We start from the raw sequence: 72,089 nt of genomic DNA on the forward strand, positions 1-72,089 counted from the left end.
ATCTGTGGATATTTCAAGTTATAGGGGCATGGTTGGCTCACTTCTGTACTTAACAGCTAGTAGGTCAGATATAATGTTTGCTACATGTTTATGTGCTAGATTTCAGGCTGATCCGAGAGAAAGTCACTTAATAGCTATTAAGAGAATTTTCAGATATCTCAAGGGAACACCAAAACTTGGCATTTGGTACCCTAGAGATTCTGGCTTTGATCTAACTGGTTATTCAGATGCAGATTATGCAGGTTGTAGAATTGATAGAAAAAGTACAACAGGAACCTGTCAATTTCTAGGAAACAAGCTTGTGTCCTGGTTCAGTAAAAAGCAAAATTCAGTTTCTACTTCCACAACTGAAGCTGAATATATTACTGCTGGCAGTTGCTATGCACATATATTATGGATAAAAAATCAATTGCTAGACTATGGTTTGCAAGTTGAGAGGATTCCTATTTTCTGTGATAACACAAGTGCAATTGCCATCACTGAAAATCCAGTACAACATTCAAGGACAAAGCACATAGATATCAAGTACCACTTCATAAGGGAACATGTAATGAATGGTATTGTGGAACTACATTTTGTTCCAAGTGAGAAGCAGCTTGTAGATATCTTTACCAAGCCACTGGATGAATCCACCTTTTCAAGGTTGGTAAGTGAGTTAGGTATGCTTAATTTTTCTTAAATCTATATGAGATAATTTGCAAGTTGATATGCAGCCAGAAATTTAATTGATTTTTCAATTATGGATGAAATTTTGGCTAAGTCAAAATTTACATATCGACGGATGATCCTTATCCATCGAGTTTGATAATCCGTCGGTATATTATATGCTAATAAAAATCAATTATTTTTTTGGAATATTTTATTACTCGACGGATAACGGTCTATCCTCATCCGTCGAATTGTCTTAATCTCAGCCGTTAATTCCCTGAACATTATCCATCGAGTATACTTACAGTCTGTAAGCATAACACGACAGATAATGGGTGGAATTTTTATATTTTATTTTTAAACGGCTATTTAGGCAATTTTCATTGGTTACTTTATTTTACTCTATTATTCTTAACAGTTATTCTTTGAGATAATATAAAAGCTTATTTCATTTCAATTGCTTTTCTTTTATCATTCTCAAATCAACTGCTCAAATTTTCTTCTCTTTCAAAGCACTTACTCTTTCTCTTCAAGCTCTCATTCTCTAACAATGGCGCCTGTTGTCAAGATTATGTCTCAAACTGGGTTCATTTATGAGAAGAACAATTTCACTACATTAGTAAATAAGGGTATTCAGCAATCTAGTGACTATCACAAGATGATGGACTTTGTGAAGAATTGCAAGCTTAGTTATGCCATGCTGGAATCACCCACAATCTTTTGTGAAGTTGTTGAAGAGATGTGGACCACAGCTACATACAACTCAACAAATAAGACAATCACACTCACCATTAAAGGTAAAGAATTTTGTATCAATAGTGATGTTATAAAAGCATGTTTCAAGATTCCTGATAACACTGTGACCTTACCACACACTGACACTGATATAATCAATATGCTTAATTCCATGAACTATGCTCTTTATACTTCTAAGTTAAGTGACATTAGGAGATTGGACCTTAGGAAAGAATGGAGTTTTATGTGTGATGTAGTGATAAATGTCCTTTCAGGTAAAGTCAGTAATTTTGATTCAGTCAATATCTCCATGCTTAACATGCTCTACATGCTAGTTACACATAAATTCTATAATTTCAGTGACCTTGTCTTGTTTGAGTTAGGCTTTAAACTAGGAGAGTTAAATAAGAGAGGTAAGAATGTGTATTATGTTAGATTTTATATGATGTTAGCTAACCATCTCTCTGAGGGTATTGTGCTTGAGAACCCTAACAACAAATTAGATTGTTGGGTTCAAGAGAGAAGGCTCATTGCAGATTTAAACAGGGCCAATCATCACAAGGAGGTGCCACTGTTCTATTTCCCTATAATGGAAGCACCTCAGGTAAGTGAGGTAAGTTCATCTATTCCTACCACTATTCCAACCTCACTAATTTCTTTGAGTTCTAATGTGGCTATGGCAACTGTGTCAATGACCCAACAGTTGCCTACCCAAGCTACCAAACCTGTAAATATTTCAAAATCCAAATCAAAGAAAACCCCCTCTGGTATCTCTCAAAAGATGCCAGTTGCAAAATCCACCAAAACCAAAGAGGGGAGTGTGCAGGTGGGTAAGTCAGGTGAGGGAAGGGGTGAACATAAAAGAAACCCTAAGGATAAGGATGGAAAGTTGAGTGATTCCCAGCATAGCCACACTGCAGTTTCCCAACAAACTATAGTGCTTAAAAAGGATAAAAGCTCATTTCTAGTTGCATCCTCCCAAAAGGGTGTAGTTATTGAATAAAGCTCTCAAGCAAGAGCATAGTCCAAGAGGGTTAGGGACACAAGCTCACCCCAAACTTATGCCAGAAAGAAGAAATCTAAAACCCGTGGGGATGCACAGGGTACACACACTGTGCAAACTGGTGCTAAAGATACAGTCACTGCACCTTCACAAATTCAGTTTGATGTGGCTATAATAAATGTGGAGTCACAACCAAAATCTCTAGTAATAGAAGCACCTCAAACACCTAACTCACCCTCAAACTCACTGGATGTGGACATGATAAACACATCAATTCCTGATTCCCCTTCTTTAACTTTGTTGGGGAATCCAAAATCTAGTGCAAGTGAGCATCATCTTTTAGATGATTTGTTGGCTCACTTGCCAATTCTTTCAGGAACTGTTGAATCATCTGTGCCCAAAATATCTTCAATCAGCACAGAGTCCACAATAGTTTCTTTTCCTAGTTCATTGATTTCTACTCTCTCGACGGATATTGCTCATCCGTCGAGTAGTGATTGTATCCCGACGGATAAGCTTAACAGCAGTTATCCGTCGGATAGCAAAACCACTCACCCGATGGATATCACTCATCCGTCGAGTATCTCTGCACAGCCTCAAACTTCATTTATTTCAAGTGCAGAAGATTTGGTGGTTGTACAGTCACTATTAGGATTGAGAGAGAAGACTGTTTTGAGTGAGAGTCTGGGTTGCTCCCAGGAAAAAGGATAGGAAATGAGTGAAACTATGCAATCCATTTCTTCAGGATTGGCAAAAGAGAGTGAGAGGAGTCCCGCCTTAGAAGGTGAAGGTGAGGGTGTGAGGGTGGGGAGCTAGGGTGAGACCCTGATGCAACAAAAGAGAGAAAATGAGAGAAATGCAGGTACTGGAGCTATAAGGATGGATGTCATTGTTAGTGAGTCAATGAATGTCCAGGATGCAGACAGGGAGGGACTATCTCAGCAACCTAAAGCTGTTATAGATTCCACCTCCCTTGATGCTGAGGCATTTACTCACCCTGTTTCAGCTTATCAACTTCTAGCTGAACAGGGCAATGACAATGCAGAAAGGATGCTCAATCTGGTGCATACCACACAGTCTATGATAAGAGCTAAGGATGCCATCACAGCTTTGCCTTCTACAGCTGGTGATGTGGATTATGAGACTGGTGGTTCAGCTGATTTCTTTGGTGATGAAAGTGGGGAGAGTGAAGATGAAGCAATGGACATAGGGGGAGAAGTAGGTTCCATTTCAAGATCAAGTATGACATTATGGGCATTTTCAAAGCACTGTGATGAGCACTACTTCAAAACAACCCTGATCCAACTAATCAATCAGATAAATACTGCTCTTCAAACCACTATAAATGCCAGCATCAAGAAGCTCCTTCAAGCACATCTAGCCTCTCTGCAACTTCAACAAATACAAGGCTTCCAACATGCTAGGGATGTAAACACCATCAAGGGTGATATTGAGGAGATGAAGAAGGCCATTTCAGACAAGATGGATTCTAAACTTCCAGAAGCTACAATGCTTGACATCAAGAGGCAATTAAGGAAAAATTCTGATCTTGCAACCAAGATAGATGCCTTGGATACAATAATGTCAGCCATGGAAGCATCTTTAATAACCATTCACCTTCATCAAGCCCAACAGATAACTTTACTTCAAAAATTGGTGGCTGCTCAAACCCCCTCCTCTAATCAACTTGATGATAACAAAAAGGGGGAGAAATGATCAAGTGAGGGGGAGATGCTTCAAATTCAAATCAGTAAAGTAATTGTACCTTCAATTACTATCTTAAAGCCACCAGTTATAGACAGTATAGATCTGATCAATGCAGCAGCATCCAACATAAGAGCAGCTGATAAGAAGAAGTTGAGTTTAGTCAACTGGGAGAAAATTGATGAGGATATACAAAAGAAGTTTGAACTAGTCAAGGAGCCAGCAAAGTCAGCCATCCATCACTCTCAAGTCAAGCAAATTTCTGTGAATGAGATGAGCATGAACTATCTGGAAAGGGGACAGTCATCCTGCATCAAATCTCCAAAGGCAGAAACAATTCTGAAACCAAGGGTAAATTATCCAAAATTATCATTGAAGAACCCTTTGGATACTGTGTATGAGACACCTAAGCCTGATGAAAAGAAGCTTCTGTCAAGGTCAATTATTTTCTACAAAGATCCAGCTGATTCAGCTTCAAAAAGGAGAATTGCTAAGATTTTTAGAAATGGGAAAGAAATTTGTGTGGTGGCTGGACATCCTCAATTTGCTCAAGCAAAGAGTGTAACACCCCCAAATCCGGGGTCGGGGATCCGGGTTGTCACGAGTTCCATTTCCCTTAATAACACCCAATCTTATTAAACAATCAACTACTCTGTACTGTGACCCCACAATATACACACACACACCACAAGTTATAGTCTCAGAGATGAATATCCAAAAATAATCACAAGTCATTTTATTCCACAATTATGTCAATACACCTTAAAAAGGTTTCTGAATAAATTTACATTTCTTTGCCATTATTACAATTCATAATATACATAAGTCTGGTACATTACTAGTTGAAAACTTAGCCTATTGGTAATTTCTACCTCAGCTACAGCGGCCTGAACGCTTCTAGAAAGCTGCGGAATGTTTCCTATCCGCTTGCGAATTGGGAGCTTGGTCCTGTTCATCTTATCTATCTGATGTTGTGTGATGAAAGAAGATAGCAAGGGTGAGCAGCAAGCCCACCAAAATAATATGTATAATGATTAATAGTATATGAGCCTTCTCTTAGTACTCATGAAAGTCTTGGTCAAAAGAAATGAACCAAGTTGATATCTTAATGCGATGAAGTCACAAAATATTCAGTATATATACATATATACTTTTCAAAATATTGGAAGTCCTCTTCCATGCATAATACACACAAAGTCCCAGTGTATAACTGTATAAAAATATCGTTGCAAGGTGATCTCATATATCTAACCTTGTCTCAACGTTTTTCTGAAAATCTTTGTCATTCATAAGACAATTATTAACTAGATATAAGTTTAAAAGATGAAGTTACCAAATGCTTCACTACACTTATATCATTTATAAAGCTACTTGAACTACCACTGTTCAAAGTATAAAGAGTTTTCAACAGTTCATCATATAGATGAGACTACAAGACAAGATTTGAATAGATTAAATCTTTGAAATATTATCAAAATAAAATGAAGTTACGAGATACTTCATTTGATGTAAACATCATTTTGAAAACTTGACCCTGCCAACACTCAACAATCGCCCAACCGTAGCCTTTCTATCGAAGTGCTCTGGGTAGTGTTGCAGAAATTATCCAATTGGATGATGAACTCATTACGGAAGTTTGCCGCGCCAGGAAGACCACTTACGATGATCAGTCGTAGTAGTACAACCCCACCATTTTCTACATGTAGAGGAGAACCTGTCGGATTTACTTGTCAACCGAACACTGAACTCCTAAGGAATGGACCGCCTTAGCGGAACTTCCAGGCCATTTGGGCCAATATAATAAGGCTGGGCCGGCGCTACTCGGCCACTTACGCCACTCCTAGTTCAGATGAAATCTATGACTCTGAAACGTAAAGCTCGTCCCCACTTTCCCCAAGTAGAAACTTGTTGATACGGCTCCACCAAGAAGTCGTATCTATTTGGAAAGGAGAACTCACCGATATTTCCCAGGCGATGCCTGTTAATGGATTAACTTGTTCCAAGAATTTTACTTCCCGAGTGTTGGGTAAGTAATCAATTCATTTATCAAAACAGCAACCTTGTTACGAATATAAAACACACCACAGAGCCGGATCCCTCAGGTTTTGAGCGAGTATTTAAATCCCCTTCGAAAGGAGGATCTTAAATATATAAAAAAAATGAGTTTTGGGATCCGCTCTAACTTTTAAAAATCATTTTGAAGACTCGCAAAACATTTTTTAAGAATGTTTGGAGTGAAGCTGATTTAATGAAGTAAATCAGTCCCCAGAATATTTAGAAAATGTCTGAATATTATTATTTAAATAATATTCCCATAAAGAATAATCTTTATAAAATAATTGAAGTAGAAGTATTAAAACTTATACTTGAAAAGAGTATTAAATAACCAAAGATATACTTATATGAAAGTACTATCTTTATTTGAATAATCGAAAATAAGTTTGATTATTGACACCTTATTCTTTAATAAAATAAAGAATATATCTCAGCAAATAATCGGAGTCATAGATCCTCAAATGAATATTCAAAAATATTCATTAAATAATATAAACTGAGTCATAATCCCTCGAATGAATATTCAAATAATATTCAGATAATAAAATAAAAGGAGTCATAAGTCCTCGAATGAATATTCAAAATAATATTCATTTAATATAAAGGAGTCATACGCCTTCGAATAATATTCGAAATAATATTCAATAATAAAATAAAGTTAAAGTTATCGAATAAACCTTATTCGATTAATAGTTTTGAAAACTATGACCATATATATATATATAAGTATATATATATATATATTTATATCCATATATACAAAATCTACTCGGGATCCTCGACTCCCGGTTTTAGAAAATATTTTCACCTTTGGGTCCCTATACTAAGGGTATATGCAAATTACCGCTATCCTCTAGCATAGGTATTATCAACTGAATCAACAATTATATATGGAAAGAATACGAAACAGGTATGCATATATATATACCATAGCAGCATGCTTCAATATATTGCAACATTTGCTAATTAACCAACATGCATCTATCGCAAGATAATGTAAATACCTATATACATCACAACAACAGTTATAACTGGTAGAAAACTTGCCTGAGCGACTTGGGGTGATAAAAGGCTCGGGACGAGTCTTGTAACCTATAAACAACAAGTAAGTTGGAATTAAACCAAAGTCACTTGTAAATCTATACTTTAACTAACTTAGACTCTAACGCTTATTTTGCGCTCGCTGGTTCTCTTAAGTCACTCGAGTACCCTCGGCTCCACCATTTTTAATAATTTAACCTTTATGAGTTTTAAGGCGATTCCTTCGCGAGTGTCTTACCAACTGCCTAACACACTTACCTTAAATGTTTCATGCATTAATTAACCCTTTTTGGTCTTTAACCTATGTTTCAAAGTAAGGCGAGGGGAAAAGTTTCGTTCGCGAAACGCCGTTACTTGAAACGGTCGTTTCTCCTAAACCGTGCATCGGAATCGAACGAACTACATATCAAAACGAAGCTCGTAACATGAGCTATCTAAACATGGCAGTGGTCATAATCTAGCAGGGGGTTCTCGGGTCCTAATGTTATGCACAAAAACAGTCTAAAGAAAATCGGACGTTACGACGGCTATGTTTACGCGATTTCCAAATTTAAAACCATTCAAAACCAACCCAATTCAACCTCAAATCCAACATACAACCAACATCCATCCTTATCACATCATAACAACCCCAACCAATTCAATTTTAACATTCATGCTTATGCCTAAGCTTAACTTTAATCATACTTAAGTTCTTTTAATTAAAACCACAACATTTACCATTCCACTTCAATACCAAATTCAATCCCAAACTCTAAATCACCAACATCAAGCTACAATATCATCCTACTAATCAAAATCATCTTATAATACATAGGAATCTAGGGTTTGGAGATGGTATACCTTCCTTGAAGTGGTGGGAGGAGCTAGGAAGCCTTAAGAAGCTTTGAGAAGTCTTAGGAATGCTTGGATCTTCAAGGAAAACAAGAAAAATTTCAATTTAAAAACTTGAAAACACTATTCATAGTCTTCTTCTTTGATTAAATGAAGAAGATGGAGAAGGAATTGATGGCTTAAACTCATGATATAGCCCTAACTAAGCATGAAGATGATTAGGGAATTAACTCACCAATTTAGGAAGCTTGGATCTTTGATTTTTGAATTTCCTTGCCTTTTGAATAGTAAAAAGCCGAGAGCAAAGATGAACCATGCCTTGGTTGCTTTTTGATTTTGATGAAAAATGATTTTGCTTGGCCTGGTTGACTTGTTTTTGTGTTGTTTTTAGTTAATTACCTTGTTGCCCTTGAATTTGTGTGGTTCTCATTCAACCACACCTCCTTCATTCCCATGTCATGCTTGTGTCATGTTATGATGTCATCCTTCCCTCTTTGTCCTCCTCTCATTGGTTGGGTGACATCATCCTCTCTAATCCCTTTGATTAACTTCCTAATTGTTTGCCTAATGACAGCTGATCTGTTATACGGTTCGCTTAACTTCCGTTTTCGTTTATCGTTTGAAGGATCATACCCGGGATCTTATTACTTAGGTTCCCTTAACCTTTCTCAATACATTATATTCCTTTTTATGATCCTCTATTATAATCCTCTAATTTAAATCCTTTTTATCCTGTTACCTTATACTCAATTCTCTCCGTATCTAGTGTATTTCTGGGAAAAACCAAAGTGTTCGGATTTGGATTCTGACGATCTTTACATACACTTATATCCCATATAAAGTACTAATAAAATCTCAGAATATCCATATCAGAACCCCTACATAGTGTGGCATGAAAAGTTTTCTCATTCAGCAAAAACACTATTCATAAGGGTTTCAAAAATTTCCCAAAAATTGGGGTTATTACAAAGAGAGAAGAAAAGGCTAGATTGAAGCAGGAAAAGAAGCAAGCTGCTCTAGATGCTAAAAAGGCTAAACAAAAGAAAGAGCAAATTGTTATCTTGGCCAAGCTACATGTTGTAAATTCATCACAACAAATTCCTGCTCAGCCATCTGAAATCATTGAATCTCAAAATCCAAAGAAGCAAGTTGAACAACAGAAGAAGTCTCCAAGAATCAAAGAATTGGCTAAAAGAACCAAAAGGAAACTGGACATTGTTGACAAGGAATTGGAGAATCAGTTTCCCAAGGAATCCACTCCAACTACAACTCAAGCATCAAAACCCTCTGTGGTATTTGAAGATATCAAGGTAGTGGATCCTTATAGGAACATTCATGGTGAATCTATTGTGCCTAAGGATGAGCCAATAGAATGGGAGAACATACCAATTCCTGACTTCAATCTGCCAATCCTTGGCAAGCCAAAGAGAACAAAGTCAAGAGTAGTCAAGAAAGTGAAGTTGTCACCTCACAAATCCAAATATCTACTCAAAGCTCAATCTAAAGTCAACAAAGGAGATTATATGTACTTGTGTGACATCAAGGAGTTTTCTGATCTAAACCTCTATCTAAATGAACTAGATGAAGTGAGAGGAATTGATGCATACAGAAACCTACCTGAAAGGTTAATGTTCAAGTACAAGGGATGAAAGGAGATTCAGTGGCCACTTCACAGGATTCTTCAAGAAAGCCAAGCTGTACTGATTAAAGTTTATTCATTCTTCAAGAAAAACTTTGGGTTCAATGTTACTGCAAGAAGATTGGTACCGAAGAAGATTGAAGAACTAAGGAGTGTTAGAGCTAAAGATGCACTCCCAAAGACTCTAATCATCCCTTACACAGGGAGAAGAGTGCATCTAAGTCCCTACTCGATGATGGAGTTCATGGATGACAAAGGAGTGAGAATATTTTTCAGATTAGAAGACCAATTGAGCATATCTAGTAATGAGACTCTCTTGGAAATGCAAGAAAAGCTAAATCTCTCAGAATTTGATGAACTGGAATTCCACAAGCAGCTCCAAAATCAGATTGAAGAAAATAACAGAAAGCTTGGAAAGAGATCCAGACCTTCAAGGAACTAGATAAATCTGCGCAGGCTAGAGGAGCATCTTGAAAATGACTGTGAGTAAAACTTTGTACATTTTGTTAATTGAAGCACTTTTCAGTATTATCTAATGTCTTTTAAAGTTGCATTTTTAGGGTGTTTTGTTATCATCAAGTATCTCTTAATTTATGGCTATAATTCCAGTAGACATAAATTGGGGGAGATTGTTGTGTATATGTTGTGTACTTAATGATTTCATGAACAATACACCTTGGTAGATTTTACTTAGTGAAAATGTAGCACTCGACGGATAAGGATTATAGTCCCAACGGATAACTCTTTTTTGGTCCCGACATATGATGACTTACTATCCATCGAGTGAGTAGCTTATGTAACAATAAGTTTATAGCACATTTTTGTATACACCTTTGTATAGATTCTGTAGTAGCATATAAGTCATGTTGACTTTAACTAGATATGCAGAATAGGTTGATTAATTGTACATAGATGATGTCTTGTAATTCTGCATAAATGAAATGAAGTCAAGTGCCAAATAGCTACCGACGGATGATTAACAAAGCCATCGATGGATGATCAATATAGTAGTCGACGGATGATTAACAAAGCCATCGACGGATGATCATAAACTCGACGGATGATCATGTACTCAACGGATAAAGAATTCAAATATCTGTAAACAGTGACAACACAGTCACATGCGTCGAGTGTATGCAAATGGAATGTGGTAGCCTATTCAACTGGGTTTTCGAGAACAAAGAAGCATTGTCATTTCCATACTATTATGAAGATATTCAAAGATGCTGGAATAGAGTAAGTTTTATAATCCTGTCTTATTACTTTGTAATCTTGGTGATATATAAACCAAGAAGCAGCAATAGAATAGTAACTAAGAAACTCAGTTAGAAAGAGAGAAACATTTGTAAGCTGTATTCTTAGCATTTCTCTCATTCTTAGTTGTTATCATTTGTAAGTAGCTGTGAGCTTTTTGCACACAAAGTTCTCTCGATATATATTATATATCTCTGGTGGAACCATTGAATCCACCAGAAAGTTTTTAAAGACTCTTGTTTTTAATTACTTGTGTTTTGATTCATTTCAAGTAACTATTCCGTATTTTGCTAATCAATTCACATATATATATATTTGAGTTTTAACATTTTTATTCAAGATAAAGTTTCAAGAATTCCATTCAACCCCCCTTATGTAATTCTTGTTACATTGTTAAGGGACTAACAAATACATAAACCTATGCTAGCATGACAAGTTCTAAACCCCTAAATTCACTTTCGCTTCATTAGAGATTAACACGATATCTTATAAGTTCGCGATGCTCAAAGATGAATAAGCACAACCAATACTAGGATATCATACAATCACCACACACTAAGGCATCGAAATAAATTAACTAAAGAAATCCATAAATAAATTCGCTAGAACCCCACGATAACGATTAGCCCATGATCATACTCATCATCAACGTGGGTTCCGATGAAAGCATGGTATAATAAACGTAGTTATAATGAATAAATAATAAACCAAGTACAAAACAAGAGTATAGGTTCATAAGCAAGAAAACTAGCATCCAAAGTTATAACTTAAAATAAAGAATCACAAGAATAAACTAGATCATCTTCGCCTTGGTTAAATTATGTTTTACGGTCTTCTTACGCCTTCTCTTTAAGATCTAGTACGTCTTGTTATGAAAAACAATCATAAGTTATGTTTATATAGCAGCCCGTGCAGATTAGAAGTCTTTCGGATCAAAATCAGAGTAGAAACAGGATTCCTGGAATTCGACCTGGCGCGGCCGCACGTTTCACCAGCGCAGGTGTGTTGCACTTCTGCAATCCTGGCGCGGCCTGTGACGCCCTCCAAACTCGGGTCAGAAGTTTGGGGTTTACAACACACACACACCCAATATATAAACGTGTATAAAGAATATTATATGCATTGACCCTTCTTTACACAATCACGGATCGCAACAGGTTAAAGTATGAAACAAGCCACAAGCTTAACTTTTATTACATCACACCAAATCCCAACTAGTTCAATTACAACTGATAATGATGTTATTTTTACAATCTTACATAACTCATCTACAATAATAAGCTCCTGCTAGCTCGATCCAACTTAACCTGGAATCCTAGCTCGCACACTGGATGGGGAATCCTCATTACCAACAATTTCCTTTTCAACTGTAGAATAACATAAACAGATTTGCAAGAGTGAGCTAACTAGCTCAACAAGTCATAATAGCAATAACTGAGGTTAAACAATCACCAATTGTAATAATTCAAAATAATCAAGTTTCTGAATAAACAATGATTAGAATTGGATATTCACTTTTCATTTTAAAAATCAAGGTTAGGTTGCTGATCAGTCACGCACTAACCCGAGCAAGGCTCCCAGCTTTGTTCTATATACTGGATCCAAGGCACACATTGGCCTATCATGACCACGAATCTGGTCCGACCACGAATCTGGTCCATATTTATAAAACCATCCAATTCTAAAACAATTCAATATGATATCCATTGCAATTCAATAAAAACAGAATTATAATTAACATTGATAAAACATTTTTCTCAGAGCATAAAATATTTTACAGGTAACACCAAAGTATATCAAGATGTAAATATGAATAACGGCTTCAATCCTAATGAAGAATCAAGTATCCAAAGAACAATGGTTCAATGATAATACAGGGTATAGATCTTTGATGTGATAGGGTATTCCAGGGTGTATAAGTTTCTGTATGCTCAAGAAATTCTGTTGAAATACTTGGTTTATGGTTTGTATATATTTGTGGAGTAGTATTATATTTGTATGGTTTAATATATACGGGAAATCAATTGTTGGTGGTTTACTCAAGTTCAATGATACGATCAGGGTTCAAGGTTGAATAATTTAAAGCGCTTGCAATATAAAACAAGATTTATTTTAAATACTAGCAACATGTTATAAGAAAGATCAAAAATATTTACAATATATCTCCAAGAAAGGTACATAAGGACTTGCCTTATCACAGATGATTTCCAACTTTACTTGTACTCATCTAATAGTTTTACTTTTTCATCACTTTTCTTCTTTTTCTATGTCTTGCTTATATTCATCAATCACTTACCTTCTCTTTCTACACTTTAATTCTATTTACTAATCACTGGCTTTCTTTTTCTATGCCTCGCTTACTCTACTAGGCATCACAAGTATCTTTTAATATTCAATCTCATATTATTCTAATCGTCACATAGACGTCATAAGTTTTTATCTACCCTTCGTTTTACCCAAATCCGATTTACAGATTGAAAATTATAGTAAAAACCATCAAACAACAACCACATAGGCATATAACACATCAAGAAGATAGCACGCAGCACATAACACGCAAGATATTTGATCAAAACAATTTTTCAAAGAAGATTCGGGGTCAAAATGATTTTTCGGGTATTTAATACGAATTTTTGAACATTTTTCAGAATTAAAATGGGTATCCGAATCATTTTATAATTAAATGATAGGGTTCGAACACCTGAATCTGACTTTAAAATAATTTATAATAATTATCAAGCCTTGAAAATAATTTAAAATAATATTTTAAAGCTTGAAACTATTTTTCAGAATTTTTAAATCCAAATAAATAATTAAATCTAATTAAATAATTAATTAAAATTAATTAATAACTAATTAAATTAATTAATCAATCGACATTTAAATTAATTAAATAATTAAATAATTAATTATTAACTAAAATTAATTAATTAAATAATTAAAATTTATTTTGTAATTAAAAATAACTTTCAGAAAAAAATTAATGAATTTTTGAATTTTAAAAATAATAAAATCAATTTCTGAAAATTTTATAAAAGGAATAATAATTTTTGAAAATAAACAAAACAGGAATCCTGTTTTTATAAACTTCTGAAAGCTCAAGGACTAGAATGAAAATATTGCAAAAGCTCGAGGGCCTGATTGCAATTTGGCACCGTGGCCGTTTCTGGCCACCGCTAGCGAGTCGACATGCCCAGAACTCGACAAAAACATGCAGATCAAAAGAACTCAACGAGACGAACTCGATTATGCAAACAAAATCTTCAAAAACCTCGTCGTTTGGCTGGAATATCAACCGGAAAATCACGCCGCCACTTGGGATCAGTTTTCCGGCGAGGCTCGATTGGGACAATTCATGAATCGTTTGTTAGCTAGCTATACATCATTCGATTTGTTTTTCCACGATCTACACAATCATGCAATCAATTTCATCTAATAACCCCTAACAAAGAATAATTTTCAATTAAGAACATTCAAACACATAAATCATAGTTCTTCAATTCGAGAATCAAACAACAATTTGAACATATTAATGAACTCCAAATTAGTCATATAATATACCAAAATGACCAGGAAGAAAAGATCTACGGGATTATGCCATCAAATCACATCAAAAACAAAATTTCATAATTTAGTCTTTAAATAATTCGAATTAAAATAATTAAATAAGAAAATTACCTTGATTTCTGCACAAAAATAGATGATTGATTCAGAAAGAGTTTTCGAGAGTTTAAATTTGATATATTGCACGCCCGAATCGGAGTTCGATAACGTCTTCGTTTGTGTGTTTGATTTTCAAGAACGCAGTATTTTATTAGGGTTTTCTCTGTGTTTTACTGGTTTGTACTGTCTGATTATGATTATATGAGTGAAGTGAAATAAGAAAAGAGCTATTTATATTTACTGAATATTAGTACGTTTTGGATCGTGTTAGATCGATAAATACGTTGCTTAGCCGCTAAGTAACTATAAAAACGATCCTATCGGATAACGTTTTGGATAAACATTATCCTGTTTTGGATAAGTATCAAAGGTTTTGGATAATTATCAAAATCGGGCTTTTATAAAATGCTTTGTACGAAGATAATGTTATGAAAAGGGTTATCGTATCGGATATTTTGCGCCGTGACGTGCACGGGTCAAATCGTAATCCGAATCGAAAAAGTCAAAACACGGAAATGTCCGGAATTACCAGATTAGGTTATGATGGAGTTTTCGAAAGAGTTTCGAGTTGTAAAAATGCAAAAACCGTTGAAGTTGGACGATTCCCAACTTTATAAAATAGTTTTGTAATTATTTAGAAAATAATTAATAAATTCATATATTAATATAAAATCATATAACACTCCAAAAATTACCAGAAAAATACCTTAATTATCTATATTTTATTCTGGACATAATAAATTTAACATACCCATACTTTACCACATATAAATATCCACATATCAACATCAATCATCAGATAATTCACCAAAAATCACATAATAATCACATAATAATCATTTATCGATACAAATAATTACACGCTATGTACCGGATATTACACGGCCGCGCAAGCGCGAGCGCGCTGACTCTCTAGAGAAAATCCTGAATTCTTCTTTTCTTGTCGGTTTGAGTTGGTCTTTTCACTAGCAATCTTCTTGACACCATCTTAACACCATATTAGCATCAAAACAATGCTAGATCACCTGAATTCCTGTTAAATACCTGAAATGCAAAAATTATAAAAACACGTTAAAAACACCAACAACTTGAGTACAAAACACCAATTCAAAGTTTTACAGAGCGTTATAAGATGATATAAATGCCACTCAACAATATGTCGATGTAGGACTTTACTTATTGTAACAATCAATAGATGGATATATATTAGGATTCTTTATTGTGTTATATTAGGAACCTTTTTAATACAATTAGAAATGCAAATTAAGTAAATATGATATTACAATTGAGTAAGATTTGGTGGTAACTTATAAGGAATTGACTTATGAATCTTATTGTCGCTCACATCTCTGAAAATTTAGACCGGATTATAAATATATAAAGAACTAAATTAGGAAAAAGCTTCATGAAATCAAGTGTAAATTTATGATCCTGTCGCAGCGGCTAAGGTACTCCACATGATCAGTAGCTCCATCAAACTTCAAATCACCCACCCTAGTAGGAACGAGGAGGGGGTGATTTGCGTATCTTCTTTGCGAAACGTGACACCATTGTCAAACAAAGAATACCTCTCTTCTCAGCTTTCATTTTCTCTAAGGCCTTTCAGAGGTTCGCATACTTATATGTGCCTCCTTCTCCATCTGAAGCATGTCCTTCACCTTCAGTTCCTTCATCAGAACCTCAACTAGAATGATTAGTTGAGCTTTGGGTAAAATTGGAACCACCACCCTCCTCTGTAGTAGATCCACGTGCAGATTTGGTGTTTTTGCTCTGAGTATAAATATGGGAAGACTGCTTCTCCTTTCTAGGGCCTTTCGAACCCTTAGAAGCCGGACCTTCAATATGCACCTTCTTTGTGAAGTTTTACAACCAGGAATTGAATTATTTGCGATTTATCCACCAATACTTCTCTTTCTTATCCAACTCATGTCTGAGGTCCATGTTTGTAAACTAATTCCCCACGCGAACAAAGACACTCACGCTGTGCGTGACTGATGGTTCAGGTTCATCGATGACCTTCTTTTTTAGATCTCAGACTAAGTTCTCCTGATCAGTCTCCACATCTAAGAAGGCGGATTTCCTCAGCTCAGGATCAGAACCTTCTTTTTCTTCCTCGAAAATCAAGCGAACATGACTGCCATCGTACTTCTCCGTAAACCTTTGTTTCCTCATCCACATGCTCACCTTGGCGGATTTCTTCTATATTAATTCAATTCTGTTACTCATTTGCTGCAAATAATTCAGAATATCCTTATTAGTTACTTTTCTATTTGGGTGTCCATTATTGTCGCTACGACCCCTTCTCGGTATTCGATCCTCACCGGTATTATCCGACATCTTCCTCTCTCAACAAGGTTTTATGAGTCCCATACTAGCGCTAAAAATATCGTGAGAACAATTTGGTAACAACATTCCAGATTAATCGTGCTTGATTAACTGAATTATCCTTCATTTTCGGGTAGAAAATGACTGTTGTAACTGAATAAACAAAGGTACAACTACATAAACGTAGTTGAAATTATTTAGTGTTTAGAGTTGAATTAGTAAGGGTAGAACATAAATAGTTGAGAAAATCATTTTCCATCCGGTCAAAAGTACTCGGAAAATAATCACAACGGTTATATGGGCCAATTCGCGTAGAAAAGTGAATATTCAACCTCATTTGCCAGCGCCTACATATCCTATACATAGGAATCAAGCTAATCCAACTGTTTACTTGAAGGATAATCCACGTTTTTGATAAGACAAAATCAATTCCCATAGTTAATCCAATTGTTACCAGTCGAGCTTATAGTGTCCTAACTCCGCGAGATATTATTACTTCGTAATTCCTTGTAATTATCCAATAAACCGTGTAATTATCATGTTACTTTAAGTGTTTATCACATTTATATTGATTTTAATATATTAGAAAATCATTCCTTGAAGATAGAGACCATCCTCCTATCCATCCAGGGCTTCTCCTAACAACTGATAGGACCATACCTGCAAATTGATTGATGGTTGTACCTCCCTTAACGAGTTACAACTGTTTATAATTACCTTTAGATTATACAAACTTAAACCTCAACCCTTTATGAAAATCGGAAACTCTCACTAAACTCCTTCTAATCATTCATTTCTTGGGTCCAAACTATCCAAAATTCCTCCTAATTCCAGTGTTCTAAAAATTCCCGATTTTTAAAAAAATCCCCGATTAAGCCCCGATTAATCCCCTACAAAGTATCCGACCGATTCGATCTTTGAAATCCGATTTATTTTTACGAATTTTTCTTTATTGCAGTATATATAATTATTTATTAAAATTAAAATACTATAATTAATTTAAAAATGAATAATTATAGAAATTATGATATAATAAATATATATTTCTTATTAAATAACTGATATAATCATAATAATATATTAAATATAATTTAATATTATAATCCTTCCGATTTTTACCCCAATTAATCCTTCCGATTAATCCCTGATTTTCAATTAATCCTAAATCGGTAGCTCGACCGATCTTCCCCGATTCCCGATTTTTACAACACTGCCTAATTTATAGCAATTAAGCCCAATCTCCTTAGGGGGGCATAAATTAAACTCAGTTGAGATTTTGGGCACCACAATATGTATATAATTTGTTGCACTTATCTAAATTTGATAAATATGTATTTAGGAGTATTAAATCTTTACTTTTTATTTAAACTGAAATTTTTGGTCGTTTTTTTAAACTTTTTAGTTAAGCTATTTTTTTTGGAAAAATTGACAAAAATAACCATTTTTTTAAAAAAATTAACCAAAATAACCATTCTAAAAAAATGACCAATTTTAACTGATTGAATACTCCACTATCAGTTGGGTATCCCAATTTATATAAAATACTCCACTGATAGTTGGATAATTCATATATGAGATACTCTAGTAATAGTTGTGCATCTTATATATAGTGAATACTTTATTAACAGTTGAAAATCTCGTAGGCTAAAATTGGTATATTTTCAAAAAATAATTAATTTTGTTAATTTTATATAAAATAGGTTAAACTTGTTATTCACCCAATTTTGTTGTGCAAAAATTTTAAATGATATTCTTGTCCAAACATATAATGAAAATGTACTTTTAGTCTATGAAAATGAAGTTGTTTAACCTGAAATTTTTGGCCAAAATATTTTAAACATAAAATGAAAATGTATTTTTGGTCTATGAAAATGAAGTTGTTTAACCTGATTTTTTGGCCAAAATATTTTAAAATGATATTCTTGTCAAAATATAAAAAACTAGCATAATAACCCGTGCGAGATACGAGATTTTCTAGAATTTTTTGTGCGTCACGTAATTATATTCTTTTGTTATATGTTTATTAATAGAATTATGTAATGTCTCAAATATACTTATTACAAGTCGATTGAAGTTCAATACGTACGATAAATATATACCTAATCATTCATATTTTTATATGTGAAATATAATTAAATGTGTACAAGTAATATAATTGGTATGTTATTTATATATAAAAAACTTAAGTTAATAAATATAAGTAACCGGTTAGTATGTTCACATGAAATAAACAGAAAATTAATATATTAAATAAATTGGTTAGTCACGTAATAGTGAAAATTTGCACGTTTATATATATATATATATGTCATAATTTTATACGTTGTGTGCGTATTTGTGGACATATATTACAAAATTTCACAAGATAACTACTGTTATAACTTATAGTAGTTACGGTGCCAAAATCTTTCATTTTGTACTTTATATATAAGGTTTTTTACTATCAGTTATTTATATAAAACAATGACTTTGGAACAAAATAAATATAAAGTCTAAAATGATGGCCCTTTATGACAATATAAAACGATAGCATGCAATAAGAGTAATGTGACATAAACTTTTAAATATTAAAATAATATTTAATTAATAAAAAGGTGTTATGAGTGTGAAGATTAGGTGCAATAGCTCATTAGTGGACTCACATATTATATATAAATTGTTTATATGATTATTAATAATCGCAATATAAACTAATTTTTAATGAAAATATCTTTTCGAGACACATTTCTTCTATAATATAGATATAAACTTGTATAAACGCTAATTAAACATAGGTTCCCGATTTTTTTTAAATTAAAATTTGGTGAGAGAAGAAATGCACGCGACCTTGCGTTTCTTAAAAACATCCCTTCAAGTTACGTTTAGTGTGCTAGAAAAAAAATTATATTTTCAATATGTGTTGTTTGAGGCATGATTTAATAATATTGTGATATATATGGCCAACGCTCCTCAATGACTTCTTAATTGTTTATTCCGAAAAGTCATCATCTCAACGGTTAGACATTTAAGCATAAACATATCTTTCCTAATTTTTTTTTTGTCAAAACGATGTATCGTGATCTATATGTAAAAATATATGATGTCGTATTGGTAACATATAATATATTTTTATTTGACTCATCAATCATTATATATAATCTATTATAATATTCAAACATATAATTGTTAAAATAATATTAAATTAATAATTTTATAATCTTGTATTTTTTATATTTAGCCGATATGGTGTTCGTGTGTCTTGTATTTGTGATTTTAATCTAAAAAGTACTTTAGGGTGACGATGAAAAATACCCATTTTTGGGTGAAATTACTTAAAATACTTATTTTTAAATTACTGGCTAAAAATACTGTTTTGGTTACGCATTTCTTAATTAAGTAAGTATTATACGCATTTGAGAATTAGGTATTTGAAAAATTACTAAAAATAAGCATTTTCAATTTGAGTATTATCATTGAGATACATATTTGGCAAATGAGTATTATAAAAAAAATTAAATACCTATTTAACAAATGCGTATCAAGTACAAAATAAGAACCCAAATCGCAAATACATATATCAAAAGGTATTTTCAGATATTTTCGGCTATTTCCAAAAAAAGAAGAAGTTATTTTCCAGCGGTCAATGCAGTGAGAAGCTCGCAGGGGCCAAACAACCGGTGCCACAATTTTACACAAGCCTCTCCCTCTCTCTCTCTCTCTCTCCCCAAATACAAAAATGAAAAATCTAGGGTTCGACTCACACAATTCCTAGCCTGAAATGCTACCTACCTCTCCACTACCATTCACATTCAATCCATTACTCTCACTCTCTAACGAATCACCCGAGTCTTTCGACTTCGGGTTCTCCAAATATTTTCCATTCAATTCATCTCTCTTCTCTCGCGGAATGGATCTTTCCAGATTCGGTGAGAAGATTCTCAGTTCCGTTCGCTCAGCTAGATCTATTGGCCTCCTTCCTTCCAGTTCTGATCGTCCCGAGGTAATCAATTTCATCATTGTGTGTATCTTTGTGTTTATATATGCATTTCGATTGCGTTTTATGGTATTATATGTGTATATTTATTTGAATGCTGTGGTGTAGGTTCCGGCAAGAGCTGCTGCCGCCGCAGCTATTGCGCGTGCTCTTGCTAGTTTGCCTCCACATCAGAGGTATAATATATCGTCTAGTTCTGAAGAATTGACATCGATTTATGGCAGTAGTACACGTGGTGATGTTGTGGCAGAGCTCGAGGAAGAGTTTTATGAGCAAGTGAGTTTCTTTTTTGTTTCAATTTTTTTTTGTTTGTTTTGTGTTCTGAATGCTGATTAGATAAAACTTATGTTTCTGTTCTGATTATGTGTATGCTATTAAGTGTGGTGGAATTAGATCTTTTAATGCTTTTGCTTTGTGCGGATTGCTGGATAGTAATATTGAGCTTATGTATTTGATTGGCTCCTTTAGCTAATGTTCAGTGATCTCCTTGGAAATTTTGTCCACTAATATTTGTTTCAAGGTATCTAGATTACAATTGAACCTTCTCTTGGATGTGCTGTTTTTTCGGTTGCTTGCTACTGGAAGATGCAGCAAAGCTGTTATCAGAATTACGAGTGATTTTTTATTTTTGATCTTTAGATTTGCTCCACTCAAGTTGGTTATGCTTGAGAGTTTCAGTTCTATGTGTTGGTTAATTTTTCTGGTATATATTGTTGCTTACTCAAGCTAAAAGAATTAACAACAAAAATCCAAAGAGGCATACGCAAAATTCTACATTTTTTCTTGTTATTATCTTATTAGGTTTAGAGATTGATTCAAAACGAGATGCATGACAGCATGAAACAATGTAGAAGACTTTGGAGGTCAGTATCAAGATTATATTAATTAGTTAGATGATTAGGACATAATCTGTAGGATTTATAGTTATGTTTAGAATATAATTTTGATTGGGAAATTATTGTAGCTTTGTTATAATTTGGAACTCAAGATTTATAATTTGAGGTTAACAGTATCGTCTGAAATATTATTCTTGCGAGTATGTGTTAGAAGTTGTCCAAAAACCTGATCTTCCCCTCTGTTTCTTATTAAAGTAGTACTAGAGCTGTTGCTTCAGCTGATGTTCTTTAACCCAAACAGTTCCTGTTTATTTCATAGTATTATTCTAACAAACCTCCAGCGAGACTCCAGCATTCTTCCATTTGGCATACAGTAGATATATTTTTGAACATTGTAGTGCTAGTACCATCCTTGACCTGCCTTTTTGATAAATAGTTAACCTTTTCTTTCCTATTTATTATGTTAAGATATACTATATATTAACCTTTTCTTTCCCATTTATTATGTTAAGATATTTATTATATATATTTTGATAAATAGTTAACCGATTTTTTCCCATTCTATGTATATATAATATATATTATATGCTAACTATAAATTGTACTATTAAATCTGATGCAAGGTTTTGTGCAGGAATTTGATCCTGTAAGACATGTCCTGGAGAACATTCCTTCCGAGGAAATTGAGTTGACATACTATGAGGAAAAGGTTTCTCTCTCTCTCTCTCTCTCTGATTGTCGACTATATATAGTATGTCTTCTAAATATGAATTTTCCTAGTGAATACAGAATCTCTCTCTCTCTCTCTCTCTCTCTCTCTCTCTCTCTTGATTGTCGACTATATGTATGTTCTTCTGAGTATGAATTTTCTTAGTGGATATAAAAGCATGACGTGGAAATTTTTACTTTTCTATAGCATGAAAATTACATCAATGGCAATTAGTAGACGTCTAAACTTTATGCTCTTTTGTGGCCTTAACTTCAGCTCTGTTGAGTGATTCCATGTTTTGATAATGAGATTCAGTATGCTTGGAGAAATGGCCTTCACTTTTTTACAAACATATCTATATATTGGTGCACGTATATGTCCATGTACTAATTGCAATTTATACATCCCTACTGGCTAGAATGAGAAAAAATAAGAGGAAAGGGAAAAAAAGAACGAGTTCCATTGAAAGAAGTAAATTGAGTAAAGAACGAGCATAACAAGTCAGAAGAGAGAAGTTGTGCTTTTTGCTTAAGTGAGTCGCTTAAGGAGTGTAGCTGAGTTACTAACTGAAATTGGGATTGTTTTCGTGATCAAAACACATTTGTTCTAGGGTTGGTTGAAAACATATCTGGGTTGGCTAAATGCATCTTGCCAGCGCCAATATGCCATGTCACCTTGTTGAGGCAATTCCAAGAGTATTTCTAGTTCTACCCTATTCACCCCCTTATGTTTATGTTCCCTTCTGCCTTAAGAAGAGATTAGTTGTAGAAGTTCAATTTTTTAAAAGAATTGGCATAATTTTCAACCAATAACCCAATTTACGTAATGTAAAGCAATATCGAAAAGTTGAACCAGAAATACCATTTCTCTTTGATGTTTATTATTTGTAATTTTGTAGGTACAGGAAGTATTGATTATACCCTTCAGATAATTTTTTAATTTTAGAAATACATTGAAGACAATTTTTTGTAGTAACTGTGTAGTTGGTGGTGTTTAGATTAGCTGCTTCTTAGATATGCCTTCCGTCACTTATTAGGTGCCTGCTAGATTTTAAGAATTTAATCCAGCTAAATTGATTCCCTTTGCTCACCCAACTCATATTATTGAAATTGGATGCATATGGCTCTGTCTTTATAAAAGTAGGTGATTGAGAGGTTGTCAGGCATCAGGAATGCATACCTGAGCTCCTCTCATAATTATAGATCCAGATTATAAGCAATTATATATATTACTTATGAAAGTGAATAACCCACTTTAAATAATTAACTACTTACAATAGTTATGATTTTTTTCATGTCAAAACCAGCTTGAAAGTGTCACGTTATACGACATTGACATGAACTATGTTACATTCGGGGAGGGCTTAAATAACCCTTTGACCTTACATGATGTTGTTCAAGTTAGTGTACCCCAATATTTTCGGGGCAAAGGGACTTTGATGATGGTGAACAATTACAAGCAAATGTAAAACCATTACCTACGATACTTGGAGACGGGTTTGGAGTGTTCCACTCAACGTATATCCTAGTGTCGGATTAGGCACAATGGAGAAATTCATTTGGACACGGGTACGGTGACATGACAAATTTTAAAACAAATTATATAATTTTACATGTTAAGAATAAATAAATATTCATTTTGAGCCATGTTTATTTTCAATTACTTTTTATTGGGAAAAACATCATAAATGTAATTAATCCTTAAAATTACAAACTAGACATATTTTTTTACGTATTTTAGATCCTATTTCGAATATACATGACATAAAAAATAATAGTACATAATACGAAAAGTGGCTTGTAAAAAAATAGAGGTGCGTGTTGTTTGGGAACATTGGGTTGCAATTATTAGATTAAAAAAAAGAATGTGTACAAAGAAAGTCCGGATAAGATAGTTTATGACACATTGTTTAGAGTATATACCGTATTTACTAAACTATAATAAGCAAACATGGGGATAATTGTATGTAGTTTGTTTAACCATAGAAAGAATAATGACCTTTAGATTTTTAGTAAATAGATGAGAATCTTGAGATTTAATACTAAAGGAGTAATCTGTATTTTAATATTTAAACTAGTTTAATAAAGGTGTAAGGTTCGAATTCCGTCAACAACATAACAAAGTAAGAAAATTATATTGTTGGTTCTTAATTGTACATGTCATTAATTAAACAACTTTTGCTAATTATATTGTTGATTGGTTGGTACTTCGGCCGGTCTACAGGCTTATTTATTTCAAGACCTATTTTAATGGCCAAATTATTTTAAAACAATTTCAAATTAAAACACATTTAACAATTTTTTTACATAAACACATCTGTACGGTCTAACTATTTTAAAAATCTATTTTACGGGCCTCGTTGTGATATTCCTATAAATATTAACTTATTTATTTAAGACCTATTTTAATGGCCAAATTACTTTAAATCAATTTTAAGTAAAACACGTTTAACAATTTTTTTAATATAAACACATCTGTACGGTCTAACTATTTTAAAAATCTATTTTATGGGCCTCGTTGTGATATACCTATATTAAGAGCATAAATATATGAAACATGGATTGTAGTTTAACACATAATAATTTTAATTAAACACATCTTTTAAGTCTAGTTAATTTAATAATCTTTTATAATAGGTCTAACTATCTTAAAAATCTATTCTATTGGAAACCCTCACAACTGTTCAAATTAAAAAAAACTCCAAAATAATCAAATAAAGCTAAAAAGTAAATTATTAACGAGAAGATATAAAATAACTCGTGCATCACACATGAAGCTAGTATATAATTAGTGTGAGATGGATAATATTGAAGTACTAACCAAGTCTAGGGATTGATACGCATTAATAACAATTTTAAATATAGTACTTAAATTATTTATAATTCCAAAGATACTAACAAAATGATATCCTATTATATTATTATTATATCCTATTACATCATATCCTTTATGTAATAAGAGCAAGTAGGATAGTATCAAGTACTACCAAAGATTAAGAGTTCGATAGTCAGTTTAATGTTTGTTCCTCCATATAACATATGTTAAAGATTCGAATATAATCAATAATGTATTAAAATCTTATAGTTACATCTAATATTTGTATAATTAGATTTAAGAACCGCAACAAAGGAATACGGTCTAATAAACATATTATTGGTTCCTAATATACTAAAAAGATAAAGGATTTGAATCTAAACAACTATGAAAAAAAAATTATTACATATATATTCATATTCATGTTAAGTTAATAAATATGTTAAAGAGAACTAGCTAGTAGGCAGTAGCTAATACAGATTATACACTCTTTTTATTATATAATATTACAATGTCCTTTCTTTTGTTTCCTTGTAGTGTCTTCATTGTGTACCCTGTCTTCTTCATTCTGAACCCTAAACTTTTCATCTCTTTCAGTACCTTTCTCCTCCATATTTTTTCTTTAATGTCATCTCTCTGCAACACGACTCTCTGCAACACGAATTATCCCTTAATGAGTGTCGAACGAGTTTGGCTGATGGAATAGGCGAGTCAGAGTAACACAAGCCATTATACATTTATAAGAAATTAGTCATTAAGATTGTTATCAGTATGCATGAAAAAATATATTAAAACAATCCCACTTGCTTAACTCACATTTTTAAAACATTTATTAATTGAGATATGTGAGGTGGTACGGTTGTGTCATCATATATTTCTTTTCTCTTGGTTATGGTATGATAGTTTCAAAGTATCAGTCCAGATCTTGGAAACATCCTGGAAAACTTTTAAACACGGAAATTCTTTTGCATGCTCACAAATCACAACAGTAAGTCCATAAGAGAGCGAAAATGGTAAAAAGAGTATAAATTTTGACTGGACAAGCCTTGGCCACTTTTATCAGTTAACAGATAGAGCTTTTTTTGTACACTCACCTTCCAAAGGCTGATAGAATCGCTTAGAAGTTTGTAAAAATTTACTAAACACTTCCCTATGTTTTATTGATAATGAGATTATGTTGGGGAGAGGTTCTCAGAGCCATCCAAATAGCAGTAGTCATTTTATTTGGCTAATGTGCATCCTTCTAAAGGTTTTACTGAACGAGCTAGCTGTTACTTTTGATGATTGAGTTCTTGACTCTGTATGCACACAAACTATTGCCTTTTCATTAAAATCTTAGTATTTTTATATCAATTATTTACAGATGAACCTGCATTGCGTTGTTTCATAGGCTGCGCTTAGGTTGGCACAACTGGATAAAATATCAGAGCACTTGTCTCGCCATGTAATGGAGCATTATGAACAGATGGGTATGATTTCTGCTGATTACACAATTTTTGTGATCGATTGAAATATACTAGTTTGTTTTAGCTATTGTTTTGTATTGCAATATTGCTATGTTCCTTGTGATTTTGTGGAAGAGCTTTATCAATTTTATTTATGAAAGACCATGTAGTGTAGCAGTTGTAATTCGGATGAACATTAGTGATGGAGTCTTTTTTAAGACTTTTGTTAAATTCCATTGTTTCAGCCTTTTTCTAAACCCCGTCATACATTATACCTATGGATTATTAACTGAGTAAGCATTGTATGTGGTACATGGGAAAGAAGGGGACTAATTTATGCATCGCACTAAAATCAACCCATGTCCCTCCTTACTTATCACTGATAAACTGAAATCTACTGTCTATCAATTTTTTTTGTTACTACTAATTATTTTACTACCTCGTTTGTATAGTGTCTTGAATATTACCATCTATGCATTACATAGTACAAATGGTTAATTGCTATAATCTTTTTTTTTACAAAATTTTGTGTGATGAGTTAGCGTTATTATAGCCTTTGAATAAACACGTCACAAGTGTAACAAATATAAATCTATGAACAAAAAGAATTTGTGTTGCCAAATTAGGAGCATGTCGTAACTTGCAAGTAATGTACTTGAGCATTAAAATGAAACACCATAGTGAAGAAATTAAATGAGATTGAGGCTCAAGGATAATTCTAGAAATGACAAAGTTAATATATGCTTTGTTGACTAGGTTAAGATTTATATCTTGTCTGGTCTCGTGATCACTCTAGAATTATATTTTTTCGATGCCAAATTGCCAATTGGTTAAGATTTATATTTTTTCGATGCCAAATTGCCAATTGGTCTCGTGATCACTCTAGATACTTGATAATTACTACAGATACAGAATGACGTAAATGGTGCCCATGTGAGCCACTACAGAATGATATAGATGGTGCCATTGTGAGCTTTTAATTTTTATTTAGGATATCCCTTTGTTGCAAAAGTGAGAACTTATTCTCCTTCAATTTCTGTATTATAATTGTTATTTAAATAAAATAATTTATAAAAATTATATGTGGACATGTATATATAGTGTTGTGTGTGTGCACACTTACACTACATATAGATCTAGTGTATATATATACATTTAATATTCAGTGGATTTTGAATTTTTATAACTATTGATACTGGGAGGGAGAGTTGAAAATTGTGCATGCAGTAAATAAATCTGTGTATATATTGGTATTTTTGTATTTAGACACTTGGAGAGATTATGTAGATAAGAGAGACACACACACACACGTAACATACTGAAAGTAAAGGTGAGGGATAGTGCAGTGGTATCTGCAGTGCAGTTTGTCCTGTAATAAGTAATGTTGTTAATTGGTGTGTGAATTGTAACAAATAAACTGCGATATCATGAGCTTGACTTTAGAATTATTCGTTTCGCCACTTTTCAACAAGGAACCTCTCTTTACTATGGTTTTACCGTATGAATTTTAGAACTTCATATGCTTCATATGATTAAATTTAAAAAGAAATAACATAAAGAAAAAAGGGAAAGAGGACTGATTGCTGCTATATTTTAGTTCTGTTCTACTCCCTAAAGTATGCTTCTTTAGTTTGATTCAAAATTATTTTGTATTGTCGGCCTGTTTGTTTTAACTTAAGTAGTACAAATTCATTGAGGGGCCCTTCATTTCTAATTACAGACTTGCATAATCTGATGAGGTGTTGATACTTTTTTTCAGTGAATGGGATGCATTTAGTGAGGGAGTTGGAGAAAGACTTGAAGGTTGCAAAGGTCATCTGCATGGTAAGCCAGGGTATTATGCTGTAACTGTAATTTGTTTAATGGCCTTCATTGCAGTATATAAGTAGTATGTTGATTTCAAATATTCGCTCTAAATAATTTATCTATCAGGCCCGTGTAGTACTGTTTGTTATTTTTGATTATATATATATATAGAGAGAGAGGGAGAGAGAGAAATTGTCATTTGACGTGTGCAGAATTTTCGAAGATCTGTGACTTTTTGCTATTGGCTTATTGTTGATTTTACTGTTAACAAATTGGACTTGTCATTCCACAAGGTTCCTTGTTGGATCTGTAGATGATTAAGATATTATTTACATTTGACAATGTGCAGAATGGTCGAAGACATTTAAACTCTTCAAGGACTGAAGTATCAAGGGATCTAATTGTAACCACAAATTCTAGAAGAAAGCAAGCCCTTCTGGTATCAAACGTTCCTTTGGAGTCAGCAATATTATCAGTAATCTAGTTATACTTGTTTGATTGATATTTGTTGGAAGAATGCTGCATATGGTTGAAACCCCTAGCCCGATTTATTTTAGATATTTTAAGGCTGTAATTGTCCTGTTGATTAAAATGGGGTTAAAAAAATTAGGGATGAGAATGGGTGGGTTTGCAAAATCCAAATCCAAACTCGAACCCAAAAGATTACCTGAACTGGGAAAAAAACAGAATCAGATTCTAATGGATTTCTTATAGGATTCCGGTTGACCTGTAACCTGATTCCCCCCCCCCCCAAAATCCACAAATTGCTGCAAATTTCAGTATTCAAGTTCCAGTGAAATTGATATATCCTGTCTGGCATTAGTAGTTGTAATAATGTTCTTTGCGGAATCACAACATGTCTCGGAAGTTGGTATGCATATGTTTACTAATGGATATTATTTCAGTTTATCTAAGAGTAAAAGATTTGTATGAGAAACAGAAAATTATGTGTGTTTATCATACCATTACTAACCTAGAAGTAAGAGCAACAAAAGAATCACAGTAGACCAAACTCAAATCTAAGAACAAAGTAATCAGTAATCACAACAAAAGCCAACCGTTCGTGATTGGCCATCCAATTTAAAGGAGAAGTTATCTTGATTAGGGCATCAGATTAAGATATGTAACAGAACAGATGGTTGTATAGGGACGAAGTGGGTGTAGAAGGGTAGTGGAAGCAATGTGGATGGAGAAGAGTTGTGAGAAGTGGGGAGTGGGTTGGGAGAGCGGGTGTAAATGAGTAACGGAGACCCCAGATCTAAATTTTAATCTTGTAAATTTGTAATGTATGTAAACATAATATGAGATATTAAATGGGCTATTGCTGTGCTCATATGTTGGGTGGTTTATTATTAGGGACTTGGTTATTAGTTGGGTTAATAACAATGATGTACTTTATTATACATATTTGTTTGTTTATCTATTTTGTGAACTTCCCTGTAGTGTACCCAAAATGAGAAGCCAAACACGACCACAGAATCTATCATGTACTTTCATGTTCATGTACCTTTTCATTGCGTGTAACTAATAGTTCAAACCCAAACTCTAAATTTCCACGTCATCTATAAGCATACGTATCGCATATCATGTAGGTATATTTTGATTAGTGTAAAAATTGTTATATTAAAGTAAGAGTATTTTATTGGATTGAATCGTTGACATTTTGTAATTTTCATATGTATACTTCTGAAACTGTCTGTATTTCTATTGTTACAAGTTTAGATACATTGTAATAGATATAAGAAAGTCAAATTTATATTAAAAGAATATTTAAAATATATTTGAATGTTTTCCCTAGTCCCTAGTGCATTAAAATCATTCGAGCTCGACTCCTTTCCACCTAGGCGAGGCCTTGACAACTAGGAATTTGATTGTACTGTTTATGTGTTTACTGTCTAGTACAGAATTGCTTTGTTATCCCTTAATGTGCATATTCGTGCCCTGCAATAATCTCTTAATATTTACAGGATATGCTTCCCATCTTAACTGAATTACGTTATGCACTTGACGTACAAGTGGCACTTGAAGCCCATGTGGAGAATGGTAACTTTTGTAAGGTTGGATTTCACATACCAAGTTTTGTATCAATATATTGTGGTATTTTAAATTCCGCAAAGTTTGTTAGTCTTGATATAATCTTCAGTGAGCACTAGTCCAATTCTCAGCTGTTGAACTGTGCAGGCATTTCAAGTACTCTCTGAGTATCTGCAACTTTTGGACAGTTTTTCAGAACTTTCAGCAGTACAAGAGATGAGCTGTGGTGTTGAGGTGTGTTATGCGAATTGCTAAGAATATATTCTTGCAGAGATGTACATGTGTTCATGTTAAATTATTCAGTACATGTACATCTTCTCTGTTTCTAGTTTAAACCTTTGTATGACTATTCTGTCCTCAAAAAAATTTTCAGGTTTGGTTGGGTAAAACTCTTCAAAAGCTGGACTCACTTTTGCTAGGGGTCTGCAAAGACTTCAAAGAGGAGAGCTATCTGACTGTTAGTGCATCTTGATTATAACTTTGTTCTGCAGTAAATATGAAACCGAACATTAAAATATTACATTGATCCTTACCATCAGGCAGCCATATTTATGGATTTTTTTGTCTTGGCATGGAAAATTACAACTTGTATGTGATAATGCTGGGTAAATGTTAACTTATGAAGTTGTCCTAGTATTAAGGTTGTTTATAAGTTATAGTACATCAATTTGTGCTTGTCGTGATGATACTGTGTAATTGCTCTCTGTTTTGTTGCTATGTCACGGGTTTGAACCCTGGTAACAACCTTTTTAATGAAATAAAAAGGGCAAGGCCTTACCCCCCGCTTTTGTGGGAGTCTTGTGCACTCCGTACGATCCTATTTATTATAATGTAAATTGCTTCAAATTCGGGAACCTCTCTCTTAAGCAATGCATGTACTCTATGTGATGCAATCACATTATTGGTACATACATATATATATATATATATATCATTTAAGTATAGAGGGGCTACTCTAATAGAAACCAATTTTAAAATAGAAACGAGAAACCATTATTTTTTTTAAATTACTCTGAAATATAACACAAATGGTATGCAAACCGATCGTTGAGAGATGGAGAAAAATACAGTGAAGTCGGTTTTAAAAAAAACTTACCCTGGAAAAATCAAATTAAAAACGGAGGGGAAAAACTGAGATTGTGTGTGAGATTGTGTGTGGGAGGGTGCAGATTAGTTGGGTGTGGTGCTCTTAGGGGGGCCATTAGATTAGATTGATATAATGCCTTAGATTAGTTTCTAGTTTCTATTTTAAGTTTAGTTTCTATTTGGTCATTTGCGTATACGCTAGTGATCAAATACCAAACCAATGTTAGAATACAAACTGCAAACCAGTGACTAATTAGTGATTGATAGAGGTATAATTAGTGATTTTAAAATAATTCACTTATATATTTATGACGGCGGCACCACTCTTCTACTGATCAGTATTATGTAATTTAGTGATTTTCAGTAATTTAGTGATTATTTTTTGATTGCCATTAAATTGTTAATATAAAATTTATTTTTATATTTAGTGATTTTCAGTATGTAAATTAGTGATTTGCAGAGGTTTGTAGTTTGTATTTTAGTTTAGTTTGTATTGGAGTATGATTCTCTCTCTCCCTCCCTCTCTCCCTCCCTCTCTCTCTCTCTCTCTATATATATATATATATATCATTTTCCTGCCTTTCCAGTGCTATTTTTAAATCACTAGATAACGACATGCACTTTCCAATTAAAATTACCTGTATAAGATATGATGGAGCAGCTCCTTCCTATTATGGTGTGGCTTTTTGTGGAACTACTACAAAACGTGTGATGAAGATCAAGGAATTAGGAGATAATAACATAAAGATCAAAAATTATTATTAGCGAATGAAGCTTCAAATTAACTTTACATTTATTGAAGTATCTTTGGGGTGATGTGACCCCCAGTCTGCAGTCTTAATAAACTGGCTCCCATCTAGTGTCTGGCGTATATCTAATTTAAAACCCAAACATCCTTGAGTCTTGGAATTCGCCATTGTCGATGTATTATCCAGGAGACTGTTAATAGTATGTTAGCATTCACGTTGTAAACATATCAGTTCTGATCTTGTCTCAAGGTGCAAGACATAATATTTCATCCAATTTTATGCAAATTGGAATTGTGAGAAGTCTGTGCAATGATAAAGGAGGGTGAGAGTTGGAATGTGGTAGATTTACTATGAGGAGTATTTAGTGTCTTAAACCATATAACACATGTACACACAAATATGAAATCTCATCTCTCTTTTAACTCTCTTTGAATCCATCAAAAGTAGTCGATGCATTGCTTTACAGTCTAAGGCATTGCATTACAGGTGGTTGATGCATATGCAATAATTGGGGATGTTTCTGGTCTTGCTGAGAAAATGCAAAGCTTCTTTATGCAAGAGGTTCTCTCTGAAACCCACTCCGTATTAAAGAACATCATAATGGAGGTACGTTGGTTTAGTAAAATATCATTAGTTTTCCATTGATGTGGTCCACTTGTGCTAGAATTAGTACTCTACACTGTATTCTATATTTGAATACCTCATGTACCGTATTGTTGTGATAATATCAACAATAATTATTTGGTATTACACGGCTATAAGTTGGGTCATACTTGAAATTATGATCAAGTGTTCACTTGCTATCTGCTAGGTTATGGGTTCAAATCCAAGAAAACAGCCTATAAGTTATTGAAAGGAGTAACACAGCTTTTTTGTTTATTATTATTAATTTTATTTTTTTGATAATTTACCTTATTTTTCGAAGTCTGTAAACTCCTCCTTTCTTTCTGCCTCTTTTAAAATCCATCACATAAGTTTGTAACTTGTGAGCATTGTTTGTTTCCTTACACAACTTTTTTGTAATATAAAGTGTCCCCCAAGTCATGCTAAAGTACGCCCTGTACAAGCTTATCATGTTCTAGATTTAGCCAACATTTATGTTCATAAAACAATGTGAAACCATAAAAAGTTCCAAATAAGTTTATCATATTGTATGATCTGGAAAGGAACTACATAAATGATGATTCTGATCTGTACTTTCACTTATAACTACTTGTGTTTTTGCCCAACTGTAAAAAATTAAATGATTAGATCTTTATATTTAGAATGTTAAGAGTTTAAAATCAGTGTAAATCTTCCAGTAAATCTTACATTTATATTAGTTGATTCCCTCTGAGATTGAGTTTTTGCAGGATGTGGAATCTCCAGATATGAAAAGTACAAGGTACTTTTAGATCTTTAAAGTTGTGTTCGCCTTATGTTTCTGCTTCGCGTTCTACTGAACCCTGTTGCTCTTTGTTTTTATTAGCAGGCTTACTTACAGCGACCTCTGCCTGCAAATACCTGAGTCAAAGTTTAGGCAGTGTTTGCTGGAAACTTTGGCTGTTCTTTTTAACTTGATGTGTTCATATTATGCTATAATGAGTTTTCAGCCAGAATATGAGGTAATGAGCAATAATCTCCCTCCCTCCCTCCTCTCCCTCCCTCCCTCCCTCCCTCCTCTCTCTCTCTCTCTCTCTCTCTCTCTCTCTCTCTCTCTCTCTCTCCCTCTCTCTCTCTCTCTCCCTCTCCCCCTCCCTCCCTCCCTCCCTCCCTCCCTCCCTCTCCCTCCCTCTCCCTCCCATATCAGTATCAAACTGAGTAATGATTGAACTGCTCCCTCCCCCTCTCTCTCTCCCCCCCTCTCTCTCTCAGTATCAAATTGCTTTCTCCCGTTCTCTCCTGTTAACTTGCAGCTCAAGTTATCAGTTGAAAATGTGTTCAGTTCTATTTTGTTCTCATTATTATCTTGTATTGTTTCCTATCCTTAAGTCTATGGTTTATGTTTCTTATTACAGTGCGATCACATTATGTGAAGTTTGGCTAGATTAATATGATTTTTTGTTTTATCTATTAAATTTTGAAATGATAATACCTGAGTATGTTGGCATGATGTAATAAGGCTTATATATGTATTTTCAATAAGTTGCATGATTCAACACGGCACACACTGATCATGAAGCAGAAGCAAGACAATGATAGTAATCTTTTGTGTGATAATCAGCATGTTTCTTTAGTTGCGGATTCTGATACTTCCCACAAAACTGATAGCACATCCTCTCTATCCATCGGAAGAGCTCCCATTTCAAATTTGATGGAGGAACCTGCGAACGTCGCGTTGTCTGATGACATCTTAAGCAATGGATCTGTTTATCCAGTTCCAGTAACTCCTGAATCTGAGGCTAGAGATGGTGGAAAAGAAGCATCAAGCAGTGGCTCTCCATGGCTTCTGTTGCGAAGTGATGCTACTGTGTTTGTATCACAAACTTTACAGAGAGGTCGTAAAAATCTGTTGCAACTTGCAACAAGCCGCATGGCAGTTCTTCTTTCATCTTCTGCTGTTTGTTCTACCAGTATACATCAATTTCTAAAAAATTATGAAGATCTAAATGTCTTTATCTTACTTGGGGAATCTTTTTCTGGGGTTGAAGCAGTTGAATTCAGGCAGAAAGTAAAAAGTATTTGTGAAAATTATTTTGCAGCATTTCATCGACAAAATATATTTGTAAGTTTCTTTTTGTATTATAATATATTCTTTTTTGTAAGCCTCTCTATGAGTTGATTGAGGTCAACTACTGGAAATGCCATTCAGTTAATCTTGTCCAGCTGTATGATATGCGAGTTTACATACATGATTTACGAGTTCGCAATTTCATCTTTCTTGTCATCGTTAGAAAGTATCAAATGTCTATACGCTAAATCTCAGACATGAGGCGTTCACGTTAATTATTATGCAGGCACTAAAAATGGTTATGGAGCGGGAGAATTGGCTGATAATGCCTTCTGACACAACTCAAGCTATCAGTTTTGCCGGTCTTGTGGGTGATGGAGCAGCTTTGATTGTTCCATCGAATAATACTTCTACTGGCCGAGGTAGTCACTCTATTAAGTCAGCAAATTCAGCTGAAATTGCTTTTAAAAAGAGTGGTTTCTCCTATTGGCTCGAAAAAGGTAACCCATTTTCATCGAAATTGACAACCAAGGAACTTAATGATTCCTTGTTGCTGAACGGGCTAGCTTCTCCTAGTGAATCTGAGGGCAAGAATTCACTGCTCAGTTCCAAGGCATCTCCCAAAAAAAGGGGAAGTGCTCATAATAATGGCTATATAGAACTTTTGGAAGATGAAAATGAAGATCTTCTTGCTGACTTCATTGATGAAGACAGCCAACTACCAAGTCGGATCTCTATATCCAAGCACACAAGAAATCGATCTTCACATTCATATGACACAGAAGCAATAGCGCACACAGGATCTTCACTTTGTCTTTTGAGGTAAACCTTAACTTGGGACTGTAAACTTATAATTATGTCATTAGATTTGAGCTAAAACTATTCATAATCTTTTAGACTAATGGACAAATATGCAAGGCTGATGCAGAAATTAGAGATAATCAACATTGTTTGCTTTAAGGTATTACCTACTTGTTGATTTCTTCTCTTCTTCTTCTTCTTCTTGATTTTTCTTGTTGATGTAACCTGTTTATCTTTCTTGATCCCCCAATCTGTCAGGATATCCTTTTTTTACTGTACAATGAAGTTTGGTTCCACTAGGTTTAAGTATTTTGTGGTAGTTATGTTGTGTTTGCTTTTCTTTATAAGTGGGATAGAAGTTCTATAGGAGAGTTGGATTGTCAAACAAATTAGAACTGTGAGGTTATGATTGAAAACCAGGAAGATATATTCAGTCAATTGTAAATAAATAATTTTAGGAAAGTAACTCAGATATTTGTGGCCTTTTTTTTTTACAACAATTTGTAATGTTGAATAACTCTATCTGACAGGGAATCTGCCAATTATTCGGGTTGTACTTCCATTTTGTGTTCGAGAGCTTTGGTCAACAAAACACTAATCCTAGTGGACAAGGGTCAAGCGACTATCTGACTTGTACGTAATTTTTCGCTCTGTGCGCACACATCAGATGTTCAGTCAACAAAGAGAAATATAGATAATTAAAAGAGAAGAAAGAATCATTTTCTTGAGTTTCCTTTCATTCAATAATTATCTTAATTGAACTTGGCAAAATTCGTTCATGTGGAAAATCATAAAAATCTTGACAATATATTTTGGTTCTCAGATCGGCTGAAAACTGCTTTATCTAGGATTGCTCAAGATTCTGATCCTTGGATGAGATCCAAGTCAGCTCCATCTTCTTCAACATCTATGAATATGCCATTGTCTCATAAGGACATCACACCTGCAAGTCCACTCAGTGCAAATTTTAGTCAGGTGCAGGGAACATCATCTGGTCTCAAGGTACTGTACTTCAACAGAGAGATAAAGCCATAAATTTTCTAAAGTTCCAGATAGGATGCTTTTTCGCACAAGTACAATATTATATTACAGAACAAGTTCTTATAATGACAATTGCAATTGTAACTAGCAATTTACAATTTGTGTTTTTTTCAAAACTGTGGTTCATTTTCTGTCCGATTAAATTTTGGACAAAACACGATTAGTACAACCAAAACAGATTATGCATGATGTGCTATTAGCTGTGAAATGGGGAGGCAAGAGGTGCACAAGAAGAATGCATTACAAACTCTTATTCTGTTGTTCCACAGAGTTATATGGTGGTATCGGCGAAGGATTGAAGGAATTGCACAGTAGGTCAATTCTCATGAATTTGTAGGAAAATGTCAATAGGATAGCAGGGGACCAGGGGTGCATTTTGTAGTTTTTGGAATATGTATTTTTCCTGTAAAATTGAGATTCTAAGATTATGTGCCTTGTGTCCACATAATGGTAAATACCGAAATGACAATGTTCTTAGGATTGCAGATTTGCAGGTATAGCACTGGTTGGGAAGATGATAGGAGTACAATATGAGATAAATAAGAAAGATAATTTTAAGTGATTAGGTATAAATGGGAGTACAGTCTGAGGGTAATTTACATTATAATTCTGTAGGGAGCAAAAGAAAACATCTATGTCTTACCTCTGTGTCTGAAACGAAGAATCCGGTTCTGCAAAGATCTATCACCGGCCCATATTTAAGTTAAATTACATAACATTCTGAGCCCACTTAAATTCTTATAATGACCAGATGTTAGGGACCACCTGAAGTATGATCTGGTGCTAAGAAACTTTCCATATCTAGGCTTAGTTCTTTAAAGTTGTTTCTTGATCAGTTCAGGTCCCCTGCTAGCCTTATAGGATCTGATGTTGTTCTCTGGATGTTGCCATGGCAGAACTTGGCGTTTTATTGGTGACCAGTTGACCACATGCTGGAAAGACTTAGTTGGTGAATTCAGGACTTTCTGAATGGTATATTATCTTGTAAAGAGAGAGAGAACTTTTATATAATTTAACTGTCATTTAGGATTGATCGGGTTAATTTTGGGTTTTCTCAGTAAATCGGTTTACGCATTGGGTCGGGCTTGAGTCGTGTCTTATGTTTCCATCCCTAGGTTAGCATAAGGGCTGTTCCCTAAATCCTTTGAACTGCTCACAACCAAACCACAGTTATCTGAAATTGTGGATATGAAAACAATCATTACTTTCAGATTTTCAAGATTTTTGGAAACCTCAAAAATCAAATTGCCACCACATTTATATAAAAATGTGTTTACAATCTCCAATTTCCTTCTTGACAACCAAGTTAGTGGTACTATTATGCTACTCGGGTATAAGGGTCAAAAGGGACTTGGGCGCGGGTGTTTGCGGCCCTATGAATAGTTTTGAACTTGTTTGCTGCAAGGTGAAGTGTTTTAAAAAAAATGAAGAACCTGACAAGGATCACCTACTCGCACCCATGTCATACCCGGTCAACATGAGTATGCGGAAAATTGTTGAGTCCGGTTAATGGAAGGTACTAGAATCAACTGTTGTCCATCACTTACTTGGTAAATAACTATATTTTAATTGGTTAGGAGTTAGCACCAAATTAGTATTTTTATTCAATTAATAAATTCAAGTAGGAACATTAGTAGAAATTGTGGAACATATGACCATATAAAATACTATTTAGTGTTTTTAAATATTTCAAAAGACCCTGCTTTACATGTTTGGATAATACGAAGACAGTATGTTTATTTTAGCGGTCCGAACACAAGTCAAACCGCGTGTTGTTATTCGGCTGCGATTTTAGAATTGGTTCATCTTTTACCTTCCAACCGTACCAAAACAAACCTGGAACACCCCTAATCACCATGAAGACTGTTCAACTTACTCTTTAACACTGTTAGAAGTTGTAGTTACTTCAATATTCTCACTGAGTTGACTATATTATGTATAACCTTTCATATTGACTACCAATCCTTTCTTCTCTTTCATGCTGATTCTGCTTCTTAACTATATTTTGTCACCTCTGAGATCCATGAACCACCTTTCTCTCAGGAATTAGAGCTATCTATTTGGACCAGACAGAATGAGGAAAATTTTCAAATGAGCAGGATGCTTATAATTTAGTATTGACCTTTATGAACATGGAAAACTGTTTTTATTATAATAATGACGGAAGTCACAGTTACTTTTTTACATTAATTTTTTGATCAACAGTATCACCCTTTTGCTTATTTTTTTTTTGGTAGATGATGTACCTTCCTTGATTCTACTAATTTACAGCGTACTGCAGGAAAGGTGTGCAAGTGCTGATACTATATCTTTGGTTGCTCAATTACTGCATAGATCAAAAGCTCATCTCCAGTCTATGGTCCTGCAAAACAGTGCTGCAAAAGTTGAAGAGTTCTATGTGCACATGGTATGTTCCTCCACTATATTTATATAGGTTCCAAGTTCAGTTGGTAATCATAGTTGCTGAGTGAACTTTTAGCTTATAAACATTATATACCGTCCAACTAAATAGTTTTTGTTGAGTATGCAAAGGTTCTCATGATATCTAAATTTTTATTGTTGATAAATGTAAATAGTATCCATACCTGACAAGTAGACTAAAAGCTGTAGTACTAAAAGTCGAATTTGAAATACAGAAGAAACAGTCTTTCACGTTCTGTTAAAGTAAGGTAAACCTCTACAATTATCCTACTGATTAGTAGAAAATAGTAATAATAGGTTTGTAATGTATCTGAATCCTTGATACTCCCGTTGGTCGAATAATTCATACATCATACATGATAACTTTTTGGTCCTAGTTATCTGCAATATCAGATCGAAAATAATGAACAGTTCCTCTTTCCTTTTACATTATTAGTAATTTTAGTTTACTGAACATTTAATCATAGAAAATAATTGGCCAATGTGGTTGCATCAGCATATTAAAGGATGAGTAACACCGTGTGTTAGAATGTCCTAGATTTGCATGAGATTGATAAAGGATCTATATTTAAACTATATCAGGTAGATTCTGTACCAGATCTTGTTGAACATATTCACCGAACAACTGCAAAATCACTTCTCCACATCAATGGGTGAGACTTTCTACTCTTAGCTCCTTGCTGTATATTTTCTACTTGGTTCTCCTTTTAGTAGATAGTCGTGAACTAATTAGTTGTTGATTAGCATTAATTTGTTTTATGGTAAACAACTGGCCAATCCATACTTGTTAAATTGTAGTACTCTTACTATATAAATTACCATGTTATAGTGATAGTTCTTTGTTTCCATAAAAGATAAATAAATGTTTTCAGATGTTCTAATTTTGCTATAATTTTTTTTAATATTTGAGTGATTGGCAGGTTTCATTATTTGATGTTACTATGTTGACTTTTATATCTGATCACCACAATATTGAAATACGGTTTGACGGTTCAACAACCGGTTGAACCATCAGACCAGTGCCCGGTCCTTCCCACTGGTACAGTGACCGGACTGGTTCTGATAACTTCGTGTTTTTTTAATCCAATGGTACGTAGTCTGAATTTCATGTGGTATGGGTGACTATTGATCACTACTCTCGACTTTGTTGTTATTTAGTGTTTTTTTAGTATGAAGATATATATGATCTTGTGCTAATTTATTAAATATTAAGTTTGTTTTCTTTATCCGAACTCGCTAATATCCGTAAGATCTGTAACATGTGAATGCATTTTAGCACTTAGGAATGTTTTATATATGGTTTCTTCACATAGTAAGTGTAGTAGTTTTGACTTGTAGCCCTTTTGGCAGGTATGTTGACCGAATAGCTAATGCCAAATGGGAAGTAAAAGAGCTTGGTTTAGAGCACAACGGGTATTTATTCTTTTGACTAAATTATTCTCCGAGACTAATTAATCTTTCAAGAAATTTATCAATTGTTCCTTTATGAAAGATATAATAAAAGTTGCTTTTCAATAAAATGCTTTATTTATTGGCTGTATAATGTATTGATTATTTTGTTAATGCTACCTTTACTCAACAAGTCGGCATAATTCTTACAAGCTGAATCACTGAAATATGTGGCAGGTATGTTGATTTGCTTTTGGGAGAGTTTAAGCACTATAAAACCAGGCTAGCTCATGGAGGTCTTAGGAAAGAGGTATAGTTCGCAGTTTTAATGATGCATGCAAGTGCCAAGTTTGGGTATAATACCAAGCCGGCTTTTCTTTGCTAATCTAGTATCTTTCTGAAGTAACCAATCATTCCGCTTAGGAATAGTTTCGTGCAGAAATATGATTCCTAGTTCAGTAAATTACTACTATTTTTGCTTTTTTTCCTTCTCGCTTTATATGTTTATCATATATAAATTGGATGAGCTCTCTACATTATGCACTGTTCTCCCCATGCATCTAGCCTTAAAATCTTTCGTGTATGGCATTTAACTTTACCATAATACATAAATGTTCACCGTAGGTGAATATCGATCGAAGTATGTTCATTTCCTGTATTTATGTAATGTAATAAGGCTAGTACATGTACATAGGCCCTTTCCTTACACACCTGTGAGCAGGATGTAGTTGGAATTACTCTTTCCTTCTGGACTGGATGAACATTTCTTTTCACTATAGACATCTGTAGATATTTTAAGACAGGTGCTATAATTCATCTAAGATATTTAATGGACTGATTTTCTATGTAGTTTCTGATCCATTTTAAGCCAAGCTGCTATTGCTTGGAGGTTTGTCTTTCTGCTAAATAATATCTAGCTTCCATGTAAGCTTGAGATGCTTCTTTCTACTTACAATTTGTGCAAAAATTTAGACATGGCGCGGGGAAATTCCAATTGAAGTACATTATATGTTAGCATGAGCCACCAGAGTTACATGTATAGCTTTACAACTTCAAATAAGTTTTAACAAGTATTGATGGCTTCAACTTCCATGGAATTGTTAATTACTAATGTGAATCACCTTTAACTCTTTCCTCCTCTCTACTAGGGTTTGTCCATTTTCAAGTAAATCAAGGGGCCTCCACTGGTTTTCTCCGGTGGAAAGCCCCAACCCCTTCATTCAATGTTATTCTTGTTAATTTTCTTTCAATAAAACCCAAATTTTTGGGTGTTTGTGTGTCTCTCCTCTTGGAGTGTGTGTTTTGTCTCTCCTTTTGGAGTGTTTGTTATGTTTTTGTTTAGGCATACTTGAGTTTATTCGGTAATGGATTTGTTGAGGACGAATTTATTGATATTTTTGGTGATCTGCAAAGTCTGCATCGGATCTCGAATCTGGGACAGTGGTGATTATTGCAAGAGCTCACCCCTCACAACCAAAGATTGTTGATCTTTCATGGGTTTACACTTTCGGTGGTCTATAGCTCACCCCTTTCAAAGATTGTTGAGGACGAATTTTATGTGTTAAACGATCAGGAAACAAATCATCTAATTGTTTTTATTATGTTATTTGTTTTATCACCTGGTTGTATCGACAGTTGGGGGTTTGTCTCGGCTGTACTATATTCAGTTTAATAAAAAAAAAACGTGACCTGACGCTTGTAAATATTTTCTTCTGCAAACCCAGGTTCAAGATAATTTATTGGAGTATGGACTCGAAAATATTGCCGAAATTCTTATTGAAGGTTTATCTAGAGTGAAGAGGTGTACTGATGAGGGTCGAGCTCTTATGTCATTGGATCTTCAGGTAAGTGGTGTGTGTAGAGGCTCTGCTATTGAGGATGCCAATGTGGTTTTCTCAGTTGTATGTAGTAATTCTGATTGCTTCGTTTTTTAGGTCTTGATTAATGGTCTTCATCACTTTGTCTCCGTTAATGTCAAAACCAAACTACAAATAGTTGAAACATTTATCAAGGTGATGCAAGTATTCTTCAATTATTTTTTTAATAAAATTGCTCTCAGAGCCTTTGTTTCTATCTCGGCTTTGACAACCCCATCAAATTAGTTATTGCTAATCATTGTTACTTATTGAACAGGCTTATTATCTTCCAGAAACCGAATATGTGCACTGGACTCGTGCTCATCCAGTAAGATAACCTACTTCTAATATGCATAATTTCGAAGGTTTTAGTTGAATTATAATTAATGATTGGAAGTCGATTTTTCTAGGAGTACAACAAAAGTCAAATCATCGGGCTGGTAAACCTTGTTGCCACGATGAAGGGCTGGAAAAGGAAAACCAGATTGGAGGTGTTGGAAAAGATCGAGTCAGCCACTTTGTAGCATGTGTAAATTCAATAAGATCTTGAGTATATGAAGTGATTATATTACAAGTATTCTTCTTACCGATTGGTTTTATTTTGTATGATTTACTGTCAAACGAATCAGCGTGGATTGCTGGTATAACCACTAGTCAAGCCTGCATCTTGTTTTTTTTTTGATATCTAATGTGACATGCCTTAAAAAAATATCAGACATTCCAGCAATGAATTTTTTTACATGTGCAGGACTACCCTGCATTCATAATTATCTCAATAAAAGTTTGTTTTGTTCAATATATATTCTGTCCGGGAAATTTTAAGATTTTAGCTTTAATACTTGGTGTGGTTAAAGAGGGTGAAGCTGTTTGTATTTGTATTTGATGTAAATAACTAAATATAGTCTTACGGGGGTTTTGGGGCCTACGCTTTTTCCCTAACCAACCGTTAGAATCTAAATTAAGCTGATCCCCAAGAGTCGAGCCGCCGCCTCCATCCTTTCCTTTCCCCTCTAACTGGGTTTGTCCATTTTCAAGTAAATTGAGGGGTTTCAACTCTTCATTTTCTTTTATTTCGCTAATTTTCTTTGAATAAAACCTAATTTTTTGGTGGTTGTGTTTCTTCTCTTGAAATGTGTGTTTTGTCTCTCCTTTTGGAGTATATGTTATGTTTTTGTTTAGTCATGAGTTTATTTGGTGTTGGATCTGTTGAGGACAAATTTATCGATATTTTTGGTGATCTGTAAAGCGTGTAATGAATCTGGGGCGTTGCTGATTATTGCAAGAGTTCACCTTTCACAATCAAAGATTGTTCATTTTTCATGGATTTACACTTTCGGCACGTCTTTAGTTGGTATCCGGCATGTAGGTAGCTGAGTGTATTTGACATGGGTGTATTTGACATGTTTATAGCCGGTGTCTGGCATGTGGATAGCTGTGGTGCCGTTTCTCCAATCTCATTTTATGCGATTGGTTTTGGTGTTTCTGAACATTGGGCTGACCATAGTTTTTATGCGATAATTTTTATGTGATATGGTCAATTGCGATGTTGCTATTTTCAGAGATGCTGGTGCAATTTGGATCGCTTGAGATGTCTTTGATTTAGCTTTTATTTTCAAGAATTTTTAAATTTTATGTGTTAAACGATCGGTAGTATGTTATTTGTTTTACTACATGATTGTATCGACAGCTGGGGTTTGTCCGGCTGTACTATATTTAGTTTAATGCAAGCTTTCTACATTTGTCAAAAAAAAATTTTAAGCTGATCCCAACAATAAGTGAGAATAGAATATTGTGGCAACTAATTTTTTTGGTTCGGAATGTTTGAGACGATGAATTGAGATAGCTTCTACATTTGTACAATCTAAGAAATTGTTTTGGACTAGCATTTTACCTGTGCTACCTACTCCAACTTACTTACAGAACCATTATATTACTTGTTTATAACAAGTAATTTTTTACCATACGGTAAAATGAATATGTCCTGCAGTATGCAAGGTTTTGTCTTGTCTATATGATAAGTTTGTTGAACTTATCTAGTTAATTTTATTCAAATATCATCATATCTCCTCAAATCTTAATTATTCTATGGCGTCGTCAATGGCAAATCTGGAGGAAATGTATGCACGGTTGGCTTTAAAGGAAGAGAAAGAGGGAGGAGTTTTCGTAAGGGCAGATGAAATACGGCCTACTTCAGAAACATTAATATTGGTGGGTCGCTTTCTCACTGAAAAATCCATTAACTTCACAGCAATGCAGAATGTTATAGCATCGTTATGGCGTCCACAGGAAGGTATGCAGATTCATGATCTAGGAGGATATCGCTATAAATTTGTATTTTATCATGTGTTGGATATGCAGAAGGTGTTAGATGGTGGTCCATGGACGTTTGAACAAAGCCTGTTGGTTTATCACAAATTGAAAGATAATGAAGATCCGCATTTGGTTCCATTGAATAGGACAAACATATGGCTGCAAGTGTATGATATACCGAAAGGATTAATATCTGAGAGGATATTGCAGAGTATTGGGGGTTTTGTTGGTACTTTTGTCAAATCGGACCCGTTGAATATGGATGGAATATGGAAATTGTACGTATGGATTCGGGTGACCATGGATGTTACTAAACCTTTGAAAAGGCGAATGAAGATTAAACATGAGGGAGGAGCTTGGAACTGGGTAAACTTCAAGTACGAGCGTTTAAGTACGTTTTGTTTTGTTTGTGGATTGATCGGTCATCCCGAAAGGGATTGTGCAGTGGTGTATGCTCATCCAGGGAATGAAATTGAGCGTGCATATGGGACGTGGCTCAGAGCACCGGGAAAAGGTACAAAAAACCAGAACATAGGAGCTAGGTGGTTGAGGAGTAGTGGTAATGGAGCCTGGGCTTCTACAGATGGTCAACCGCAGTCATCATTTACTGCACCTGGCGGTGACAGGGTGGTAGCGCGATCTATGGAGGTGGATGGAGTTGTGGGAGGAAAATCAGGAGATGAAGGAGGGATTACTGTTATTCAACGAAATCATGGGAGTATGTTTCGGGGGGAGGCAATCTTAAATAAAGATTTAAATCATAAGGAGGAGGATTTGGGCGGTAATATTAAGGATATGGAAAAGGATGTAATGACAGTTGTATTGGACCCGAAAAGAAGGCGTGTTAGTAGCACTGAAGAAATTACGGATGTGGAAGACCTAACTGGGCCTATGGATAAAAATGGGCCAAAAAACTTGTTAGAGGCGGGACCTGTGGGACAAGCCCGCCTAGCCAAATGAGTTTTTTAGCTTGGAACTGTCGTGAGCTGGCCAACCCACGTACAGTCAGGTTTCTAAAGGAAATAGTCCATCAAATAAGGCCGTGCTTTGTATTTTTATCTGAAATATTAACAAAAAAGAAAAAAGTAGAGGAAGTTTGTAAAGTTCTGCAATTTAGTGGGTGTTGGGTAGTTGATGCAACATGGCATAGTGGTGGGGTGGCGTTGTTATGGAAATCAGAAGGAGGGGTTACTATTAGGGGGGCTACTAAACACTTCATTGATTTTGAAGTCGAAAATGAACAGGTTGGGCGTTGGCGCTACACAGGGTTTTATGGGTGCCCGGAGCGGAGTCGTAGACGAGAATCATGGAATATGCTACGTGATTTATGCGCTATGTCAACACTACCATGGTGTTTGATGGGAGAGTTCAACGATATATTATTAAGTGATGAAAAACGAGGTGGACCGATGCAGCCAAGGTGTTTGTTGGAAGGGTTCGATGAGGCTATAAGTGATTGTAATCTTAATGACTTGGGGTTTATTGGAGAAAAATACACTTGGGAACGATCTCGGGGTAAAACTAATTGGACACAGGAGAGACTAGACATGGGATTTGCAAATAAAGATTGGATGGAGTTATTCCCTTAGCGGAGATGAAAGTACTTGAGGTGACAACTTCTGTTCACCTACCCATTTACTTGCAGCTGAATAAAAAAGTGTATGTCCCAAGACAAAAACATTTTTGTTTTGAAAATGTTTGGTTGCGAGAAAAAGATTGTTTGAATGTAGTTAAGAACAGTTGGGAAAGTATGGCAGGAAGAGACTTTGTAGAGAAAATTGGAGTATGTTGTATTAAACTAGAGGAGTGGGGTGGAGGGCTTACTGCAGAATATAAAAAATAGATCATGGATTGCAGATACAGAATGAGGAGTTTGAGGTCTAGGAGAGATGAGGCAGGTATTCGATTGTATAATGAGGTTTGTTGGCGTTTTCTTAATCTATTGGAAAAGAAAGAGATTTATTGGAGACATCGGGCAAAGCAATACTGGTTGTAGGAGGGAGATCACAATACCCGTTTCTTTCATAAATTTGCATCAAATAGAAAACGGAGAAATACTATAAAGAGATTAAAAGACGCTGACGGAATCTGGAGGGAGGAAACGGATGAAGTACAGAGGATCATTGAAGCATATTTTGAAGGGCTGTTTCGAACCACGAATGCGTATGGGGCACTGTCGAGCGGGGAAAAATTACAACAAGTCACCGAACAGGAGAATGTGTTTTTTATGTCGGATATTACACATAAGGAAGTTAAGGACGCTATCTTCTCAATGCATCATGAGAAAAGTTCTGGGCCGGATGGACTTAATCCGGCATTTTTCCAGGTATTTTGGAATATTGTTGGGCACGATTTAGTTGATGTGTGCAGAAGGTTTGTTTTGAATGGCGAACTGCCACTGGGACTAAATAAGATGTTAGTTTGCTTAATTCCTAAGGTCAGACAACCTGAAACAATGTCTGATTTACGTCCTATTTCATTGTGTAACGTTGTTGTGAGGGTTCTATCCAAAGTGTTATCGAACAGGTTGAAGGTTTGTTTGCAGACATTGATATCTGATCGCCAAAGTGCATACATAGAGGGTAGACTATTGACTGTCAACGCTTTGTTCACTTTTGAAGTCAATCATTATATGAAGAGAAGAACCCAAGGGAGACATGGAATTACGGGACTAAAAGTTGATATATCGAAAGCCTACGACAGGCTCAAGTGGTGCTATATTAATAATATTCTAAGGAAGTATGGCTTCCGTGAGAATTGGATTAGTCGAGTTATGGGGTTAATTCAGTCTGTTTCCTACATTTTCATCCATAATGGACAGGAATTTGGAAATATTATTCCGCAAAGAGGACTCCGTCAAGGGGATCCAATTTACCCTTAAATTTATATTCTCGGCGCTAAAGGTTTAAGTTCGATTGTTAGATGAAATGAGGAGGTGGGATTATTGCATGGGTGTGTGATTGCTAAGGGTGCACCATCTATATCACATTTATTGTTCGCCGATGATTGCTATTTTTTCTTCCGAGAAATTGAGACGGAAGCAGGGGTCATGAAGAGGATTCTCTCTTTGTATGAACACAGGTCTGGACAAGTAATAAATTATGATAAGTCGATGGTGACCTTTTCTCCTAACACATACGAGAATTCCAGGAATAAAGTGTGTTCCATGCTGGGTGTTCAAAGCGCTGAAATCCTATCTGGGTTTGCCTATGACCATTGGTCGTAGTAAGATCTCAACTTTTACTTTTTTACAAGATCGAGTTAACCAGAGGTTGCAGATGTGGCGTAATCAAAGTGTGTCAAGAGCGGGGAAGGTAACACTTTTAAAGACAACATCTCAGGTAATACCGAATTTCTGGATGAACTTATTTTTGATTCTAGGGGAAGTGTGTGATCGAATTGAAAAGCAAATGAATATTTACTGGTGGGGGAATGGGGGTACAGGAAAAGGTATTCGATGGAAGAGTTGGAGTAGAATGTGCATGGTTAAAGAGGCAGGAGGGTTAGGCTTTAAAGATTTTAGGAAATTTAATATTTCAGTGTTAGCTAAACAAGGATGGAGGCTGTTGAACAATGTGAATCCGTTACTTTCACAATTGATGAAAGCAAAATATTATCCGGAGACGGAGTTCTTCAATGCAAAACTTGGTGCTAATCCGAGTTTCATGTGGCGTAGTATAATGGCGGCTCAAGATGCTGTACGACAGGGGTGTAGAAAAAGAATTGGGGATGGAATGAGTACAAGGGTGTGGGAAGTTCCATGGTTGCCATGTCCAACTAATGGATTTGTTACGTCTGAGGTACTCGAGGGAATGCAGGGAGTGATAGTTCGAGGTTTAATGAAAGAAGGGGGACAAGAGTGGGATATGGATGTTATCTCTGATTTGTTTAATGATAGGGATAGTGAACTAATCCAGCAGATTGTTATATCAGAAACAGTTAGGGCAGATGCATGGTTTTGGTCCAGGGATGATAAAGGGAAGTATACGGTCAAGAGCTGTTACAGAATGTTGCAGGGAGAAGTCGATTGTTCGAATGCTATCTTCTGGAAAAAATTGTGGGGTCTGAAATTACCAGAGAAGGTAGTGAATCTACTATGTCGTTTGTGTTCTGAATGTCTTCCTACGGCTGTGGCTCTGAGAAGTAAACAGGTAATGGTGGATGTTGTTTGCTCGTGGTGTCGGGAACAACATGAAGATGCTTTACATGTCATAGTTCGGTGTAGTTTTGCAAGAGCAGTCTGGAGTGCACTAGGACTACATGACCTAATTGTTGCTTGTCCGGGGGATACAATCATGACACTAATGCAAAGAGTATTTACTGCTGGCACTAGAGAGTAGTGTGTGTTGTTTGGTGTAGTGTGCTGGAGCCTTTGGCATAGGCGAAATAAGTGGGTCTAGGACCAAATTAATACTTCTATTTTTGGTGTAAAAGCTATGGCCTGTAACATGATGGAAAAATGGAGACGAGCTCAAGAACAGATGATACATAATAATCTTGCTCGGTCTTCAACTACCTTGTGGGTAAAATCGCCGGCTGGATGGATGAAAATTAACGTAGATGTAGCGTGCAATCAACACAGGGGGATTGGGGGATTAGGCTGTGTGGTACGAGATGAGTATGCACAGTTTGTTCGAGCTAGGAGTAAAGTATTGCGACAGAGATTGCAACCCCGTGAGGCGGAAGCTTTGGGCTTGAAAGAAGCACTTTCATGGACAATGCAGTGGCGGCAGTCCAAGTGCATCTTTGAATTAGATGCAAAAAATTTAGTTGAAGCAATTAATGGGATGTTAGGTCCCAAATTATCGTAGAAGGGGGGGTTCAATACGATAATCACTAAATTAAAAATTCTTTCGAATCTTTAGCGGATAAAATATTTAGTGCTCGATTAGTGGTTTCGTGTTCTTGAGAGGAATAGTGTTTGGAACGATAAAAACAATGAACACAGAATATTCGGGGAAATATATATTCATATATAAATCCTCGAGGGTGTTGCTACACTCCGATAAATAAATTAACCGGCTACAATCTAAGAACAATAAAGTTCTTAGCTACTACAAAGATTTACAAATCAAATCTCATATAATAATCTAGCTTTTGTTTGTACTAGGATTTAATTACCGGGTAACGATTATAATGCCCCTAAGAATATACAAGAGTTAAATCGGGCATTATAACATTACTCCGGTGAGAAGTTAAACGGATATTCAAGTAACTTGAACTCCTCTGTAAATCTCCGCTTCTTGTTTTATCAGCTCTCTTTTTGTTGGAGAAGAAGATAAACAGTTCTGATTTAGATCTGCTGCAAAGTGTAGACTTTATACAAAATAAAATTACATGGCTGAGAATTGAGGGCTTCTATGGCGACAGGTACTTTTGTGGCGACAGGGAGTCTCTGTGGCGACAAGGGGGTAACATAAGAGATAACTGATTTTATTCTAACTCCCCTGTGGCGACCACAGGGGAAACCTTGCCTTAGAAAATATTTAGGTCACTCCTCTGTGGCGACAAGGGGGTGGGGGAATTCTCTCTGGCGACATCCTGTGCAAGTACATCAAAATTTGGTTACTATAAAACTAACTCCCCTGTGGCGATACAGGGGGTTACTAGTACCCTTTGTACTTAATCAAATAAAACAAACTATGTACACGTTTGTTGTTTATTTATTTTCCTTTTTCTTTTTTTTTTGTTTTTTGTTTTTTTTGTTTTTATTTTTCTTTTTCTTTTCTTTTGTTTTTCTTTTGTTTTTCTTTTTTTTTTCTTTTTTTTTCTTTTTTCTTTTTAAGTTTAAATTGTAATTAAATTAATTTATAAAATAAACTTAAATATAACTTATATAAATAAACTAATTTAGATTTATAAAATAAACTTATTTAAAGTTTATAAGATAAATCAATTTAAATTTATTAAATAAAATATATTAAAGTCCTTTAAATAAATTTATTTAATTTAACAATTAAACTTTGAGTTTCACCAGTCCCCTGAGCTGTTGAGCTGAATACCCCGCGCATCTCTTCTCATACTTTAACATATAAACGTTCAATCCAAGTACGTTCCTCAACTTAACAATTCTTCTATAAATAATACTCAGATTCCTTTCACGAGCTGTTGACGCCTAGTGCAACTGGTCTGGTTCACAGACGACTAACCCCGATTCAGGTCTTCGTATTATAGCCTTGATTACATTGTTAAGCTTGCCTCAACTTTATTGCTTCAGACACTGACTGTCAATAAATAATTGTACTTTCACTGGAATCCTTTCTGGTACTTTAGACAATATCTTCATTAACCTCTGTCTATACCCTGTCTTTAATTCTTCAGATTCCTATACTTCGAACACTGTCTATCTTCAATCAATGCCAATGCACTGAAATCTTCCGATAGCACTTGTATACTGAATCTTCATCCTTTCTGTAATCCTGAAAGTCTTTAACCTTTGTTCTTCACTAAGGCATGATCATATTAATGAACTTCTTTCAGTGACCTGTAGACAGACTTCAGGCTTTTTTCTAATCTTCTGATTCTTTGTATTTGCCTTGTCTTCATTCTTCCTGATTTCTTGTGTAGATGTAGTATTATTAACCTGTCCCGTTCTAGTGTTGTTATCGTGTTGAGTTATCACGTAACTGTTCATACAGCTACGTAGTCTCACCAACAATCTCCCCCTATTTGATTGTTAAACTTAACAAACAAATTAAATAGAGAGGATAACTCAACTAACAACTAGAAAAAAATAATGTACCAGGACTTGTAAATAATGCTACTGGTTTTCTGGATCAAATACTGCATTTCCAGATTTCTTGAGTTTCTGAAATGAAAGATGCTTGTTCCTCTAGCACTGAACTGATCTTCAAGTAGTTTCATCTTCATTTCCTTGGTTCTTTAAATCTCTGCCAGATAATACTTCTCAGTTTTAAAGTAATCATCAACATCTTCTTTTGTACAACCACATTTCCTGTTGAGAAGCGCATATCTCTCTTGCTTCCCCCCTATGAGAATCAACTGCTTAAAGGAGATCACCTTCGTCTACCACCTCTCCCGTACAATAGGATCGCAGATAAGAACTAATGGTATTCCCCTTTTAGAAAACAGCTTCTCCCCTTATGAAGAATAGTGATGAACCAAACCACTTCTTCTGATGTTGTGTGATGTACATGTGCTTTACCTTTTTCCTCCTCCCTGCTATTTCTCCCCCTTAGTTGAGGAATCCTCCAAACTATTATATAAGCTTTTATCTCCCCCTTAGAGAAGGAATGTATGATGTCGTCTGAAGGAGTTCTCATATGTTACTGGGTTGGAAAAGAAATAACAAGTCCGAGTCTGATCAACCATGTCCTTTTAAATGCTGCGAGAATGACTTCATTGTTGATCATCTTGTTCACCAATCTTCCCAACTCCTTATACCTCCCAAATGTGAGATCACCAATTGTTACCAATTGTTAGCTCCCAAAGGTCCCGAAGTATTCTAATCCAATCTATAAATGTTAGGTCCCTAAGAGTTAGGTTCCAATCATAAACAGATTCGAGACCCGAAGTATCAAGAACCATGTTTAGGGATAGGGAATGGGATATGGTGTTTCTCTTTCTTCCTCACTGTGAGTGTGTGATTCTATTTCGTGTACCTCACAAGTGTCTCACTCTGCTCTCCACTCGTGTTTACACTCATTCTCACAAGTGTATCACTCATCTCATAGCTCTAAAATCCAGCTGTACCTACAAGGAAAATCACCTTAACCATCCTTAAGGATGTCACAGGTGGTGCAATGGGAGTTCGCAAATCCCCATCCTTGTTAGACTCGTCAGATGAATCTGAGTCTTAATCTACAAGTTGCCAGTATCCCTTTTAGGGTTCCAGATTTGAACTCTGGGAAGGTAAACAATGATCCAAAGAATTTAGCATAAAGATCAAAGTTTCCTTCTAATGTCTTGTGAAGACATTTCCTTGTGACTCATCAGGTAATATCTGAATCATTGTCAACATGTTGCCGATCTGCACCTATGTCAGATCCACTATCCACAGATACATCCAGGTTTATAAGTCCTGGGGAGGTAGACACTGACCACTGACATATGGCTTATTGGATCAGTATCCTCTCCTAACACTTGTAAAGGCGATTGGTCCATCAAAGAACCTTGAACAATCGAATCTGACCGTAAAATGGTCGAAACTCTTGTTTCCGTCAACTCATCCTTTGTGTGTGTAACCTTTCCTTGTGCATCAAGAATTGTATATGTTTGAGGTGGTGACACTACATCGGATACCTTGGCCGACAGGCGAATTTCAATAGACGCACCCTGTTGAGAGGATAAATCTAGTAACTGTTTTCTGTGCCTTTTCAGCCATTACATCTTTTTGAGATGATGTATAGGGGCTAGCAATTGTCTTTGTTTAAATACTACTCATCTTTGTAGGAGACAGAGTTGCTGGGTTGACTTCAGAACCTTCCTTATGTGGTGCACTGAGGCACTTTCTCCCTCACGCTCATTCACACTTCATTTTAGTGGTAAGAGAGTGTTGGTTGGTTCTGTTTCTGTGTTTGTCTTTAAAGTCTGAGATAGAAGTTGTGAGTTGGAGGCTGAACCTGCATCACAGAGCATATAGCAATATAGAGATAAAATGCACTTAAGATCTATAATGAATGAAAATTATGCATTTAATCTTTGAGAGAAATGATGTACAATAGTGATTTCAAAAAGATTTTAATGAAATAAGAAATCACCAATGTAGAAGAACGTTTGATTTTCTCCTAAAACTGTTCGAGTGCACAAGTCTGTTTTTATGCCTAAAGAGATAAATGATTTGATAAGATACAGACTGATGACCTAGCAGTATTAAGAAGAGAAAGAAAGATTTTGTCTTTTAATATGAATGGGTTTTTGTAAAAGCATTGATCACTTAGGGTAAAGTCTAAGCAATTCTCATTCATATCAAAAGCTCCATAATCTATCTTTATAAAATTATAATCAACAACATTGTTTATTGATAAATAATCTTAATAAGACTGACTATGCTGCTAATTTCAAATTATAGTGAATCTTTTAGATGTAGCAACTCATATAAATCCACTAGAACTTAAAATCTCACAATTATCTGCAACAAAATATTAACAATATATCATTATCTGATACTTGTCAAGTACTTTAGATACCAATAATTATGTTGCATCCTATTTTAAATATTAAAATAAGATATCAGTGAATTAAATACCAATTATCTATCAAAAAGACATCAGCATTCAATTTCATATTTCGTACAATTTGTTAACTCCTAACAACTGTAATATCTCAAACAATATTGGTTCAATAAATAAAGCAATATTAACCAACATTGTCTTGTTTGCAATCTTAGAAAAATTTTCTAAGTTCCATATACTTTGATCCATTGAGTATTGCATCTATTATCAAAGTGTTTAGAAATTTGCAAATAAATATAAAAATTATTCTAGGTGAACAACATATGGTTACTTCGAATAAAGCAAAATCTTCATTGACCATAGTTGTACTTCAAGAGACATTTTTACACTTTTTATATTAGTATAAGTGACTTAGGATAAGCATTGATTACTTAGAGGAGTTATAAGTAATGTCACAAATACTAATACTTCACAATTAGTTCAAAGTTAAACTCTTAACTAAGTATCACTGACTGATATGAGTCAAGAATTAGCACACAACTAATCATGCTACAATCATGATTCTGATTTCAGTGAATTCTTGAGATATAAGCATTGCTAAATTCACCAAAACCAAAATCTCATAATTAACTTATAACATATAAGTTATAATCAATATACTAGATATCAATTGTTGACAGATTTAGTTATAATCAATCATGTTGCTTATTTATTTTAAGTTAGTTTGAATTATGGAGCAAATAAAATCATTGAATTGCTTCAAATTCCATAATCCAAACAACCCAAAATAAATATTAAATAAATAAATACTAAAAATCTATGAGTTAGATACTAGCACTTAAATATTTTCATAATTATCCTTGAATAATCACCAATAGGATATATGACTTATATACATGTCAATCACTCTCTGGATAATTAGTAATTTTAGAAATACTTTCTAAGCATATAAAATATTGAGAGTTTTATACACATAACTTAGAAAATACTTCAACTTTTAATATTAGTGATTTTAGAAATGAGCATTGATTACTTAGAACAAAAATTCTAAATAATATCACTAATACTAAAAGTATCACAATTATTCGTACAAGATACAAATAACTATGCTACATATTATTTTAATATACTTCAAATTTTGAGACTCATATGGAATGGAATTATCTACAGTCATAGTTTAAATCAATTAAAGTAATATTCAAACTTAATGCTATAATACTTAACTACCACAAATGTATATGACATTGTAATCATGATAATCAAGATAGTAGCACTAAGTACGAGGTACTGGATTACTGATAAATTCACAAGTCCTTTAAATATTGAAGATTTAATACTTGTGAACTTACATAAAAAATTCCTCACAAATGGGATTTCCAACTAATATGCAATGAATGATATCCCACACTTACAAACCAGTCTTGAAAGATTAATTTTAACAAGTGATTTAATAAGTGTTTCTGCAAGTGACTCTTTGACTAAAAGACATGCTCTCAAAATAAATGATATCTGGTGTGAAGCTGCCTTGTCATAGAGTGTTCACAGAGTTGTTGGATTTGAGGTTGTTTCTTATCATAACAAGAAATCAATCTCCGTCCACGAAGTTGACACCTTCCTGAGATGTTTCTCCTGTCACTTAAGTTGACAGCTTCAGAGATGCTTCTCTTGTCTTTCTTACAACCTGCATAATCTGTTTCTATATAGCCAAATATTTTAAGCACAATATCTTTAGGGTACTTTACCTCAAGAGTTGATAGTCTTTTAAGATATCTAATAATCTTGTTAATAGCTATAAGATTGGATTCTCTAGGATCCACTTGGAACCTTACACATTGGCATCTTGAGAACATTACATGTTGTCTATTAGCATTTGAGTAAAAGAGTGAGCTCGTCATACCTTTATAGCTTGTCATTATACCTGAGTTGCACTGATCAAGCTTTAGTGGTTTCTGTTGGTAATTAGTCTTGGCATGTTCAAAATCTTCCAAATTTTGCATCTTCGAAAGATCCTTAACTTACTTGTATTGCCATCATTCTTTTGGTTTACTTGTGCTCCTAAAAGAATTGTTCTTTTGGCTTGCTTGAGCTCCTAAAAGAATTATTCTAATGGCCTGCTTAAAGTAATCCCAAAAAGAATTGCAACCTTTCCTACACGCTCCTCCATACCTACTCTGCAGTTACTTAGAAAATAATATTGCACAAGTTTTTGTTAGTAGACCAACATATAACATTATCATTATATCAGAGCACATATATAACATTATGTTTGTGCCTAGTGATAAGAGAGTTATTAATATGACGACTCTACTAGTTCATATTAAACTGTAACTTCAGTTAGAGTGCCATACCATGTCCTTGACGATTGCTTGAGTAGTATACTAGTTCATACCAACCTGAAATGAGATTGTGAAGAAGAGATATACATTGACTTCCTCTTTTGACTCACCAACCAGGATTGCACTTGTACACATCTACTAGAGTCCAATTCCAAGTGTAATGTGCATCAGTTGCCTGATATGTCGTAACATCCTCAAGTCTCGTCACTGGTGCTATCTATTAGATACTGTTTCCTGATAATAACCTAGCATCCAGTTTGACCTTGTCCCTCGTAACAATTCCATTGTCATCCAGTTTGACTTCTGGTTATCCTTGTACCAATTACAATACTGTCATTTGGTTTGGATACCAGCTTCCTTACAATCTGCTTGCTGGCTGATTGAGTTCATCTTGATTTACAATCTCCCAATCAATCCAGATCTATCAGAGCTTCTATAACTTTCTTAGTTTCTTCTTCAGATAGAAAACTAGAGAAATAATCATTCGCACTCAGTAGCCCTGCTAATCATTACTCCACCATCTGGATCACTTAAAACTAGACTCTAAGAATAATATTAATATCAAACCCTTTGTCTCAGCAGATATGTTCTTTAGTGTCCTCTGATTTTCAATGTGGTGTTGTGTCTGACTAGTTGATCCTTCTATTGCTCCCCCTAAGCTGTTGCTGGGATTTCCTGAAAATCCTTACCCTTACTGACTGGCTTCATTGAAATAATGAGTTGTGTTATACTCTGCCATTCCACAGCTTGGATATGAATCATCAATACCATTAATTTCTCCTTTAACAACTTGGAGCATGGAGTTGTTGAACTGTGCACTTAGACTTTCAATCATCTTCCGTTGATCAATCACAAATGCTCTGTAGGTTGTAGACTCCACTGAGTAGCCATGGAAAATATCCTAACTGTAGAACATTCTCTGCAAACACTTTGAGGTTATCCAGTGTTTGCTTCTGTTGGCCATTAACTCATTAGTGGTCTTCATGTATACATCCTGATCAAGGCTTGATCTAACTTGTTGCAAACTGTATTGACTGCTCCAGCCCTTTGGTATTTAGAAAGTCTTGATTAGCTTGATATTCTCCTTGTAGCTTTAATCAAGTTCTGGTTCTTCCTTTGAACCACTCCATTCTGATACGGAGCTCCCAGTGCTGAATATGTCTCTACAGTTACTTCCAGTTTGATCTCCTGATATGATCAATTACCATCTGTGATGTCTTGTCTTGAGAATGCATGAACAATAACTTTTTTCATAAGAGTAGTCAACCACCATCACTGAGGTATATATTTACTTTGATGTGATGTTGTCTTTGACTTCTCTTTCTGACATGCCTCATATTTACCATCTTCTGAATTCCAGATGAGGCAGTCCTCTCACTAAACCCTTTTTACAAAAGAGTTCCTTGTGTTGATGTTCAAGGGTGAGAGCTTCTAATTCCATAGCTAAACTTTTGTCGAATGAAGCTTTTCAGTAGAAACCATTGACTTCACCTTTCCAGATAGTCTAGCCATGAGCATATTCTTTCCTTACTCTAAGATAGCAAGCTTCTCAATCTTCCTGCTTCAGATGAGACACTAATCCTTCATTGAATTGACATTTTGTCCTTTGATGCAGAACTGTCTGATAAGAGGATTTGTGCCTTGATTCTCCAGCAATAAGTTGCTTCAACTGTTATCAATGATTCCAATGATTAGTTGTTATCAGTGATATCAATTGTTGAATCCATGATGACATCCCTTTTCTACATAGCTTGTCCCGTAATGAAAACCTTTGCTGTCATCTCCAAAGATTACTAACATAATAGCTTTTGTCAATCACATTTGATTGTGAGGCTCTTTCTTTGATCATATACCTTGAGTATGAATTACCAAGCATACATATGAATCAATTGACCTGTTATGTCCTGCACTCATAAATGGATTAACAGTTCTTGGTACCCAACTTATCAGTTTGGGTCCAGTTGGATTAGAGATTATATTATAAATAGATATAACAACAGCTACTACCTTATCATGCTGATTCTTATCCTTGACTGACCATTTTCTCCATTTTAATACCCTTGACATATTGTCTCTAAGCTAGGGGAAAATTGGTTCCAACCTTATATAAGGAGGACTACCAGTCTTTGCCCTATAGTAATCCTAAACATGCTTTTTCTATAATTAATGCAAATACTAAGAGATGTATTCATGGCATAATGAATAAGCAAGCATTATATTGGAAATACATGGCATTCATTCAGAAACATTATGCATAAGAATTAAGCAAGACAGGCATGATATAGAGCAAACAGAATTAACAAATAAATCACTAATTATATCTAGTCCAATCCTGTTGATAAATCTCATCTAGCTATCTCAATCCAATAATAAACTAATACATCTTAACAAACAATTCAGAATAAATGAGCAAATCATATTATAATAGGATACAGAGAATAAGCAAAAACAAAGGTCTTATATGCTAGAAAACATCTATCTCACTAAAGCAATTAATCATGTTCAACAAATATTCAAACACATATTTAAGATCATCTAAAGTAACATGCACAAGTAAACATCAATCCTAGTTACCAGAAAAATAGTCTAGTGAACTAGTTCAGCATTATCTTATGTGTGATGCTATCATGCTTGTGCGAGTGTTAAACATTTAAACACTATGATCTTATCATGCATTGAATATTGAGAACAAAGTATTGCAGTGGTTCAAGAATTTGAAACCTGAGATATGTGAGTTGGACCATCTTCAGAGATTGCTATGTAAGCAAGATATTCATTATTCTCGTCATCTGATCTATCCCAACTCTTTCCCGTGCACTATAAGTTTTGACTAGCTGCTTCCCTAAGAAAACATTCCACCTTTGTCACAACTCATCAACTGAATCTCTACTCATCCTTGTTTGTCAAGCTTCTTGTTCTGTTGTAGTAAAACCCCTGATAGTTACTTGACATATATGTCTTGTCATAACTGTAGCTGTCAAATCTTGTTTGTGTCCCATTCTCAGTCTTGTAATCACCTCTTGAACTGAATCTGTAAGAATCTCTGCTTCTGAATAGATAGGCTTGATCCTTGGATATAGCTTATGTATTCCTTGTGAATCTGATACGACCAAACTTCTCTGACATGTGAAACACTGCCCTGACGTCCAGTCCCTCAAGTACTTCTACCTGAGCTTCTTCTGATTCAGCTATCAGTAACTCTTACATTCTGTCCTGAGGTTCCAACTATACTGCATGTAACTGAGATGTTTGATTGTCCCCGCTATTCTCTCTAACCTCCACTATTCCTGCCTGTATGATCTCATTGATTCCCAAATAAATATAGCATTGGTACAAACCACTGTGTGACTGTATAATCTGGAATCATAGAGTTATCTTAAAATCTCCGATAAAACTGTACCCGTAGAAATTTCATTCCTTTCCTGTATCTGAAAACCCAGTGGTATCCCATGGAGTAAGCCTTTGAGGAAGATCCACAATTTTCATCTGTAGGTCTTGAAATCAATTCCATTGGAGTAAGAAAACCATTATCTATAATTTCTGTCTGAATAACACATGGTCTTCGTTTTCTTCGAAAGATTAAAATCCACTTTAAAAGCCCGGAGGAATCCTGTGTCTACCAATCCTTGAGTACCCTTAATTTAATATTTAAGAGAAATTTAAATTTCCAATATTTTTAATTTTCTTAGAAAATAAATTAATCAAAAATAAATATTTACATAGAATCTAATTTTCAAGAATTTCGAATTTTCTTAAAAATTAAATAAAACGTAAATTACTATCTAAGAAAAATTTAAATTAAAGAATTTTAAATTTTATCGAAAAAATAAATAAATCAGAAGGAAAAATTAGGGGCAACAGAAATGGACAGAACCGATTCATCTCTGGCGACACCTGAAGTCTACCAAATCGCCATAGAGAAGCTATAACGATTACTCTTTGTGGCGACAACACATGGCTGCCATAATGCAATTCTATGGTGACTTAGGCTTCCCCTGTGTATGGAAAGTTGCCTTAGAATTTTCTATTTTGGCTGTTCCTGCGCGTGAACCCGGCTGTGGCGACAACAACACAGACTGATTCAACTGAAAGTCCCCGCGCGTGTCTGCTGCTCCGCATGTGGACTTTATTTACCAAACTTAAAAATGGCAGCCACAAAACTTAAACAAATGGCAGCTTAAGACCAAATTCCTAGATTTCAAATTGGCAGCTATATTCTGGTTCAAGCAAATCTGGCAGCAAATAATCCGAGAGAATTAATTTAAATTTAAAATTTTATTTCCTAAAATGTTAATTAATAAATTAATTTAGTTAAATTTATAATATAAATTTATTTAAATTAAGTTCATAAAATAAACTTATTTAAATTAAATTTATAAAATAAATTTGCTAAATCAAATTTATAAAATTAAAATTAAGTAAATGAAAATTAATAAAATAAATTAATTTAAGGATCCTGATTTGTGTATCAATCAGTCCGCTCTGATACCAATTGTTAGGTCCCGAATTATCGTAGAAGGGGGGGGGGTTGAATACGATAATCACTAAATTAAAAATTCTTTCGAATCTTTAGCGGATAAAATATTTAGTGCTCGGTTAGTGGTTTCGTGTTCTTGAGAGGAATAGTGTTTGGAACGATAAAAACAAGGAACACAAAATATTCGGGGATATATATATTCGTATATAAATCCTCGAGGGTGTTGCTACACTCCGGTAAATAAATTAACCGGCTACAATCTAAGAACAATAAAGTTCCTAGCTACTACAAAGATTTATAAATCAAATCCAATACAATAATCTAGCTTTTATTTGTACTAGGATTTAATTACCGGATAACGATTATAATGCCCCTAAGAATATACAAGAGTTAAATAGGGCATTATAACATTACTCCGGTGAGAAGTTAAACAGATATTCAAGTAGCTTGAACTCCTCTGTAAATCTCCGCTTCTTATTTTATCAGCTCTCTTTTTGTTGGAGAAGAAGATAAACAGTTCTGATTTAGATCTGCTGCAAAGTGTAGAATTTATACACAATAAAATTGTGTGGCTGAGAATTGAGGGCTTCTGTGGCGACATGTATTTTTGTGGCGACAGGGAGTCTCTGTGGCGACAAGGGGGTAACACAAGAGATAACTGATTTTATTCTAACTCCCCTGTGGCGACCACAGGGGAAACCTTGCCTTAAAAAATATTTAGGTCACTCCTTTGTGGCGACAAGGGGTGGGGGAATTCTCTCTGGCGACATCCTGTGCAAGTACATCAAAATTTGGTTACTATAAAACTAACTCCCCTGTGGCGACACAGGGGGTTACTAGTACCCTTTGTACTTAATCAAATAAAACAAACTATGTACACGTTTGTTATTTATTTATTTTCCTTTTTCTTTTTCTTTTTTTCTTTTTTTTCTTTTTCTTTTTCTATTTCTTTTTCTTTTTCTTTTCTTTTTCTTTTCTTTTTCTTTTTCTCTTTTCTTTTTGTTTGTTTTCTTTTTGTTTCTTTTTCTTTTTAAGTTTAAATTGTAATTAAATTAATTTATAAAATAAACTTAAATATAACTTATATAAATAAACTAATTTAGATTTATAAAATAAACTTATTTAAAGTTTATAAGATAAATCAATTTAAGTTTATTAAATAAATTATATTAAAGTCCTTTAAATAAATTTATTTAATTTAACAATTAAACTTTGAGTTTCACCAGTCATATCCCGCGCATCTCTTCTCGTACTTTAACATATAAACGTTCAATCCAAGTACGTTCCTCAACTTAACAATTCTTCTATAAATAATACTCAGATTCCTTTCACGAGCTGTTGACGCCTAGTGCAACTGGTCTGGTTCACAGACGACTAACCCCGATTCAGGTTTTCGTATTATAGCCTTGATTACATTGTTAAGCTTGCCTCAACTTTATTGCTTCAGACACTGACTGTCAATAAAAAATTGTACTTTCACTGGAATCCTTTCTGGTACTTTAGACAACGTCTTCTTTAACCTCTGTCTATACCCTGTCTTCAATTCTTCAGATTCCTATGCTTCGAACACTGTCTATCTTCAATCAATGCCAATACACTGAAATCTTCCAGTAGCACTTGTATACTGAATCTTCAACCTTTCTAAAACCCTGAAAGTCTTTAACCTTTGTTCTTCACTGAGGCATGATCATATTAATGAACTTCTTTTAGTGACCTGTAGACAGGCTTCAGGCTTTCTTCTAATCTTCTGATTCTTTGTATTTGCCTTGTCTTCATTCTTCCTGATTTCTTGTGTAGACGTAGTATTATTAACCTGTCCTGTTCTAGTGTTGTTATCGTGTTGAGTTATCACGTAACTGTTCATACAGCTACGCAGTCTCACCAACATGGGAGCACTAGGAAATCATATTTTAATGGAATAGTAGATGATTGTAAGGAATTAATTAAACACTATATGGAAGTGTCAGTTATTTTTGTGCCTAGATCTGCGAATACTGTTGCCCACTTGCTTGCAAAGGCAGCGTGTTCAATGTCCGATTGTCAGCAGTGGTATGCCACTGTACCTGATTTTATCGCATGTAATATTGATTCTGAAAGGTTTTAATGCAAGTACGATTATTTCAAAAAAAAAGTCATAATATTAAATATTAGTAATATTTAAAATTTGAATGCAAAATTATGCACTTCTACTTTGTATAAACTGCACTAATATAATCATTAATACCTAGGTCATAAATTATAAAAGATGTCATTATAGATAAAGCTATATGATTCTATATTTATTATATATACTAGCCTAAAATTTGTGCGATACACGAATTGTTTATAATATTATATAATTTTTGAATTTAATTTAAAGTGAAAATTTTAAGCTCTATAATTTATTTATTAGAATTTTTTAATAATATAAAATGATAATAATTTTAAATATAAATGTTTATAAATTAGGGATATTTTAGTTTAAAAAGAAATATTACTAATAAAAATGTATTGTTTTAGTGATATTTGTAGGTGTGTAGATAACAGATAATTATCTTTTAATTGTTTTAACTTACATTGATAGTACACGAATTATTTTTAGTTTCTTATACCGATCAAATCCAACTGTTATATTTATATTTATTTTTGGTTTAATTTGTACACAAAGGTCTACTACCAAAATTTAAATATTTGAGCTTGGTTAGTTATCACTCTTTTATATCTACATTATATCTACCAACGAATTAGGTAGACTTTTATTTTACTTTAACACATATCAATAATATAAAAATTATCTTAATTTAAATTTAATTTTAACTTTATCATAGATCAATAATAAATATTATTTTATTTTAGTCTTAGACCAGTTATATCAACAACTAATTACATTTAGTTTGTTTTCAATTTTAATTAAGCTCTTGGTGAATAATATTTTATTTTAGATCAAATAGATTATATATTTTATTTTAGCATGGTGATAATATATAGACAAACGTATTACGTTTTAAACTTTATTTTCTTTTAGCACGGTTTAATAATTTTTTTTTATAGTCGGATTGGTAGTATTTATTATTTTATTTTAGCATGAGGTAGCAAATTTTATTTTATTCTCAGACCCGTTAAATTAACTCAAATCCAGCTAATTATATTTAATTTTTTGTTTAATCGTATTTTAGCATGGGGTAAATATAACTTTGTTTTAGACCGAATAAATAATATATATAGTTTTGTTTTAACCTGATGATATTATATCAGCTAAACTTATTTTTATATTTTATTTAAGATTGTGTATAATTCTATTTAGTTCAGGCCAGATGAATAGTATAGTTTTTTTTGTTTAAATTAAGACTATTAGACCTATTATAATTCTATTTTTATTCAAATCATTTTATTGTGAATATTAATCTATAAAGTTTTATTTTAAGTATTACTATAATTATGGTAACCAAGACGACTACTAATCAAAATTTCATTCTTTCGTTTTAAATATAATAGTATAAATAAATAAATTAGTTGTTATTATCATTTATTAGATAGGATTTGTAATATTAGAATTTGTAATATTGACCTATTTATTTATTTATTAAAAACTAATAAAAAGACGTATACGTTTGAAAGTAATATCAATTATTCCTTTTCATACCACTCCCGAGTTGGTATGTTCTCTCTATTCAACATAGTTGAAGCAAAAGTAGGCCTTGGCTGATAATAAGTGATAATTTGGATCTATGCTCTCGTCCCCGCTGTTATGCCTGGACTCTTCTTGAGAGTAAGAACTCGCTTTTGGATAATGAAGATAAAAATATAAGCTGGTTGTGTGTGTATGAGGGTGTATAGGAGAGAGTTCCCCTAAAACCTTTAACCTTAATGTATTTATAGTCCAAGGATAGGGTTGGGGGTTGGTATCTTTCGATCAGGGCAGTTCGTTGCTGGGTCGGAGGATGCCTGACTTGGATGGATTTCTTACACACGTCTGGGCAATGACAATCTTAGAATGTGCCAAGGGCATATTGACGCATATCTTGATTGTCCAAATTATCGGTTATTGATAGTTGTCATTGTCGCGTGCCTAAACTTGTGTCCCACTTGTTCTTCATTAATAGGCTGTAAGATTGGCTTGTTCCTGGGTTAGGATGGACCTCGACTCCTCCTATGAGCCTGGCTCACCCTAGAGCAGGGTTAGCCCTAACTGGGAGATTGACTTGTTACTGGATTGGGCTCGACCCTAACTCTTCCTATTAGCCCGACTCACCCGAGAACTGGGTTGAATTCTAACAGCCATGTTTATATCTTATCATCCCCCACTCCCTTATGCAAAATTTCTGGATAAGGGAGTAGAGTAAAATATGCTGAACAATTCTGTTTGCTTGAGAAAAATTTGTTGCTTTCTTACTATGGACATTGCTGTACTAATGTTGGTATGTCGGTGGTGTATGTTGCTGATTACTAGGAATTGTACTAACTAAATATTTTGTAGTAATTGTAATTGATTATATAATATAGGGTTTCCTTATTATAGGTAATGTATGTGTATATATTAAGTTTCTCCATGTAATACAGAAGAAGGTCAATAAAAACTTAAGTTTATAGCTTGTGCTTACATGGTATCAGAGCAGACCTAAACAAAAAAAATAACTCTATTGTAATCATCTTATCTTACCCTTCATGGCTATTGACGGAGAAATCTCAGATCTTGTACCAAAAAAACTGTTATTCCTAAACAATCTAACAAAGAATTACAGAAGAGGGGTTGGATGTAATTTTGGTTCTTTTTCGATTTCAAGAACTACTCTATCTCAAATATATAACAATGTTTAATTAAGGAAAAGTGTAGAATGAAAATATTGATGTAATCAAATACAAAGTAATTAAACACAACTATTTAAAAACTTTCTGGCGGATTGAACTTATCCACCAGAGATGTATATAAGATTGAGAACTCTGTGATGCAAGGTTTGCACACAACTGCTTACAAGTAGAATTACAAGAACAGAGAAATTCTTCACAAGTACAACTTTTTCTATTTCTCTATTTCAAGTACTTAATTTACTACCAGCTACTCTTGGTTTATATATTACCAAGATACAAATGAATAAGACAAACTAATAAAACAAAATGTGTTTTTGTCTAATCACATGCTTCTTCATTTCTCCATCCTGTATCTTTGATTTTCTTCAAGTAAACATAGAAATGGAAATGCTTCTTTGTTCTCTAAAACCTGTATATAGGCTGCCACATTCCACTTACATATAATCAACCCATGTGACTGTCAAGTCACTATCAACTGCAATTTGAATTAGAACATCCGTTGAAACTTCATTGGATTATCCGTTGAAACTTCATTAGATCATCTGTTGAATGTGACTTGGATTATCGGTTGAAACCTTATAGAATCATCCGTTGAAAGTATTGCATAGCAGTTAACTCCATTTCACTTATGCAAAATTATAAGGCATCTAATATATACAATTAGCCAACATATTTTGCATATCAATCTAGTAGTCAACATGACTTTGAATATCCTACAACTTCTAGATCTCTAAGGTATTGTAGTATGCAGGAATGTGTTACAAAACTTATTAAAACATAAGCTACTCTCTCAACGGATGTTAAAGTAATTCATCCATTGAGAGCTACAAAAAAACACTAAATTAAATCTACTACGGTGTTTTGGTGAACGTATCATCAAGCCTATGACATAATCCTAACAATCTCCCCCAATTTATGTCTACTGGAATTGTAGGCATAAATTAAGAGAAACTTGATGATAAAAAAACACCTTTTAAATACAGACTGATTAATAGTAGATAAATTTTATAAGTGCTACAATTTACAGGAAGGTTCATAGAAAATCTCACAAGCCATTTTCAAGGTGCTCTTTTAGACTGAGCAAATTTATCTTATTTCCTTGAATGTCTAGTCTTCTTTCCCTGTTTCTCATTGTTCTCTTCAATCCGGTGTTAAAGTTGCCTGTAAAATTCAGATTCATCTTCATTAATTTGATCCAACATCTCTTGCATCTCCATGAGAGTTTCATTGCTTGAAATCTTTAGCTGATCTTCTAATCTGAAGAATCTTCTGGTATTCTTCTCATCCTTGAACTCCATCATCCAGTATGGCCTCAAATGCACTCTATCTCCATTATAGGGAATAGTTAAGACTCTTGGGAGTGCATTTGGGTCTCTCCAGCTATTTCTTATCTTCTCAATTTTGTTCAGTATCTCCCTTTTGGCAACAATATTGAACCCGAAGTTCTTCTTTATTGAGGAGAATATCTTCACTAAGACAGAATAGCCTTCATTGGGAATTCTGTGAAGAGGCCAAGTTAGCTCTTTTGCACTCTTGTACCTGAACACCAATCTCTCTGGAAGCTTCTTGTGAGCATCAATAGCTCTTACTTCATCTAGCTCATCCAGATAGAGATTGAGGTCTGAAAACTCCTTGATGTCACAAATGTAGAGTTGATCTCCCTTGTTGACAGTTGGTTTGGGTTTGGCTAAGGTTTTGGATTGAAGTATGACAAGTTTGACTTGTTTGACTGCTCTTTTCTTTGTTTTCCTTGGTTTGATTGGAATTGGGATGTTTAGATCAGGGATTGGTAGGATTTCCCAATCTATGGGTTCATCCTTGATAATTATGGGTTCACCATGGAAATTTATATCATAATAAACCTTGAATTTAGCCTGCTCCATTATGGGCAAGGTTGGTCGACTTGTAGTGGAAGATTGGGTTGGCATGTACTCTTCCTTTTCTTCATCAAAATCTAGCTTCCTCTTTGCTCTAATTTCTGTCTTGGTACTTTTTTCTGCTTTGGTTCCTCTTGCTTTTCTTCATTCACAAACCCAGCTATCACATCAGGCATTCCAGTTTATGTGGTTGCAGGATTCTTAGCTTGGTTCTTGGCATCTAAGGCAGCTTGCCTTTTCTGTTGTTTGAGCCTCACCTTTTCTTCTTTTTTAGCTTCGGAAAATTGTATATGTCCAACCATCACACAGATCAATTTGCCATGCCTATAGACTTTAGCAATTCTCTTCTTCAAGACCGAGTCTCTTGGATATTTGTGATAAACAATAGATCTACCAAGCAGCTTCTCTTCATCAGGTTTGGGAGTTGCATAGACTAGGTCCAATGGATTTTTGCTTAAATTCTTTGAGTAGTTTTTCTTTGGCTGTAAAATCACATTGGCCTGTAGAATTCTTCTTGCTAAGGGTTGACCTTTTTCCAAATTCCGTAAGCTCATTTAATTGATTGAATTTGGTCTCAATTGAGTTAAATGTTTCACTAGTTTACCAGGTTTTGCAATTGGACCATAATTCTTCTCGATCTTCTCATCAATCTTTTTCCATTTCTCTTTCATCTCTAGTTCTACTGCTGTTATATGTATCAGGTCAATGTTGTCTATCATTGGTGGCTTTGTGAAGGTAATTACTGGAATAATCACCTTACCGACTTGAATGTGCACTTTTTCCCCTTACTAACTGTCTCCCCTTACTAACTGTAATGATTGCATTATTCTCCCCCTTTTTGTTAGCATCAAGTTGAGCAGGGTTTGAGGTTTGTGTAGCCACCAATTGCTGTAGCATACTTGTCTGAGCTTCCTGATTTGTAAGTATCTTGGCCATTGATTTATCCATATTTGTAAGTCTTGAATCCATGAACTCAACTTTTTTGTTCAAATCAGCTCCCCTTATTAGCTTCTGGACTATTTCTAGCATGGTTGCTTCTGGAAGCTTAGCATTCAATCTAGCAAAAAAATCCTGTTTAACTTCAGCAAGTTCTTGCTTTAGTCCATCTACATCTTGACTTTATTTTAAAGCTTGAATCTTGTGCAATTGTAGAGACTCCAGATGGGCTTTGAGTAGAATTTTGGTGCTGGAATTTGTGGTTGCTTGAATTGTACTTCGGGTGTCATGAATTAACTTGAAAAGTGGTTTGTAGATGCGAGTAAGTGCATTCCTTGTGCATCATCCATGATGGAATGTCTACATCTCCCCCTATATCCATACTTTCTCCTTCATCATCCTCACCATCATCCCTAAAAAAGTCTTCAGAACCATCAGAGGGATACTCAAAATCATCACCAGCTGTGGAGGGCATGGCATTGATTGCATCCTTGGCCCTTAGCATGGATGCTATTGTGTTCACCAAATTCAGAATCTGCTCAGTAGCCTCATTGCACTGTCCATAGAGAACTTGATATGCTGGATTAGGGTGAGTAAATGTTGTTGTGCAAGACATGCCTATACAATAACAAGACTAAGTCAATTTGACAACCCTAAGTATGTTGTATTGTAATCTTAGTTTGCATCTTGCACTTGTAACATTTAAAGTCTGTAAAAATATCAAAAGAGCAGACTTCAGTCTTTTTCTTTAAATAGTATCAAGCCTAAGAATTTTATCTGGAAGAAGATCAAGAAGATCATGCCTTAGAAGAACTATGAAGAAGCTTGGAGTTGAATAAATCTATTTTAGGAAAAATATTTTAAGTCAAGATCTCTACAAGTCACATATTTAGTGTTACATAGAAGTCATTCGAGAACTCCAGAATGACTTATAGAGAACTCAAGAAAGCTACTAGAGAACTCAGAGATATCGATAAGCCAAATTGAAGACATGAAGATTGGAGATATCGATAAGTCAAATTTGACTAGAGAACTCTGAGTTATCGACAAGTCAATAAGTCACTAGAGAACTCAGAGATATCGATAAGTCAAAGTGGATATATGAAGATAAGAGATCTCGATAAGCCAAATTCTCTTATAGAGAACTCAGAGACCTCTACAAGTCAAATCAACTATGGAGTAATGGAGATCTCGATAAGTCAATATACTTATCGAGATGCCATGATCTCTATATGCCTAACTGGAGATCTCGAGGTAAAATCTCAAAGTACAAATTGCAGACCAGTTCAATATCCAAGATTAACAATCAACAAAAAATCCAACCAGTTGGATTGAAAAGTCTACAAAAAGCAGCTTGAAGAGTGTGCAAGATCAAGGTTGAAGATTAACCGACAAAGGAAGATCAAAGTTAACACAGTATGCAAAGATATGCTAAGCCAGAAATGGAAGATATACTTTTCCTAAAATAGAATGATTAGTGACAGGTTACTAAAGTTAATAGCATGTCTTATTATAGACTGTGTAAACCAGGAATTAACTGAGATATAAAGTTAACACTGGTCCTTTGCTAGAAGTAACAATTTAGAAAAGAAAATCTTGTATTCTCTCAAGCAAGAAGCTAAGCTCTTTATCAACAAAGAGCCTAGAAATATTGTAGCAAAACATTCTTAATTTTAATATAAAATTAAGTGAGTTTTGAAAGATCCGTGTTCACTGTTATTGCTTGTTTAATTTCATTATTAATACACATCACTGCAAGATTTACATTTACTTTGTTCAAACCATAAATAGTTCAAGAAAATCATAAAAATACAAAAAAACATTCATCCCCCCTCTGTGTGTAATTCATTACCTAACAAGTGGTATCGGAGCAAAATCTGAAAGTAAACAAATTCAAGATCTTAGAAGAATGAATACACAGAAAATCAGTAGCATCAAAATTCCTACTTTTGACAAAGCTAACTACACTCTTTGGAAAAAGAAAATGTTGTTATTTATCAGGATGGCCAATCCACTCTATATTTAGATTCTAAAAAATGGGCCCTTCACTCCTATGGTTAGAGTTGAGGAATCTATAGATGGTGATATGGTCATTCCATCTCATTATGCTCCAAAAGATCCTTTTGAGTACACTGAGCCTGCAAAAGAGAAAGTTTCCCTGGATAATGGTTTACAGCTAATATTGATAGAGTCACTTGACAATGTAATGTACAACAACATTCTCAACTGTGACACTACCAAGCAGATCTGGGAAAAGATTGAAATACTCTGTGAAGGAACTGGGGAAGTTAGATCTAACCAAAGAAGGATACTGATTTCACAGTATGAGGGTTTCATGGCTAAGCCAAAAGAAAGTATCACTGATGTATTTGAAAAGTTTAATAAAATGATAAATGATTTGCAGCTTCATGACAAATACTATGAAGCTGAAGAAGTGAACTTGAAATTTCTGCTTACACTCCCTGATCATTTGGAACAAAAAATTTCAGCAATTACGGAAGGGAGAGACTTGATCAGAATAACTCTGGAAGTTCTGTATGGAATCTTAAAGACATATAAATTAGAAAAGATTCAAAGAAAATCATTAAGAGCTGGACAAGGTCATGTTGTAGATGGTTCAAGTGCTCTAATTGTCAATGAAAGCCAGACCTCTAATGATGAGCCAAGATCCCAGACTCTAGTTGCCTCAACAAATGAGCATGATTAACAGGAACAAGTCATTCTGTAATTGGAAGAAGATGAGTTATACACCTTGGATGAACTTGATGAGCTTGATCAGTCAATGGCCTATCTGGCAAGAAAGTTCTCTAACATTAGAGTAAAGAATCCAAGATTCTTCAAGGGTAAAGGATAATCATTCAACAAAGACAACAAATGGAAAGGAAAAGGGAAGTACACATCTGATAGAAAAAATGGTTACAAAACTGGATCTGTTGACAGATCAAAGATAAGGTGCTTCAATGGTGATGAACTAGGCCATTTTTCTACAGAATGCAGGAAACCCCAGAAAGCAAAGAAAGATAAAGCATATCTTGAATTGGAAGCAAAGTATGAAGCTTTTCTGAAGAAACAACAAAGCAAAGCTTATATTATAGAGGAAAAAAGTTCGGATGATTCTGATAATGATGAAGATGAGGAAGTTGGAAATTATGCACTAATGACCTTGGAGCAAGTAGAATCATCCTCATCAAAATCACAAGTACCAACTCTCACTACCATTGATTTAAATGTGAGTCAATATAAGGAAACTGTAGAGAATATGAGCACATAAATGTTTCATATTCAAACTAGTATGGTTGCTGCTAATGAAGAAGTTAACGGATTGACAAAGATAAATGAGAAGCTTGAGAATGAGAAACAAGAAGCCGAATTGTTGTTAGTAGAGCTTGAAGCAGTAAGACAAGAAAATGCATATATGAACAAGCTCAAGTGTGTAAGTGAAATTGAAGCAGTGCTAAGAGAGAAGCTGGAAAAGAATGAGGTGAAGTTGAAGTCCTTAAGAATGCATCTGAGTTGGTTGGAAAATATCATGAGAAAAACAAGCCATGTGCAAATATTGCTATTGGTCTTGATTATGATGCCTTGAACAACAAAAAGAAAGATATAGGTTGCAAAGGAAAAGCAACAGAAAATGAAAATGTTCCAGCAATGCTGAAAAAGGTTGTTTCACTTATGTTCAAGGCATGTGAAGTGAACTTCAGTGAAGAAGAGCTAATTATC

General features: G+C 34.4%; 1 protein-coding gene across 5 annotated transcripts; it reads left to right on the top strand.

Moving 5' to 3' along the window:
* Positions 1-20,521: 20,521 nt before the first annotated feature.
* LOC141666799 (uncharacterized) lies at positions 20,522-43,193 on the top strand. Of its 5 annotated transcripts, XM_074472999.1 has the most exons (26): positions 20,524-20,880; positions 20,983-21,150; positions 22,345-22,419; positions 26,624-26,702; positions 28,438-28,502; positions 28,834-28,923; positions 30,452-30,541; positions 30,666-30,752; positions 30,892-30,975; positions 32,840-32,959; positions 33,706-33,737; positions 33,822-33,957; positions 34,557-34,830; positions 34,987-35,057; positions 35,290-35,825; positions 35,901-35,964; positions 36,335-36,437; positions 36,628-36,806; positions 39,127-39,252; positions 39,849-39,919; positions 40,617-40,679; positions 40,893-40,965; positions 42,380-42,499; positions 42,590-42,667; positions 42,789-42,839; positions 42,922-43,193. In XM_074472999.1, the coding sequence occupies exons 1-26, from the start codon at positions 20,659-20,661 to the stop codon at positions 43,033-43,035; spliced, it is 3,171 nt and encodes a 1,056-aa protein (XP_074329100.1). In that variant the 5' UTR covers positions 20,524-20,658; the 3' UTR covers positions 43,036-43,193. The 5 variants fall into 5 exon arrangements, 4 of the variants coding, with proteins under 4 accessions (XP_074329100.1, XP_074329101.1, XP_074329097.1 ...); XM_074473000.1 differs by having other exon boundaries at positions 26,597-26,702; positions 34,557-35,057; XM_074472996.1 differs by having other exon boundaries at positions 34,557-35,057.
* Positions 43,194-72,089: the final 28,896 nt, after the last annotated feature.

Source organism: Apium graveolens, chromosome 6 (assembly GCF_009905375.1).
Source record: "Apium graveolens cultivar Ventura chromosome 6, ASM990537v1, whole genome shotgun sequence".
Taxonomy (NCBI): domain Eukaryota; kingdom Viridiplantae; phylum Streptophyta; class Magnoliopsida; order Apiales; family Apiaceae; genus Apium; species Apium graveolens.

Coding starts and splice junctions, on each gene's coding strand:
- LOC141666799 (XM_074472996.1), top strand. CDS start 20,659: ATGCTACCTACCTCTCCACTACCATTCACATTCAATCCATTACTCTCA. Junction 26,703..28,437: donor GGAGCATTATGAACAGATGG/GTATGATTTCTG, acceptor ACTTTTTTTCAG/TGAATGGGATGCATTTAGTG. Junction 42,668..42,788: donor TAGTTGAAACATTTATCAAG/GTGATGCAAGTA, acceptor CTTATTGAACAG/GCTTATTATCTTCCAGAAAC.